The sequence below is a fragment of the Blennius ocellaris genome, assembly GCF_963422515.1.
Source record: "Blennius ocellaris genome assembly, chromosome: 10".
NCBI lineage: Eukaryota > Metazoa > Chordata > Actinopteri > Blenniiformes > Blenniidae > Blennius > Blennius ocellaris.
This window is the reverse complement of record NC_137659.1, coordinates 7,319,406-7,391,494: the sequence shown is the minus strand read 5'-3', so window position 1 is coordinate 7,391,494 and position 72,089 is coordinate 7,319,406. Positions and strand designations below refer to the sequence as shown.

At 40.5% G+C, this 72,089-nt stretch overlaps 3 protein-coding genes across 3 annotated transcripts in view; 2 read left to right on the top strand and 1 right to left on the bottom strand.

Annotated features, from left to right (window-relative positions):
• LOC308135118 (cadherin-18-like) overlaps window positions 1–7,026 on the top strand; it is a gene marked incomplete at both ends in the record, with an annotated part of 97,771 nt that extends 90,745 nt beyond the window's left edge. Inside the window, 2 exons of the mRNA XM_080502992.1 lie at window positions 4,120–4,389; window positions 6,377–7,026. Coding sequence (XP_080359118.1) covers window positions 4,120–4,389; window positions 6,377–7,026 — 920 coding nt within the window. The remainder of the gene's footprint in view (window positions 1–4,119; window positions 4,390–6,376) is intronic.
• Window positions 7,027–40,900: 33,874 nt separating this feature from the next.
• Window positions 40,901–45,647, top strand: cyp7a1 (cytochrome P450, family 7, subfamily A, polypeptide 1; the record flags this gene model as incomplete). The annotated part of the gene is made up of 8 exons (XM_080504064.1): window positions 40,901–40,983; window positions 41,708–41,948; window positions 42,039–42,248; window positions 42,340–42,534; window positions 42,635–42,834; window positions 43,942–44,072; window positions 44,180–44,358; window positions 45,272–45,647. 8 exons carry the CDS (start codon window positions 40,901–40,903, stop codon window positions 45,572–45,574), a joined length of 1,542 nt encoding a protein of 513 aa, XP_080360190.1. The 3' UTR covers window positions 45,575–45,647.
• An 8,558-nt stretch (window positions 45,648–54,205) lies between these two features.
• On the bottom strand, window positions 54,206–71,869 carry amph (amphiphysin; the record flags this gene model as incomplete). The annotated part of the gene is made up of 20 exons (XM_080502991.1): window positions 54,206–54,310; window positions 54,778–54,879; window positions 54,949–55,137; window positions 55,508–55,558; window positions 57,409–57,450; window positions 58,671–58,700; window positions 60,622–60,900; window positions 62,197–62,223; window positions 63,169–63,252; window positions 63,349–63,468; window positions 66,632–66,770; window positions 66,853–66,935; window positions 67,019–67,094; window positions 67,185–67,270; window positions 67,360–67,467; window positions 67,543–67,638; window positions 67,802–67,896; window positions 69,548–69,602; window positions 69,810–69,890; window positions 71,801–71,869. 20 exons carry the CDS (start codon window positions 71,867–71,869, stop codon window positions 54,206–54,208), a joined length of 1,917 nt encoding a protein of 638 aa, XP_080359117.1.
• Window positions 71,870–72,089: the final 220 nt, after the last annotated feature.

The window sequence follows — 72,089 nt, the reverse complement described above, 5'->3', positions numbered from 1 at the left end:
AAGGGCAGAATAGAAATGGAAAGCAACAAGCAAACAGACTTAAATCCACTCGCTGAGGCTCAGACCACAAACTTCCAGTTCCACTGCCGTTATCAGTTGGAGAATTTCACTTTCAGCTACAATTCACTTCTGTTTGTAAAATTCAGCCAAAATTGTTTTTGCACCACTTTTTGAATGAATGAATGGATGAATTAAATTTTTTTAATATTTCAAACATGTAAAAAGTTAAAACACCAAAATAAGTAGAGCATAATTTTAGGGATAGCATACACAATATATGCCAATCTGCTGTTCGGAAGGCGAAAGGATGAAGTATATATTTATTTAATCCTATCCCTTTGCATGTTGTCATTTATCCTTTATGTCACACAATAACTTATCTTGATTTAACGTCAATGTCGTTATATCAATACACTAATACACCGAAGCGTCTACAGTGACAATTTATATAACGGCACATCCAACAATTAATCAATTTGACACCACAAGCACCCACACCCTCATTGTTGTGTCAAAACCCTGTACCTCACCAGAATCAACTCTTTATATATACTGTATGGATATATTTTTAAACTGCATAAAAAATGGTAATTGTTCAATTTCTACACTTAATTTGTTCCATAGTTTAATACACCTGCTGGTGAGACAGAAGCTTTTGATTGTGGTGCAAACTTTATAAGTTTTAACTGGAATTTTCCCCTTAAGTTGTATCCTTCTCTTTCATGAAGCAATTTCTGAATGTGTCCTGGCAGTAAGTTACTCATTGCTTCATAAGGTATTTCAATGGTTTTACACTCCAACAGGTCAACACATTTTAAAGTTTTGGACTGTAGGAACAGTAGATTGGTTGATCACGGAAGCAGACATTGTATACGATTCATATTGCTAATTTTTTTCCTAATAATAAGTCTTTGGAGTGAATTTAGATGAGTATTTCCCCATACCTCGACACCCTGAAGCCAAATATTGTAGAATGAATGGTATTTACAGTTTAACATCGGTGATTAAATGTTGACTGCTCTGTTCACACAGATGCATTCATGATAAATTCCAGTACCTATTCTGCAGGTACACTTTCATTTTCTCCTGCAGCTTGAATCGTATTCTAAAAATGTGCTCACACTCAGCACAGGTAGAACTTGTAATTCAAGTGAGGTAACTACTACCACTGAGTTAGAATCAGAACTCCATTGACGATAGCTTGATGACACCTTTTGGGAACTTTGCGTTCCAAGTTTCAGTGTTTGGCGTTGGTGAGCTCAGAGTGCAGCAACACTTCAACACTTTTTGTTAAACCTGCTGTCTGGAGTGGCGATTACTCTATTTCAAGCTCTGCTTGTACGTGTGTGTAAAAGTGTGCGTGCGTCTCACATTCATGCACACATGCACAGCCACAGGCTGCACGCATGACAACAAGAACCACACTTCGTCAATGAAGATATCCTTCTGTGCAGAGCTCCCCACGGGGCTTTCTGCATTAAATTTCAGTCTCGGCATTCATAAATCCACACATATGGGCTGACATGCACATTCTGTATACAAGCACGCCTCAGTCTGCTAACGTGCTTTATTGTGGCTCGGGGCTCCCTCAGGCACTCTGGATTTCCAGTGCGTTGGAAAGATACACCACTCATACATATTCAGCAGCTATATCTCTGCCAGTTTAGCTTCTGTTTCTCTCAGGCCTGGCCTCAGTTTGTTTGCAAACTATCTCCGTCACGATAACCACAATCGATTCCCTGAACATCACCGGACGGGAGTGAAGTATCTAGACAGCGGCAGCTGGTGGTTGAAATCAAATAAGAAACATTAAAAATAATGGTGAAACAATGAAAGGAGGGTAAAAATGTATAATAAGTCCTTTAATGGGGCGGCTGCAGCTCAGTTGGTCGAGTGGTCGTCTCCCGAGCAGGTTCAATTCCCCATCTCCACATGTTGAGGCGTCTTTACAAATGCAATAAGAAGAATCACATGGATTTTGGTTTCTCATGATGTCAACCATCTTAATTGTGTCTTCTGCTCTTTATGTTGGTTGGTAAGCAACGGGTCTAATTGACAGGAAGTCTTTATGTCTTTGGGAGTGCACAGACTTTCATATGGACAGATGGCAGAATTGGGTTGCTAAGACTTTCAGCTATAAAACTCCCACCTCCCAGGAGAATATTGACTTGGTGTCATGCCACTCTGGAAGGTGCCATTGTCCATCTACTTGCAGTAGAGCTCCGTTTCCGAAAAGTTGTGTTTACATAGTGTTTTCAAAAGGTTCCACTTTGGGAGCCATTTATCATAAGGTCACATTTTCAGTGGGGCCAAGTACCGTCGTCATGTGAACGGACGAAGAAAATGCAATGAAAGATTTCAGTTTTCTCTAGCAAACACGGTCGCATCTCAAGGTTTTGCCAAGAATTGTATTGTTTGAACATGTGGTCGCCTTCTTATAGCGGGTGTTGTCTCGAGACTTTTCTTAACTACTGCAACATGCAACCCTATGGCATAAGGACTTGCAGCCTTCACTACATTAACCTTCTTTAATCTGGCCATGACACATCGGTGGGATGTCATCAGAGCATTCTGAAGGACAAGAGACCCTCCAAACTGAAAATATTTTCAGAGAACTCTTTTGAAGTGAGACATCGCCGGCTTAAAAGTGTTTCTGAAAAGCAGAATCAATCCTCCTTTGGCCTGATGGAGTGTTTCGACACATTCACACAGTGATTGAGGAAGGAGAGGGCTTGGAGACAAAGATTTCTCACAGTTGCGTCGCATTCTCAAGTGTAATTTCAATTTCTCTTAGTCAGTCCTTCAGTGTTACTGAAATGTCATACATGCTAAACTGCTCCTCACACATCTCAAACAGGAGTCTGCAAATAAAGTCCCAGACGAAAAATGTGTGAGGCAATAGGAGCAGATATCTCCTCGTTATGTATGCATTTGAATTCCTCAAGAATCTTATATATTGATGTGATGCATTGTGAAGAAACGGAGCTGAACACTGCGAAACGTGTGTGTTCATAGAGCATCCATAAAGCCTTGGCAAAAATTTAAGTGTGCTGAAAATTCAAACATCTGGTATGAATACTTCAGAAGTATTGTCTTGAAGTATACTTCTGAGCAGTTGTCTCTTTTTAGAAGAATTTTAAAGCCTCGATATCTTGGACGGTTTGAGCTTGAATTTTAATGCAGTTAGGAGATCGTGGGTGCATTCGGATATTATTCTGCAAGATCTGAACATTTTCTTTTTTAAATCTTTCATGGAATGACAGATTCAGTTGGTGTCATTTTGCCTTTGGCCTGTTGGAGCCACTGTTGGTGTAGTTTGTCATTTTCAATGTTTCTCAATCTTAATGCAGTGTGGACCTCTGAGAAAAGGTTCAGTACCACCATGATCAACCTGAACACGTACCAGTGTTGAGATCCGTGCCACAGTTTGAGGATCATCAGTATTATAAAGTGCAGTGTGCGTGTGTAAACACGCCAATGGAGACGCACAGATTCGATTAATTAATGCATTTCCATCATCACCTTTTTATTAATGTATTCATTGTATTAATTTATAATTTATTAATCACAATTTTTTATGAAACAGAATCTTTACATTGATTTCTTGGCCCCATTTACACAACGTTTCAGGAGTAAAACGCATCAGAGAAGTTTTGCATTTGCACAGCAACATTTTGAAAACAATGTTCTTTGACATCGAGAAGCCACTGAGAAGTCACGGTCACCTCAGTATGACTCTGTAAAAGCTCGGATAAATAAGAAGGTGCCATCCCATTTAACACCTTAAAAACCAATAGTAAAATCTTAAAAACAAGTATAGGAATAAAAGAAAAGATGCACTTTATAAATATAAAAGAAAAAACTATATGAATATATGTACAAGTGAGCCAAAAAAAAAAAAAATAGGGTATACAATTAAAACAACAAGCATGATGCAATTTAAAAAATGGTAGATATAAATATATTGCACTGTTGACATTGACTGAACAACATACCTTTGAGACAGCAGATTCCAGTTCTCCATTTGTTTCGCGAGTCAGCTCCTTGATTTTAAATGTCCCTTGGTTGTCCACACCTCCATCATTCTGCTCTTGTTTTTTTTTTCTTTCTCTCCTCCAGACAACTCGGCCAACATCGTGTCTCAGTGGCGTGAGGCCTTCAGCCGCGACAGGCACCAGGAGTTCTTCAGCCTGGAGGTGGCGGTGGCCGATGGCGGGGAGCCGCCTCTCAGCAGCACTGTGACGCTCTCCCTCAGGGTGTGTGTGTGCCAGAGGACCACCAGGGGGCGCAACAGCTACAACGTGTGTCAGGCTCAGGCCTTCCTGTCCTCCACCGGCCTCAGCACCGGGGCGTTCGTGGCCATCCTGCTCTGCATTGCCATATTATTGGGTAAGTATGTGGCTTTCTGTTCGACATGCACATCTCCTGCTCACCAGTGTCAAACAAATGGCCAGCAAAAGTATCAAATCTGGACCTCAAGCATTCCCCAAAAAATCTTGCTAACTTTCCACTGTTGATCCTATTGATTATGGTTGGATTAGCATATACAATCATCCAAAGGAAGTCCTCCAATTGGTGGAAGCGCCAATAAGTTTTCCTCACAGACTTTTCTGCTTACTGTATCCTCAGAACTGACATGGGACTTCCACTTTTCAACAACACAGAGAATAAGAACATACACTCCAATTTCAGCACATTTGCTGAATAAATTGCTCATGAATTAAGACCAGATGTGCATCTAAGCAAGCAACAACAAACACAACTTTCTATTCACAACAAGCATCTATTTATGAGAATCTTGTGGCACAAAACAAATCTATAAATAGCTTCCATCGGGCTTTTTGGTCAGCCTCAGACTGGAAGAGGTTTCACAGGGACCTCAGAAAACGTCAGGTATTCATCAGTCCAATGTAACACTCACAGTCGGCGAAGTGGAGTACACTTAATACTCTCTGGAGAAATGGGCTTTCAGCCAATTTGACTCCAAAGAGCATTGAATATCTTTTACATAAAATGACACCAAAGATGATACAGATATATCCTCAAGATATTTCACATCTGATATTAATAAATAACTCAACACTTCCATTACATTGCAGTATACCCAAACTTCCTCCTGAGCGTTGTGCAGATCCGATTTGATATTTACAGTGTTGACGGAGATGAAATAACTTTTTAATAAGCAGTATACTCAACAAAAGAAGTGTGAAAACATGTCCTTTTCTAACAGTCATCCTTGAAAACACCCCTTATTCAAGCAAATGTGTGATGAATTATCTGGTTATTTTCCTGAATTGAACAACACAAAATAATGCATCTTTAGCCACATGCACACAATATATTGGGTCCGTTATAAAGTGTGCTGGATTGGACACGCAATGGATTGCACTTTAAGTTTGCGTGTGTTTTGTGAGAGATAAAATAAGAACACTATGGACACTCTGTGTCCATTAGACACTCTAGAGGACAGACGACCAATTTCGATAGTTGCAGCAGCAGCATTTTCAAAAAGTTGTGTTATCCCCTGTTCCTATGGCGACATTCTCTGAGCATTTTTGAAAAGTTCCACCTTGGGTGCCAACGGCTCTCTTTTCAGTGGTTCCAAGCACTGTTGTCACGTAGATAAACTCCTAAAACACAATGAAAGTTTTCTTTTTTCGTTTAAAAAAACATTGTGTAAATAAATTCTCACGTTACATGTGTTTCCTGGGTGATTCATTAGCAAACACTTATTATGTGTCCATTCGGCCATGTTGCCATGAGAAAGATCTGCGTGCATGAGCCTCCACAAACATATGTGATAACAATGAGTTGGAAGTGTTGGTGGAGGAAATTATCAAACTTATTTACCTCCCACAATAAGAATCACAGAATCTCTGCTATAAACCGAGCTGATTTATGCCTGCTTTTCAAATGCAACGGAGGACAAAAACATTTCCAGATGCTGTGAATCACACGCCGTTTGTTGTGAATGAGTCGATCAACGCGAACTCCTCTCAGTCACATGCAGACATGTCGTATTCATGGAGGCAAGCTCAATGAAGTCTGTCAGACCTGGCGTCCACGTGTGTGCAGTATCCAGTTTGCATTTTTTTTAAATGTACAAATATTTCGCTGATGAGGCCAATAATAAGTAAAAAAAATAATCAACTCACATCCAGCATTGACTTGTGTTATCTGAGGTGCACTTTGATATTAAATGTTTGTTGTGTGAATGAGCCCTGCAAAACAATCTTTGGGATAAGTCATTTGAAAATATCTTATTAGATGAGATTACAACACATATTTATAATTTCTCACCACTTTCAGAAGTGTAGTGTTTGTTCTTGGTTTGCTCTCTTACTATTTGTATTTGCTTCCTGTTTCTCCTTCACAGCCATAGTGATGCTGTTCACACAGCTACGGAATAAGAAAGGAAGTAAAGACCCTCTGATTCTCTCAGAAGAAGACATCAGAGAAAATGTGGTGACGTATGACGATGAAGGCGGCGGTGAGGAGGACACCGAGGCCTTTGACATAGCTGCACTACGGAACCCGAAAGCTTCCGAGTCTCGCAGGAAGTTCCACAGCTACGTCGACCAGGACCTGTACGGTGCCAAGAGCGAGGTGGAGGAGGACGAGGATGGCATCGTCATCATTAGGAGGAGGAAATCTCGGGAGGCGAATTACGAGAGCTACAGTCCAGAGTCGGAACCGGCCTGGTTTGTCATTGACTGCATCCCTCGGGAGATCAGCCAGTCGGCGCCTTCGCTTCTGCTGGATGGTCACGACATAATTCAGCAGATCATCCAGCAGAAGGTAGCCCAAGCAGACTCGGACACGCGGGGCCCACCTTATGACTCTCTGCAGACATACGCCTATGAAGGCCTCGGGTCCCTGGCAGGGTCTGTTAGTTCCTTGGGCCTGTCTGCAGCAGTGCCAGAAATAAACTTAGCTGATTTGGGAGACTGGGAGCAAGAAAGGCAAACACCGGAAAGAACTGAAGGAGAGCAACAGACTACGAGCCAAGCTAATACAGACTCCTAAAAACGACCAAACAGTGGATGTTTTGAGTTTTTTCTTCTTCTTCTTTTTTTTTTTTTTTTACTCCTGAGCCAATTTGATGAAGCATAATGACTTTTCACTGGTGCCATGTGAACCTGACTGCAGAGCTCCTGCAGTAAAAGCTGGCGATTTGAAGTGTGAAATTTAGAGGATAAGTAAAGCCATCTATGTACAGCAGAATACTGGCACAACATTGCTGCGATGATGGACAGGATGTTGAAGGACAGAAGACCAGGTTTTGAAAATGATATTTCAGTGTATTTTCCCCCTCTACTATGCTTATTAGGTGTACTAGTTAAAAAAAAAAAAAAAAAAACAATTAAAAAAAAAACAAGGTACACCTAATTCAAAGGATTCTGATATTGATTAGCATTTTCAGCCCTCACACTTATTTCCAACGGACAAATACAAAATTTGTAGGAATACAAAGACCATGCTACCTAGAACATCTTGGAGAATATTTCCTGTCCATTTTTTTCACTTCAGGAACTCAACAAATCATTACTTGAATCTTTTTTAGAAAAACAAAACAAGCCCTAGCCCATTCTTTCTTGTAATCCCGCTCTTTACCAGGACGTTGTGTATTGAGTCATTTCAGCTTATGGTTTGTATTTTGTCAAACACAAGAAAAAGCATCCCTTCCCAACACAGGTGGATTTGAAGAATAAGCACAATAACATCCCAAAAATCCTTGCAATTACTAATTTATGAGGCAAATTAGCAAAACCAGAAATAAGTCAACACTATTCAGCAAGTGACAACATTATTCTTCCTGTTTGTTTTAATCACTGTGTTAGTTGTTGTAAAGCTTTTGAGTGTTTTTTTTTTTTTTTAAACCAACCAAAAGATAATGTTTGGCCAAGATAACAGCAGTTGTCACTTCTTGCTACATAGCATTAACAGTCACGTGTATGCTGATGATGCACTGTTATACAATGCAGATGTTATTAAAATAATGAAAAACAATCAGGGTTTGTTCACTCTGTAAGACAGGGAACTTTCCATTCCACCTTCCAGAGAGCGGGAGGTGTGGAGAGTCATTTCCTTTCAAAACTGGAGTAGCGGCACAAGTTACTTACAATCTCTCCGGTGAAAAATGGGATATATGAGCACATTGCACTGGACTCTAGCTCTACATCAGAAGTGTGACAAAGAGTCGAGTAAGAATAATGAGCAAAATATTTTGCTCAGGGGAAAAAAAATTATTATTATATTTCTCAGTTCCAATTTTTTTTTTATTCTTTTGCCTTGTGGTAGAGTTTTCATGTGATGTTACCAGTAGTGTCTGTCTGTTTGAATTAATTCAGTCAAAATTCAATATCGTGATATTACATTATACAAGCACGTTATTTAACTTGATCGGGCCCTGAAAGGGTTGGTTACATTAGTGAACCACTAACTGCGACAGTAAGGAGGATACTCAAAGGGATCAATAATGTCACTGTAGCTATCACACATGCATGGATGGATGTATTGATTCTGCTACTTGAACCAAACGTCTTGTCTCTGAAATGCGTTAGGTTGCATCAGTATTTATCATGCATCCATCAAAAGCCTTTTCACCACATCAGCTCGCACAGCCGACAGTGACCTCTTTTGAAAATGATATAAGAGAAAGTAAGATGTTGGAGGAAAACAGTGGGTGTGTTTCCACTCTTTGAGAATTGGTCCAAAAATGGTTTCCTGCCTGGTAATGCTGGCCCCTTACTGGCAACTAGTTGATCTATTTCAGCAAACAGCAACACTTCTTTGACGTCTACATATACAAAAGAACACGTCATTAAATGGTTTTGAAAATGGTCGTCTTAATATTCAGGCTTGTATTGCTAATAGGCTTCAACCAGATGATCAGATCACCAAATGGCACTTTTTTTTTACACCCACTACACATCCAAAGACAAGATGTGATAAAATCCTCAGACATTTGGGGTGATGGTGACTGCTGCTGTGACTGACATCAACTAACCAGCCAATAGATATGCAGTATGAAATGGCATACTGATCACTGATTCACTTCGCATTTTCATCGTGCAAATCTTCACACAGCAAGAGCAGCGTGTCGTGAGCATTAGATAACTAGTCTCGTCAACACCTTGTATTCAGTGTCACCCATAAACCCAGGTAAGATCAGGGTCTTAATATGTCTTTTCCTCAGCGATATTTCATCTTCTTCTTCAGTGACAGAACATCTTCAGTTTAGGCACATTTCATTCCAGAGCTGTGTGCTATCTGTCGTTTTCCCTTCATTTCAAGAAGAATATGGCGGATTTTAGACATTACACACAAACAAATAATAGATTTTTGATTCATTTTCATTTTAACCTTACTTCTGACAGAAAAACCGAGTAGCCTACCACCGATGGTGACTTGACTTTTTTTGGCACTATTGACAAGAGAAGAAAACCCAATCTACGTGTAAAATGGGTCTCTCAATAATGTAGCTGCACAGCTGAACCTGATTAGTGGCAATCCCAAACAATATCCTACACCTCAATGAATGAAACTATTAATAGATTGCCCATTTTCAATATCAATAACATCTTGTGAAGATTTAAATTGCGCAAATAGATAAATACATCAAAAGTATAGCTACCAGTAGCATCTCTGCAGTCATCTGAGCAACACTTCCCTCAACACTGCCCTGCTGTTCCAATCAATCTAAAACCTATTAACTCACGGCAAGCAGATGACGTGTTTGAAACGACATGGTTATCAGTAATTAGATACATGGCCAGTATGCACATCAGCTATCCTCAGGCAGTCAATCACTATATGTCAGGTATATTTATAGAGATGGTGTCTCTATTTAGAGAACATTCAAGTAACGGTGAAACATCATTGGAATTAAGTCAGTTTTTGTCTAATTAATTATGACTTCACACATTGATGATAAGTTTTGTTTGACCTCTACCACAAGACAAGAAATCACAAGACGTAGGCCCTGTTTGGACAACGTTTCAAGTGAAAATGTGTTTTCATTTAAGAAAAGTTTTGCGGTTCCACCGCAAAGTTTTAAAAATGGTCTTTCTTCACAGAAATGGCAGAAATGCTGAAAACGATGCATTGGATGAGTTGGTGCTGTTGTTTTGTTTTGGGGTTTTGTTGCAATTAAACTACAGAACCATGCACGCAGGGAACAATACACCATAAATACTAACAATGGTGAGTGGACCGACATTTGTATGGACACGTGACCAAGTTGGATCGTTATTAAGGTGACTCTGAACTATAAAACTACCAAGTCCCTGGAGAATATGGACTGGAAGTCATGACACTCTGGAGACAAATGTTGTCGTTCATCTACTCTTGCATGTGCAGAACAACTATTTACTATGACCGTGGTGCACAAGCACAGTAGCAGGGTTTCAGAAAAGGCGCCTGTTCCCACAGAGACTGTGTCGGAGCATCTTAACAAAGTTGTGTTTTCAGTGGCTCTGACCACTGTTCTTCTATAAATGGACTCACAAAATGCAACAAACATTTTCTATTTTGACTTTAAAACCTAGTCATGTACACGGGGTCTTGGAAGCCATTCTGTCTTTGTGCTCTCTAACGTAACAAAACTGAAAATATTCAACTGTCAGTGAAGAACAGAAATGGCAGTGTGAGGTAAAGAAAACGCCTACTTGTATTCTTTCAGTCCCGGGTGAACACATAAGGATTTGTACACTTTTCATTGTCTGGTTTTTCACGTTCAGTTTTGCTCTACTGCACTCACTCAAAAGCTTGAATTAGCCTTTCTCTTCAATAGCCAATACCATATTCTTTTTCTTCTGCTTCCATGTTGCCAACGGACATGTCATTTCTCTTTGGCTTTCTTCTGTATTGTCACTTTAATGTTTCTTTTCTTTCTGTGGTCTTGGCTGAGTTCTCGATCCTTGTTTCGGTCCAAAGCTGAGGAATGTTTTCTGACATTTGACTCCAAACCCCTGTTCCCAAACATGAATAAAAGACTTTGACATCTTGGATTGTTCCATCAAGTACTGTCCACGATTTTCCAATTGTTAAGACTCAGTTGTCCTGGTACATTCAAATGCAACATTTTTAAAAAGAGAGAGAGAAATGTTTATCGTACATCACACTTGACAATAAATCTGCTTGATTAATCATGATCAAGCACTCCCCTCCAGTAATACACATAAATTCACAGCAATGGCGATGAGTTTGGTTGCAGCAGTGAAAAAGGGGCCGTTAATCAGCTGTGTGCAGGTCCAGTCTACGACAGTCCTCTATTGTACGCATGGACAAAGCTGCAGTACCTTTAGAGCTTGTGTTCCCAGAGGGAGGACTGTGGAACTCTGACATGTGACAAGAGAATAATGGAGATAGTTGAGGTTCAGTGACACCTGCAAGATTAGGTAGCTGCTTTCCCGGAGAAACCTCTGAACCTATGAATCTCCACAATGCTGTGGTGAAATTCATTTTACTTCAGAAGCCACATACTGCCCGGTCTGATCTGATACGACTGTGGCTTGGTTGGTAGAGCAGGTGTTTCTCAATCGGGAAGGTTGCTGGTTTGGTTACCCATCTCCCCCATCCATGTGCCAAAGTGTCCTTGAGCAAGAGACTGAACTCCAATTCACTCCCAATGGCTGGATTGAGTGCCTTGCATGGCAGCCGTCTCCATTGGTGTGTGAATGTGAAAAGTGCCACACAAACAAAATCCATTTGTCTATGTGTACATGGTCCCATGAGCAGGAAGTAAAATGAGGCCCTGTTTACACAACAATGTTTTCAAGTAAAAGTGGGGATCTATTGTTGCGTTCTGGTGTACATTTAGACAACAGCTTTTTGAGAAAGGCTTCTCAGGTGGAACTTTATGAAAACGCTCCGACTTCATGGAAATGAAAAATGTAACTTTTTTTTAATTGCTGCTGCTGCTGCACATAGGCATCATGTTCGTACAAAAATAGTTTTTTTTTGTTTTGTTTTCATTGATGGGATTTATTTAGTAGTCAATGATCTTAGACACTGGGAATCGGCCAACAAAACCTGGACTCGACTTAAGCCCGGTTCACACGCCAGGATTATAAAATTGTCTGCAGATTTCCCAAACCTAAGAGACCACACACACGGCGATAAATAATGACATGTTTAACAGTTTTGGTCGTACCGTGTGTGGTGTGTAGAGCAGACGAGAAATATCGCAAAATCTCGCGAGATCGAACGTGATTCCAGCGTCAACACACCTGGCAGACGAAGAGGATGCAATGGCGATCGTTTGTGGTGTTTTGTTTTGCTTTTTTTGTTTTTCTGAAAAAACAAGTTTTAAAAAGAAGAAGCGTTGGTTCATCATGACAACTGTTTTGATTTTTTGGATTCCCCGCCCGCTTCCGGTCCGGCTCCACTACGTCACATCGCTTTCTAATTGGCCACGCGTCACAGTCAACGGGCTCGCTGAGTCTTCCCCTCGGAGGACACCACACACGGTGAGAACTCGGGTCAAAACAATCCAACATGTTGAATATCTCCAATCTCAGATCGGAGCGGTCCGGACATCCTTCCGAGCAGACGAGAGCAGTCTTAACACACGGCAGGAATATCTGACAAGATTATCTTATGATGATCTGAGCTTCCTTAAGATTGTAGGAAGGAGAGAATTGGGGCCAAAATCGGCCTAATTATCCTGCCGTGTGAACCGGGCTTTGTGGGAAGTCCTGGGAGGAGAGCTAGACATGTTGCATCACCTTATGCTGAAGCTCCAGATGCATCGACTGCGACAAACCAATGCCAGGGTGAATGTGACTCCCTCCTCTGTCTCCAAGGCCGGAAACAAGTGATGCTGGTGCCCCAGAACACACTTGAACGGTGAGATGGTTGCGTCTTTGTGCCTGGCCGTTGGTCTGGGGTTGATAACCAGAGGAGAGACTCACCCACGCTTTCATGCGGATGCTCTTTTGCTCGTAAAAGTAGCTCTGGGGCTGCAGAGTGGAGTAGCAGTTTGCACTCACACAGCAAGAATATAATCACTTCCAATCTTTGTGGATTTACAGGTTATGAGGTTTCTGTGGTGTAGTGGTTATCAGATTTGCCTCTCACGCAGAAGTTGTTTTTCAATCCGAAGGTTGCTGTCACAATTCTCCATCTGAGCCCCAAACTGCTCCCAATAGATAGATGGTGCGCCTTACGTGGCAGCCACCTTCATTGGTTCAAGAATTTCCCACTGGGATTCATAAAGTATTTGTATTTTGTTGTATAATACACACGAGGTTAATTAGGTTCTCTAGTCTATAATGTGAGCGTGTTTGGTCGTTTGTCTCTTTTGTTTTTGATCCAAACTGGTGACCATGTCCAGTGTGTGTGCAGATTTTTCTTGGAACAACCTCTGCCTCCAGAGACCTTCAGACAGATAAAGCAGTTAAAAAAAGATGAATGGATGGGTCTGACCGCTAGCTTTTATTATTGCATTACCGCTGCCATGAAATGGTCCCAACTTCTGTATATGGAAACCATTGGCTTTGCTTGGAGTCCGTGTGTGCACATCCCTGACAAGTGCCAGAGTTTTTTACTAGTTTTCTGTAATGAGGTCTGGTGCACCAGATGGCCAGTTTTGGATTCTCGTATCATTTTGTGACAAGCGTGTCTTTCTGCATAACTCACCATCTGACCCTGTATTTTCAATTCTAAAAAATCCTCACCGTCTTTAGGCTCTCTCCTTCGACTACAGTTCTCGAACCGGATTAATAAAGAGCCTGAAAACTCTGTAATTAGAGCCACAGCAGCACTTTGTATTCAATAATTGGCTTCAGAGGAGTCATCCGGGGGTTCATGAAGTGACCTGGGAACAGTCTGCCATGGTGCAGGGACAGAGCTCATCTCTGGGGGCTTAGTAAAAACATAAATACATCTTGATAATGAGACTTAAAAAGAAAAAAAAAACCAAAAAACTTTTCCACTCTTTTACTTTTGCCCCGTAAAGACTAGAAAGTAGCCATGTTGTTATTTTGTATGGGGCACCAGCAAAATATTTTAAAAGTTTAAATTTCCAACAAATCTACAAGTTGTTATAAACGCTATTCCTTCTCGTATGCAAGCTGGATCGGTTGCGGAAAGCTTAAAAACTGAGTGCAGTTCTGAAATGTACCAAAACAATAAAGCGACTTGAAGCGAAGGGTAAATCAAATAGACAAGTGGCCTGACGAAAGCAAAATGTGATTTGTTTTTGGGAATCCTAGATGGTTTTTCCTCCAACATAATGTGTGAGTTGAAGGGGAAATGGGCTACTACTATTATGTCAATTTCGTTTTCACATTGCCAAATACAATAATAGTTCTCATTTCCAAAATCTTTGAAGAAACAAAACGGATATCTAAAATTCTTGTGTCAAAGCTAAAAGTGGATTTCCTTTGCTTTGAAGTTTCTAATTGAAAAAATTGTTGTTTGCGTAATTGCATTTTCTTAATAAAGTTTGCACAAACTAGTTTGTGATAGAAAGTAAATCAAACATGTGCTATAGGCTGGAATATCATGTCTGATTTCTTTTTTTTTTTTCATTCGATTTGCAAGTGGAACATGTGTTTTTACTGAGCCCCAGATTTCATTGTTTAACTTTTATCTTCTCTTTGCATTGCGAATACGTCTAAGTGTCTAGAGAAACACCAGAAACAAACATCTGTTAGGATTAGTTGTGATGCCTTTAGAGAAAGAGAAAGCGATTCTGCAGGGTGGAATTATGCAAAGACATTTTACTCTTTTATTTTCTTCCCCATGTCTCCTGTGCAGTTGATGTTGATGCTGCCTCACAATGGTTAAAGCTAACAGGGAGATCTTCTCACACTGTGGAAGCTTGCACACTTGAGAGGAGATTGGCAACACTCAACCAACATTTTGAATGACAGAAGTTTGAATATTTTTTACAAATAAATATAATAAATGTATAACTCATCTATGTGCTGATAATGTGTTTGAATGTCTCTCAATAATGGAAATGCAAAGAAATAACAACAAAACAAGACAGTTTGGACACATGTATGGTAGGTAGTCGTGATGGCCTAATGAAGCGTCATGAAGCGTCATGAACCACTTTCTATATTTTCTCACTCCACTAGATGGCACTCTTGGTTTGACGATAGAGACTGAAAGACTGACATTGAAATGTGCTTTCAAACATTCATTTGGCCATAGGTAGGTAGGATCTACATGAGATATAGAAGGCTGGGAGTTTGTACTTTAGAGATCAATATTTACACTTCAAGGTCAGTCTGGACCCTTTTATAAGTGAAGCTGCTTTACATTTTTTTCCTTGGAGACTTCATTTAATTCAATGAGCTTCTTCACTCTCTGCATACATTACTGTGTGCGTGTGCGTGCGTGCGTGTGTGTGTGTACTATCCCTTGGAGGTCGGAACACTTCAGTCCAGCGTGGCTGTAGGCTGACACACTGAGTGCTGCGTTGAACCAGAACAAGATATCCTATAAATAATGAAGTGCATAATGGCCGGTGATTATGTCTGAGTGGAGGATGCAGCACTGCTGGCTCTGCGGCTGACAGGAAAGGTAATTACCTGCAGCTCCAAGAAGAAACGAAGAACAAGTGGGAGCTCGTCAGGCTGTTGGATGGGGAAAGAGACGCACTCCCACATTGTTTTGATCTCTCTAATGAAGCAATCGCCATGATAATGGTGCATGTGATTGGTGATATTTAAAGTGTAAGTAGATGTTGGCACAGAGTGCTGCTGAGGCCAACATCAACATGATCATTGGAAGTGCCCAACAAAAACATTTGTTATAGAGAATGATCAGTTCGGGCAGAGTGAAAGTGAGTACTTGATCACAGCTGCAAGTGACTTAAAGGACTTGCTCTGTTTGTTGAAAAAGTAACCTTTTAACTTTAGTTCATTTTAATGACTTGCTCGCTAATAACTCCACACCTGATCTCTATACTTGAGGTGAGACTGAGGTTGAAGAGAGCAGATTATTAGAAACGTAACGTTTGAGATCATTACCACACCCGAGACCAACAGACTGGATAAAACACATTGAATAAATGTATAAAGCAGAGCTGTTAACACTCATGAAAGACAGGTAAGTTCAGGAAAGCGCCTCATACGTCATCCGCCTCGAGTGGAGTGTTAATGAATGCATGTTTGAATGTGATTAACAGTGTAAAGCGCTTTGGGGGTTGCTCATTCACTGGAAAAGAGATAGATAGCTCAATTCCATCTACCATGCAGTGACGCTGCCTCACGCGGGATTTCTGCCCTGGATTCCATCGCCAAATACTCAAATTCGGTTATTTTTACTTAATTAAATGTAAAAAATGTGGAGAGTCATACTGAAAATGCATCTTTAACACAAATCAGTGGAAAATATTAAAAAAATATTTTCTTTTTTTTTATTGATCATGACGGTCCCACTTCACAGCACTTCATCTGTGTCTATTTACAGCTTACGAAAATAGGGGCATTTACAAATATTACGAATTCCAATGATAAACTTCTTACTCTGTCTGAGGAAGTTGACACAAATCAAATTTGAAAGGTAAACATGTAAATTATTTAGAACCTGTGCTTTTACATAATTAAATAGCTAAGACCTTTCTTTTCAGAAATCTACCACTTTAAATAGTACAACCACCTGTATCCTCTCAACAGAGTTCTCCTTTCAGCGAGCCCCGACAAAAGACATTCAATAAATTGTTTTCAGAGAAGAAGCTATTATAAAGGGGGAAAAAACAGTGTATGTGACTAATCCTTTCTGTTTTCTGTGCAGTCACTCAACATGAATACAGTACAGGAGCAGCTTCTTCCTGAGGTAAATACCTTTATTAGCTGGTGACTAGTTATTTTTTGTCACATTCCTAAGAAATGTATCTTGCATCCTTCAACCAACGGATGCTGAACTCCAAGAAGAACCATCTCTTACAAAAGGGCATCGATAAAATCTGAACAGTATGGATGTCCTCCTGCACCGCCTGTGTTAACATTTTCCTAAAAACAGCTTTATATATATAAAAAAAAAAAAAAAAACACTGTTGAAGAAATTAATATCGGAGAGAATAGATCAGACTTTATCATACTTTATTAAGCCCATATGGGAAAATATGTCTTAGTTCCAACAGATTTTGGATTATTTGCAATTCTTTGGTTTATCTGAAAGCTGTTTTAAAAGTTCATCTTTGATTGTGGTTTGCAAAAATTGAAAAAATTCTCAGTACGTCCATGAATTGTGCACAACTTTAATATTGTGGCAAGTCATATGAATGATTGGCCATGTCACCCTGCACAATGTTCAGGTTCATTGAATTGACATCAAATCTCTATTTGGATTGTATTTTGGTCACCACTTAGAATCATTTGTATTTATTTTTCCTTCTGTGTACCAGACAGATTGATTGAAAAAGACAAATATAGAAGCTCTGGTCCACTGACGCACATTCAGTCTGAACATGCAGGTTACGTTAGTCCACACTTCAGTAACCTGAAGCTCTCTACTTATTCTCAGGTCACTAGAGGCTAAATCTCGATGAGCCGTGCGTTTCAGAGCTCACGCACCAACGATGCTTCATGCTACAGATGATAAATATATGACGGATACATTCAATAACAGAGAGTTTGGTCCCTCAGTCAAAAGTCTACATAGTACGCATATGGCAGCATGTAGATAAACGCTATACACACGGTCTTGTACGTACTGTAGATGCAGTGGAATACTGGAGCCTTCAAGGCTGTTGGAGGTTCACAGAGCGTCAACACGGATGCTATGTGGAGGTGGTTCACGGCAATGCACAGTCTTGGCGTATTGTTTGCATAAGGAGTATGAATTAGGCTAAATGTAATTTATTAAGTACTCGGTATCGGCAAGTCGCTAAATGTTAGTTCCTGTCTGTCCGGCTGATGGAGTCAGTGCCCCTCCAGTTCATTTCAAAGGTGCTTGATGGGTTCAAGGTTGCTGCTTTTTAACAAGCAAACTCATCAAACCATCTCCCAGTTATCAAAATATGATCAAAATGAGATCTGATTGAAATTCCTGAATTCAGTAATTGTTTTTAAAATAGTTGTACTCGTGACAGAGATACATATTCCACCATATAAAACCACAAACAGCAAATACCTATTCTCAATAACTAAATATGTAAATAACAAGAATATACTTTGATGTTTTGCTTTCTTCATAACACTGGTAGTAAAGGCTGATATCTATACAAGCTCCTCAAGTGTTTGTTACCTGGGCTTCCTGTGGTAACTATTTGGTCTATTGCTCCGCCTGGTGGTTAAAATGTGCACGACAGACAGTCAGTCAAACTCGTTTTACCTTGTTTCTGGGCAGGGGGGAAGAATGCTCCAGTGACAAAAATGAAAAAGTGATGAATTCTTCACTGTAATGTAATAGTGCATCAAATAATCCTGAATTGTCATCTTTTTGTTGGGAAAAACTACAACGTTAAACACATGAGACTAACCTGTCGTGGTTTACACATCACAGAAGTGGAAAGACTAATGAAAATTGTCACTGTTTAAACTTTTTTTGTCCTCAAATAGACAAAAAATAAAGGTTGTTTAAATCAATGAAGCAAAACACTTTTTTTTTTAAACCACTCCGTATATTCATAGTTACTTTTATTAGTAGTTAACTTCCATGTATTCTCCCAGTAGAATAATATGTCTGCATTAAAAAAGACTAAGAAAATCTATAAATGTAATAATATTGCACTTTGTTCAGGGAATGGATGTAGATATAGATGTAGATATAGATACATCTATTTTGTGCCTTTTGCTTTTGGCTGAAAGCTGAGAGTTCCAACTGCCATTTTGTTGGTTGTATTGAAGCATATGCATAATAATGATAAAATGATTCTGATTCCAAATAATACAATTACCGATATAAAACATATAAAGTGACTACATAAAACACAAAAGATTTGAATAGTTATTTGAAATTACTTTTGTCACTTGTGGTTTTGAAAGTAGTGAAGTCTATTAATTATTTATTATGTATTTATTAATAATTTGTCATCTCAATATATACACTATATACAGTTGAATTTTAATTTATTATATTTTTTTTTCATTTACACGCGTTGTAAAATACAGGCACGTACTATATGTATATGGGAATCCACCTCAGTTCCAGTAATATATTTGTAATTCATTACTTCCACAGCTGCTTTATTATGCAGGACATGAAATCACAATACATATTTTAGAAGGTTTAAGGACAAACATCTACTTTCAAATAAAGATTTCATGTGGTATATTCATTAACATTTTTGTATTATCGAATTACTACTTTTACTATCTACATGGAATTAAATGTGTTGGTTGATTTACCTCATTTTTCATTCAGCTGAGTGTTCAGTGTCATAAAAGAACGTTAAAGCTGGTTTTATTGTGGTTATAGTATGCCTGTTGTTACCCTGCCTCCGGAAGTTATTGCAGGTTATCAGAAGGAGAACGCTCCTTGGTATTCAGTTTAGTGTCCCATTTACTGGACTGGAGAACCAGAAAAGAACAATGTCATCAAGGGAACTTGTCCAACATGGATTAATGGTTAAAGTGGAAAACAAAAAAGTCAAAGAGAAACAATGAGTTTGGTGCAGAAAGGCAATTAAACCATCTTCATCCTTCATTCTCACCCTCTTGTCATCTCTGTTTGCTCTTTTTGAACTGTTTACTTATGTGAAGGTATAGTATTTGGTTGGCCATGTCCCGTTGGACTTCTCCACACACTGTACTGCACTCACAAGGTCAACACAGCCCGGTACACATTATAGAAAGTAACACAGTATCAGGACAAAGATAAGACCCAAGAGCAGTGGGAGGAACGTAAATGTCAAGGTTAACACTGCATGTCCTCTGTAATATAAGGTTCCTTAATCGAGTGTGTTAGAACTCTCCCACCCTCAGCTAAAAAAGGCAATAAATCACCAATATTATATTCAATCGTAATAATATCAGATCATTAAAATAGCATTAAAAAACTGCAGCTAATAATGGATTAAAGCAGATGTAACGCTTTTGTGCAGTTTACTCATTGAAATGGGAATAATTGATGATCTTATTCAGGTTTACTCTGTTATGTAATAATTTATTTATAAAATTTCATTCTGCCAAAATATCAAGAGGAGGTGAAAGCTATAGTTTGTGCGACATTAACAACTTAATCACCAGAGAAATTTGGACCAGCAGAGTTATCCTGATGTTGCTCATTGATTTAACTGCTGAGTGGATCCAGGAGGATGTTACTACACGCTACATGCTAAAGAGTTTCGTAGCTCACAGTGGTATCTGTACCTCCCTAATTAAAAGTGAAAAAGTGTCCTTCCATACCACCTCATAGCTATAAAAGTGGAGAAGTAAACGCATTTGATCTGGCAGGTTTCGTGTTTCCAACCAGCCACTTCCACCAGTTTTGTTCCTGAGATAAAACACATTCAAATAATCCTGTGGGACGCGTCTTCAACATTCACGTCAGGGCTGGTGGAGCGTGGCAGAACTTTGAGAGCTGTTGCAGCTAGTTCAGGGTGAAGTGACAGTGGTACAAAGCTCTCTCCGGGAGGGACGACATGAACAGAGTGCAGATAGGCTGCCTGTGAGAGATGAGACTGACGGCTTTGACGCCCCTTGTTTCCTCGCTCATGAAAACTGGATCAGCATGCACCTGACTGTGAGCTCCCCTGTTAAACCTCTTTCACTTCCCCTCTATAAACCAACCAATGTAGACTGGCGCTGACTTACTGTGATCTTGGCTAAATTCCATGCATATGGAAATAAATTGTGCATTCATTTTTGATCAGGGCAGAATCATAATGTGCAAAGGAGACTGTTGTAGTGAAGGGTTTGCATGAATGGGATGAGGGTGTCGAACACATTTTAGCTGTTGCGTTATTCATATCTATAGAATAGAATAGGGGAAATTATTGTCTTGTTTTTATGTATTGGTTTATTCTCTGTACAGAAGTGTTACCTTTTATGGGAAATATATTTTAAAGGTATTTTCTGGTAGAGTCACTTTAAGCTACTTTATCTCAGCAATTCTGAGAAAATCTTGAACATTTGTGTGGTCTGCACTTGAAATAAAAATGAACTTTGTTCATATAGAATTTTCTGTAAGCTTCATGGAGCCAGAGTGGCTGAGAAGCCACTCATGGATCCAGAGCTGCAGGTTGAAAAGCTTTATCCTGTTGGAGCCAATCACTGTGAACGAGGGCGGGCTGTACACCAGTTAGTGCTCGATTCATGTATTTATCATATGCTCCACCCCAGCACCACACCGCCATGGCCAACCCCACCCATGTAGAGGGCCATGGTCCAACAACCCATGTCATCAGACAGGGTGATGATTGAGAAAATTCATACTACTAATGTGTAAGCAATTTTGAAACAGTTCCCAACACTTTCTGTTATTTTTTTCCCCAAACTGCAGAAATAGTGCCTCGAACTCCCTTCATTGTGTAAACAACAACACTGTTGCCTTTTACTCAGACATGGCAAAGTCCAAGCATGCATCAGCACAACTGTCAACTCAGAGCGAGTCATGTCATATCTGAGACTATCACTGATCAACTGCTGTTGTTTTCACAACAGGTGTAAATTTGTCTAAGCTGAAATGATGAGAGATTTTTCTGCAGGACAAGTCTTTCCAGAAGCCTCAAACTCAGTAGGTAAAGTAAGACAAAAGGCAGACATTATTTCAAAGCAATGGCAATATGTTGGGTTTACCCTAATGGGGCCCCCGGCTTGTTATTGCTGGGTAGTTCCTAGAAAGCGGCATTTAGGTCACTTAGTGACGTAAATGCTTTAAATGTGTTTTCACATTTGAAGAGAACACGCATTGTTTTTGTGTTTTGGTTTCAGGAAAGTGCTGTGTTTACATGACAACGTTTTCAAAACGATGTACGTTCACACAGAAATGGCATAAAGACTGAATACGATGACGTTTTCATGTTGGGCCAAATGTTGGCAGCGTTTTGTTTGTTTTGTAATCTGTCATTTGTTTTTGTAGTTAAACCACCCACGTGAAACTGACAACAAAACACTATAAACAGTAAACGGTGAGTACATGGACATTCACAGCCAAGTTGAATTGCTATTACTGGTGACCCTCAACTATACAACTGACAAGTCCCAGGAGAATATGGACTAGGAAAATCATGACACTCCGGAGGCTGCCATTGTTGTTATTGCCCATCGACTCGGGCATGTGCAGAAGAACCATTTACTTGAACTGTGATATGCATGCACAAGTGCAGTTCAGAGAAGTTGTGTTTTCCGTGGTTTCCACGGAGACAGAGTAAGAGAATTTTTGAACAGTTCCACATCGGGGGGGGGGGCATTTTCAAAAAGTCATGTTTTCAGTTTCTCCAAACATTGTTAACGTGCAAAACTGACCCACAGAACGCAGCAAAGGTTTTCTGTTTTCACATGAAAACATTGTCGTGTAAACGGGGCCTTATAAATAATATGAAGATGCAAAGACATTTTGAGATTCTCACCCATGGACTTCTGCTATCTGCTTTGTGTATGAAGCAGCTGCTGTCAAATACAATAAAAAATAAATCCATGCATTAAGCTGGTCTCCAATTTAAATATGGCTTTTGCTTATGCAGTCTTTTATTGTTTGCATTGAATATGCATTGATATCTGTTCTGACTTGTTTCACTTTAAAAAGTCAGGTAAAACTGGTCGAGTTACATTTGGCTCACTTTCAACAAACATATGGCTTTACACATGTAAAGAAAGTCGTTTGGCTTGACCAAAGCACAAGAAAAACAATAGTTGGTATTCAATTTTATTGATTTTAAGCACTGACATGTTGCAAATTGGACTCTTTTATTTTACACAATGGGACTTCCATGATTTCTGAACCAATACAAGATACTTTTAAATAAGACTGAACCTTTAAATTTACAAGCCAAGAGCTCAAAACATTTATCAAGCAGTCAAAAAAGCTGATTTACACCAAAAATAAGCTGCAAGGAGATTTTATGGCCTGTCAAAGCTGATGTTTGGTCTGTTTTGATCTTTGGTCATTGCTGCATTTGTTGGTTCTTCGGTCAAGCCACATTGACGTTGGTTTGAAGGCGTCAAACGGTCTGACTCGACACATTTGGTTTACACAGGATAGGGTGCGTACCTCCATTTGATTTAAAAACAAAAGCAAAAGCCTAACTGTGCAATACTTTTTGTTTCGGTCCAATCAAACTGTGAGATAGGAATGCAGCCTGACAGCAGAGGCCCAAAGCAGAGGCACTTCAGATTGCTCTATGAACTGAGCACCACTGCTGCTCGACACTTGTCTGCTTGCAATAAACACAGGCCACAAGGCGTTGATCAAAATAGACTGATCAGCTTTTTGTTGCAGCACGCAAAGTGGTTTTCACTGTATAACTCCTGTTTTATCAGGAGTTTCAAGGCCATGAAGATTGGGCGATCAATGAGAGGTCGAGTTTGTTTATTGTAGCTTAGCGATTATCAACTGTCTTTATCCCAATGAGTTCTTTATCTCTCTTCCTCTGTCTGTCTTTGTCGGGCTTCAACTACACATTCTAAAGTATATTCCAGGTTAAGGTCATATCAGCCTGCTGTTTCAAACAAACACAGAAGCTTTACGAACTCTGATAAGACTTCCCAAATTTAAGCCTGATGCAATCAGATATCGCCTGCGTTTGATGACAGTCACTGTCTGCTTTTATAACTCTATCAAGGTACATAAAGTGTTTTACGATGGCGTAAACGTTAAGTAATCAACTGCACGTCATTGAGCATGATTAAAGAACGCGTATTTGCCACTGGACTCTTCAAGGACTCCTCAGATTTAACCGAGGTCACAGGCTTTGCCTTTGAACCCAAAACATACCTCTATATAAATGATGGGCTCTATGGATACCTTGCACCATTTTTGTATTCATTTAGTGATTCATTCATATATCTCCTGATGGGAAACATTGTTTTTTGGGGGTAATTTTTGTGGTAACAACTTTTCAATATTAGCACACTGAAATAAGACAGCAAGTATTACAAATCATTAATAACAGCTACCTGGTGGCATTGTTGAAGTCTTTTTAAGATAGCATTTATCTTGGTATTATGTGCCCAAAGAGTCAAAAGATGGTGCCCAGTCATCTAAATTTTGCACTGCAGCCCTCATAATTTGTCTGGAATAAGTTAGAATTTACTCACCCAGCCTCAGAGCATCAGGTTGAGTGTGACGTGCAAACGACACATGAATACACAATTGCTAACTAACTTTTCTTGCTCTGTCTCGTGACTGCTATATGTGTGTCTTTCTCTGGACTGAGTTGGGAACCCGGTTTAGGATTCTTAGAAAGACGTGCACTTTATTTTTCCTCATTGCATTTAGCAACTAAGCCCTGACTGTGTAACACATTATGTTCAGCAGCCACAGTATGTTCAGGCCTTGAAGATACTGTCCAGAGCTTGAACGTAGTGGTAAGTAGTGATGATTGAACTTTGTTGAATTGAAGGATTACTTTCCACTTCTAAAAAAAAAAAAAAAAAAAAAACTGCAGAAAGTGATTGATGGAAGATTTGGGTCCTGTTTAAAAGTACAATTCTTTTTTGTTTTGCATTTTGGGTAACCATTTACAAGCTATTCGGATGGATCACCAATTTTTACCAGAAAAAAATATTGGTCTGGATGAACCTGAATAGAATGTTGGTTTCCTTCAGTACAAAACCAATCAGGAGTCTTTGTGCAAGTCTGTATTGCAGCTTAATCATTTCTTGAATCTAGTTAATTTCCTACTAACAATGCGGACTTCAGCCTGGTCAGGTCACATCCCTGGAAAAAAACCTGATGCGGATCATCAGGACTTGTGTGACCACTCTGGTGTCCAGTTGGTTAAGTTTGGGCAAAGTGTTTCCACTGGATGATTAATGGGTTTCCTGTGGACATACTTTCACACATAAACAACCAGATCATGAACCCTCAGCAAAGAGTTGATGCACAACATGTACTGATCCAAGATAAGCTTATTCTCTAGACCAATTTCAACTCCTCTGCTCATTTTCCACTATAGCTATGCAGAAAGAAGCCACCAGGGATGCAAAGAAATAAGCAAGTCACAAGAGGAATTTAGCCATCGGTGCTATAATTTTGAACACTTCAGCTGGTGTCCTGACGCCAACCTCAATCTGCAACCGCAGCACATGATTTCACTGTTTCCACGTACAAAAGATAGTGTTCGCAAACCCACAGAGGATGGAACATGACGTGTTGGCACTGTTTGACTCAACTGTTGTGCGAACAGGTGTGTGTGTGTGTGTGTGTGTGTGTGTGTGTGTGTGTGTGTGTGTGTGTGTGTGTGTGTGTGTGTGTGTGTGTGTGTGTGTGTGTGTGTGTGTGTGTGTGTGTGTGTGTGTGTGTGTGTGTGTGTGTGTGTGTGTGTGATGGAAATGAACAGAGCCCATCACAGCTGTGAGATCAGCGATCCATTCCTCAAACCTATCCTGAGAATTGTCACAACAAAACTGAATCCAGGTTCTGATGCTTTGGCAAAACTTGAAACTCGCAACACCATTCCCACTGAAATTCAGTGTTTTTACACTGTTTTATGAAATCAAACGTGTTTTTTTTTAAAGTACAATAACCCTTACCACTTCATGCCTTGGGTTTACAACCAAATCAATTTGATTTGATTTGATTCAATTCAATTCAATTCAATGCAAGTCAAAAAGTGTGTCCATCCACCCATGATTCAGATCAATAAATGGACAAAATACATGAATGTGTGTGAGTGTGTGTGCCTGAGTGTCAGAGAGAGAGAGAGACGGAGAGAGACTAGGTGGAGAGCTTGAGGTTACTCTCGAATGAACTCAAATAAACTTGAACTTCAACAACCCTGACCCCAGGCTCTTGTGCTCTGGCAACACTTGAGACCAGCAACAATATTTTTCGTCCATCCATCTTCTATCCTGCTTTTTCCAGTTGAGGAACACGGGGTGCTGGTCTGATAATGGTGCCAGCATTCCCTTTATTGTTTGAAAAGACACTTGTAGTTTGTCCTTTTTCAAGCTGCGGTCAACCTCATGGTGCCCTTGTCTGGCGTCCCGAGTGGAATCATTCAGCCAAAGCTCAAATTTGATTTCAGCTGCCTGGTTAATAATGAAGCCACAGTGTTAAAGATTGAATGGCGGGTGGAGTAAAACCATAAGCTGAGAACATCATTATTGTTACTTAAGGACCCAGGAATGAATAAGTTGTGTGCAATGATGACTATGATTTATCCCATAGTGACCTACAAATAGGTGGAGAGCTTGAGGTTACTGCAGTATGAACCATAGTGAACTTTATGTCAAATGTGACAACAAACCTTACCCTAGGCTCTGATGCTCTGGCAACATTTGAGACCACTATGACAACTATTGAGATTACCATGGCAAAACTAACCTGTCTTACGGCATTCTAAACCAGGCTCATGTTCCATATTAGTGAGAGAACGATCCAATGCTTGATTAATTATGTTTCACAGTAATAGGAAGACATCGACATAGAAGGATTTCCAATGGAATTGATTTTTTTCATTGTGGTAAAAAAAAAAAAAAAAAGTAATTTGATCAAATGTACAATATCCCTCTGAAGTTTGTAATGCATTCAATTCAATTTTATTTCTGTTTCAATTCCAATGAGCAAACAAAGGGAACTGTGGAAAGCTTGATGTTACTGTAGTATGAACTATAATGAACTAGATGGAGGTCCGGGAATCAAATTTGATGTTTGTTTGTTTGTTCCCATCATGTTGAAATACAGACGTGACAATTTGTTCTCACTTCATCAATAATGAGCATTAACTGGGGCAAGAAGATGCTTTTCAAAAACAAAGCAAGATTAGTAAGGGATACAATAAAACAAGACTGTTATCATGAGAAAAAATAAGAACATCAAACAGTAACAAATACTAACTTTGTATGAATTATTACTAATATGTTTTTTCCGACTCCATCTCGCCAACATCACATTTGTTTGGGGAACCGAGTTAGCATCGCAAGCATGATAGCCGAGAAGCTACTAAAGACTTCTGAAAACATAGATGAAACATCAGAGTGCCATATTAAGGGTTCAAACATCACATGTACATACAGTAGATTCCATGGATATAGTTACTTTTTTCTTTTTTTTTTAAATGAAAGGGGCAAAGTAGGAATTTGACACCATCAGTTCCAAGGAATTTGGAAAATAAAATCTCACCCAAAATTCAGTGTTGGCTGAACAACTCAAAAGAAAACATCCTAGCAAAAAACGAGTTAACAATGTATCATGATGTTGACGCCACTACTTTAGGGATGACTTCATTAATAACTGTTTGCTATTATAAAATCAGTTACACTTCCTGAAGTTTCAGCGGGCTGGTTGTTTTTGTGTATCTGTAAAAAGTTCAGAGCTGGATTTTCTCCTATCCAGGTAACACCAGGGATCAAGCCAGGGTTTTCTGTACACAGTCAAGAATTAATCTTCCAAGTCAAAACGCACTCACATGGGGAACAGAGCCTCAAAAAAACCTCAATGGAAAATATAAACTCAGAGACGAGCCGTGTGGAAGCTCTGCCTGAAATTGCCTGTGTCCTGAAGTGAAGTTGAGTGATCACGGTGCTGTCCGATTAATTATTATTGTATAATCTCACAAAGTTGCACATTAACAGAGTCAGGAATTTTCTGCCAGCATTCCTTTGTGGCTTTTGCTGCAGCAACAGTGTTGCTTTTTTGCCTGGATGATGTTTTTGAATTGTTCATATTTTTAGAAAATGGTTGTCTGCTCTTCTAATAGACAAGCTGCTCTGCTGGGTTTGCGATAGGCAGGTGCTGAAACCTCTCTTCTATGTGAACACGCCCTCACGATGGGAAAACCCTGGACTGAATTACTGAGTTTATAACCTTATTTAAGAAAGTAAGTCTTATCAAGGATTTTGCATGTCTGGGTTTGTCAATGCCGATAACGGCGATATATCCTGGATGTGTTGATCCTGCTTCATAGTACAGGCCTCCGATGTCTCTTTTTTGCCAATTAGCAATATCCATGAGCGGTCCTGACAGTGACAGGACAGACGCCCAGCCGTGGGGAACATTAGTTTCATACACTGTTGCTCGGAAGCATTAGCAGCTGTAAATAAACAGTACCTTTCCTGTATCGCAGCTTCTGCCACTGTCTTCATGCTAGTAGTTTATCTTGGATATGTTGTTACTGCTTCCTCTTGCTGTTATTTATGTGCAATTATCTCTCTCATTCAAAAAAATGCAAAAAATCGACTTTATAGAGCATCTTCTTCCCAGTAACAGACGTAACTTGAGGGGAACTAAAGGAGTGAATCAGATGGACTCACAAGGGGTGAACAGATAAGCTCATGTGACACAGAAACGTTAATTCAGATGTATGTAATATATACGAGTAAGACATGCCCAAATGAGAGCGATGGGTAAAAGCAGCAACTACTTTCCCAAATAATAACGCGAGAGCCCTAGAATCTCCCGTATTTAAACAACAAACGCGGTGAAGTACAACATAGAGATTCAGACAAGCAGGTTTCAGCCACAACGAAAACAGGCATCACCACGGAAGATGACAAACAAGTGAAGACGACAAACAGAGCGGCAGGCGAACAGGTCAAACTGACAGCAGGACAAAAGGGAGGGGAGTCATTATGCAGGGCGAGGATTATAATAGGACACAGGTGAAGCTCACCGGGGTGCGGCAGAGCAGTGACAGCGGCTGAAGACACGAGACGCGGAAGCTACGAGGCCATTGTAGTCGCAGGAAAACCCGTGTGCGTTGTGTATGGGTGTGTTTGTTGTTTTTTGTATTTATATCTTTATATGTGCAAAATGGAATATGTGTCTATAATTATATTTGTTATTGCGTACTTAGATTGAGACGTGCGTATTCAGATCTGTGCTTTTACAATTTGTTTTGTTATGCGAGTAATTAGATTGGGAGCATTTCGACAAGGATCTCTAAGTGTCGCTCAGCTGTGAGTGAGTCCATCAGGTATCCGAATTTAGTGATGAAACTGTCATGTATGTTGAGATTTAGCTTCCATTCGCACGACAATGTTTGAAGTGAAAATGCGTCGGTTTTTTTTTCATTTTTGTTTCAGAATATGTTTGTGTTTACATGGCAAAGTTTTGAAGACCACTGAGACAGAAATGCTGAAAACGATGTAGTTTTCATGTTGAACAATGTTGTTTGTTTTTGTAATAAAATCAGTCGTGCAGACGAAGATGTGCTATAAACTCTAACAATGGCAAGTACACAGATATTCATCTGGACAAAGTTGGATTGCTTTTCTGGTGACCGTAAACAATAAAACTATCAATTCCCCCAAAAAATATGGACGGGGAGTCGAGACATTCTGGAGGCTGCCATTGTTGTTATTGTTCATCTACTTGCGCATGTGGAGTACTATTTACTAAAGCTGTGGTGCACAGAACAGTAGCATTTTCTCCCATTTCCATGGCGACATAGCGTTTTTAAGAAGTCACACCTTGGGAGCCGTTTTCAAAAGGTTTTTAGTGTATCTGAGCAACGTTGTGTAATGGACACCCAAAACTGAAGGAAAGTTTTCCTTTTACGCATTGTTGTGTAAACTGGGTCTTAAATTTGGCCTTAATTTAGTCCATAATTTAGTTTGATCCATCTGATTTTACATGCTTTTAACTTTCATCATGATTGTATTTATCCGACCAAGTTTTACACTTTATTGATTTGTTGATTTGTTGAATTGTGATTTTGAGCCTTGATGATCTACAGAATGGGAAGATAAGGATCATTCTCCATGAAGTTTGCCATGAACCTAGCCTGGAAAAAAAAAACATTATTTTTTCTGTATATTTATAATATTCCTAGTTTTGAGGTGGCTTCATCAACTGGCTGCAAACACAAACATCACCACATTTATATCAAACCTCCATTGCACTGGTGTCACGCAGTCAAACACACACACTCACCACACCTTACATGGACTGTGTGAGTAACATGATCACACGCATGCATAAATGGTCCAACCAGAGAAACAGGACTGAATTTGTTTTGGGTTTTTATGTCAGGTGATCTTCATATTCAGCTTTATTCGACTATAATTTATAACAATGTCTTACAAGGGAACTGTGTATGTTTTTAATATATATATATATATATATATATATATATATATATATATATATATATATAATTTCACCAATTCTTGCACTTTTTTTGGGGAAAGAGCAGCATTTTCTGAGGGCAGGATAATTAAAAACTTTTTTTTTTTAAAACAACACAGATTAACCATTCTGAAACGCCTCACTGCAGAGTCTGAATTTCTTCAGGAGCCGTTCCTTCTGGTCAGATTGTGGGTCAAACTTGTCAAACTCCACCATAAACATTTGCTCATGGTACCTGAAATCCATGTCTTGTCCAGGGTTGCCAGATCTGACTCACCGTTTCTCATGTTTAATGAAACTCATACGTAATACGGCCCATGTCATAAGCACACAACTGCACTGGATAAACAAAGACAAAATGCAACACAAATAGGCTATGCAAGAGGCCCAATTGGGTGGAAACTCATGTGGCAACAATGATCATCTTCCCATTGTACAGTCACAGAAACCGCCTGTTCTCAGTAGAGCGCAGTATAGGGACTTTTCAACTGGCTGAAATTATATTTGTATTTGTATCTGACGGATGATGTCACTACTCACAAGGTTGTATTAAAGATCTTTTTACGAGTACATGAAAGAGTGTTCTGTGTAGGATCGAACCCGATACTGGTGTCAGTATCGCTGCATCCCTACTTTCTCCCACTTCGAAAGTCGACCTATCCATGTTGGTGTGTTTCAGAATTGAGACAGAAAGTTATTGCTGCTTAAAGTTACCGGAGTGTGTAAACTCCACTCTTTATGAGCGGTTTATACTCTTCACATGGCAGATTTCAGCTTCAACAGGCTGCAGCTAACATTTCATCAGTACTCCATCTGCACTAGTATTCTCTCAAATCAGTGTTCAAAGCCATGAAAACAATTCTCCTCATGTCATTAACCCAACATAATGCATTCAGTTTTACTTTTATTTCAGTTAGTGGTGAAAGCTGCAATGACATTGTTGTCATCTTTGTGTGCTTCTTTGCACTATTGCTTTTTATAGATTTACTATCGTGTTTTACTTTTGTTGCACTAGTCCTTGAAGTCACGTTTTGTTATTTTTTTACTACTCGACATGCTATAAAAAAGTGCTCTTGAGGTATGATTTGGGACTTTGAAGTTAAATAATTTCAATTCATGATATGCCTTCCAGGTGTTGACATTATTTTACCTGTAAAAGCTGAAAATGTATTAGGGTCAAACATTAGTCATACTGCAATTTATTAGAATATTTTCTCGACAGAATATTCACTTTTGTCATCATATTTACAAATGTACAAAATATTCGACAGCTTATGAATCATTAGCCGTCTGCTAGCACACTGCAAACTACGCTGCCCACCTTCCTTCTCCACTTTCAGCCAATCACATTCTGAACTCACTCTAACGGTGCGTTCAAATAACACAAAAGAATGGGAACCAACAGCAACAGCCTCATTTTACCTTGACATTTTAACAACATGAAGCAATTCAAATGACCATGACGAATGCTGGAAGGAGTGGTGTGATGGATCAAATCTCCTTGTAATCCATTGATTTCCATTGAGACACGTGGTGTTGTCGAAGGTACGTGCTCTACTGAGGAGTTCCAACTGTTTTGATTCAGGTTTTTGAGTTAATTTCACGAGTAAGAAAATACTTTATTCTCTGGTTACTCTTACTCTGATAACACGGGCACTCAAGCAACTATAGTCATCTGCTTTAAAAACAAAAACAAAAAAAACTTAATCCTATAGAAGGAAGGTTAAAGGCCAGTGCTCATCTTGTCTCCATGTCACTCTGGACAACAAATCAATGTAGAAGTCTGGGTGTAATCATGGACTCAGACCTGAAATCCAACAGCTACATTAAGACAATGACTACATTAGTGTACTATCATCTGGAAAATAGTTCAAGAATGAAAGGATTTCTGACCAAACAAGATTTCGAGAAACTTGTTCATGCATGTATTTTCAGCAGGATGGATTATTGTAACAATGTGTTTTTAAAGGTCTCTGTAAATAATCAGTCAAACAGCTGCAGCTCATTCATAGTTGCCAGCAACACAAAGAGGGTGGAGTACATTACACCTGCGCTTCAATCTGCACCTGCTGCCTGTGTCTCAAAGGATCCACTTCAAAATCTGGCTTCTGCTCAGACGTTCCATTAAACAATGAATTTTCTTTTAAACTTTTATCTTAAGTTTTTAATTCATTTAGTCTTCTTTTCATGCCTTTCTTAAACACCTTGCTTGAATGTATTATCTCTATTTGCTTGTACAGCACTGTGAATTGGCTTGTGAGTAATGAATGGCGATACACAAATCAAATTGCCTTACCGTTGCCTTAAACAATGAATGGAGCAGGTAACATTTTCAAAGTGAGGAAAAGTCTCATTTATTTGGTGTGTTTTACCATTTCAAGCTCCAGCTTTTATTTATTGATTTTTTTAAATTTCTGATATGAAATTTATTTTAAACAAGACCAAACGTTTATGCAAATAAATGTATGGTACATTGTAAATGGTACATATCATTCAATACTTGTTCCAGATTCGTAAAAAAAAACAGTTTTTGCCCAAGGATCAGCAAACCTTCAATAAACCCCTGAACAATTAGTATATTTTCTGAGTTGTTTTCATTTTGATGCACCATGACTCAGCAGCTTCCACCTCAAGAGTGCAAAGGTGTTCCTGTTGTACGATTATCAGATAAGACACTGAAAACTAATATGACAGCCCCTAAACCTTGACCTTGACACATTCAGTTATCCCACATTTGCCCAGGTTGATAGGTATCTCTCTTTATCAGTATTTACAGCACAGCAGCACAATCTGTAGCAGATAGGAGGACTCAGCTCAGTTCATTACAGTTCAACACAGCTGAATTTCTTTGAATTATTTCTGAATTGAATGTAAATTAGCCACATATGGATATTCAGATTTTTCACTGAAATAAAGCTGCTAATCAACAGGTGAACTCTCTAGTATTGAAACACAATTTTAGTTGAGGGTCCACATGAAGCCCAGTTTGATCTCGAGTGGGCAGTAAAATGACACCATAGTAATATGTAAAAATCGTATATAATTATAATATATAAAACTGTACGTCAACAATGTTGTGAAGTAAATCAAACAATGGCACTGATAACCTGTGGTCACCAGCCTGTCAGCTATCTGAAGAACTGTAGTGATGTTTCGTCCAGGGAAAATCGGAACTCCGTGGTTTACTTGTGTTTTACACGACAGAGAATCCAGTTGAACTTTACGCTGGCTGTCTGCTTCAGTGTCATTGGTGGGCGTACTGGCTGACAGCTCAAATTCAGAGATGGTCTGAGATCTCAATCGTGTCGTCCCAAAGTGTTTGGTACTGAGTAAACAAAAAGACAGGCCTGTGGCTGCGACAGCTGATGTCTCGATTTGGAATGTAGAGAACTGGGAAAAGTTCATATTTACTAGAAAAACAAGTACAATTTGCCATTTTTACCAATGCCTCACGTAATGGTGCAAAATCTTTCGTCTGTCTTCGTTCTATTTCTCTGTGTTTGGGCCGTGCATTTACACATAAACACAGCTACAACTCACCGCAAACGATGATTCCTGAAAGCTCCAACCACAGTGGAGATCTGGAAAAAAAATCTGTTTCGGTTGTGTCGAAAAGGGGGTAGGCAGATTTGAATGTCACAATTTGTGATGGGATGTTTTTTTTCTCCAGGATTCTGATTGGCTATCATGGCTTCATGCGTCTCGCTACACTTGGACTTATACAAGAAATGCATTGTAACTGTGAAAATAGACAAGAAATAGAGAACCTGACATCTGTGAGTGACTTGTTTTCCTCTTCAGATTATTTGGACTTCCATCATAATATTTCAGGTCACCACCAGTGCTATAATTTGTTTGTAATTACATAAACAATGCATAAATGCAAGGTTAGAGCCAACTTGCTGAGGTGTGCCGAGAAAAAATAAGTTCATGGCTCGCATTAAACACACAAACAGGTTTATTTGGCCAGCTGTGATTGAACTAGCTGGGATTTCTCTGTACATTTGAGCATCTGTTTGCAATCCACACTGCGAGCAGAGTATACCGAATCAACCTAAATGTAGCACGTGGCAAAAAAGTACAGAACATGAACGCTGGCAATTAAGTTCGGTGCATTAGCAACTGAGGTTTTCTTTGTGCATTCCAGTGCATGGTAGTTTTACATCTCTTCTGATTTACCTGTGTGAAAGGAAGTGTTTCAGGTTGAACTTCGTCCGTAAACAATTATTTTCAAATGCACAAATATACAGAAATGTGTTCAGAATTTTGCATGCTTGTATAGTTTGTCAATGTTTATAAATGTTTTGATATGCTCATACTGTATAATTCCCAATATAGGAGCAAATTTACTCTGCGGGCCATATCGTGTTTCATCTTGAGTAGGCTGGAACAGTAAGATATTGCAAACGGTAACCTTTGAATTTGCAATTGAAAGTTTTGCTTTGTTGCGGCACAGTGTATGAAATTAAACTCTATAATTTTGCAGAACAGTTAATAATGAAAATGACGAGAATCTCAACATGAAGTCAATTTTAATGAAACACTCTGGAGCAAAAAGCAGTGAAATATATATAAAAAAAACAAAAAACAACTCCTATAAAATAGCCTCTTTGCTTGGTGGTTTGTGGGACCGGACTGGAGCCTTTTGCAGGCCGGTTTTGGCCCACAAACCTTTTGTTTGACACACCTGGTGTAAGAAGACTCACAGCACTGCACTGTGCTTTGGATAGGCTATCCACTCGCCACTCACTGCTTTCTGGTTAATTAGAGTTCAGAATGTAATGTGTGATCATAAGCATATACATGGAGTATGTACTTATGCTCACTCCATTACATCTTTTCAGACCTGTTATGTCACAAAGCCTGGGTTAAGCATAAATCCCATCTAATCATATACCACATCTAACTAATGGTTGTCTTCTGCAGACAACTGTTCAACTTTAAACATACATTATGGCATCAGGGTTTAAAAGGTTTCTGGGGACGTTTTTCTATGATCCTAAAACAATCAGCGAAATATCCAAAATTAATGTGAATATTCAGACCGATCACACTCAGATGAATAGAAAATACAAAGAATGACACTTGTAACTTTATGCTAGTGTCACAAAGTAAACATTATTTCACAGTGGCCTCACTGGTCACTTTGTGTGTATCCAAGTTATGTAAAAGTCACAGAGGCTACTTTGATCCAGTTAAACAGCATAAGTGGAATGAGTGCAGTCGGCCTCTTTCATGGTCTGACCTTGGCAGTGGCCACAGCAGTTGACCTGTGTGTGTGTGTGTGTGTGTGTGTGTGTGTGTGTGTGTGTGTGTGTGTGTGTGTGTGTGTGTGTGTGTGTGTGTGTGTGTGTGTGTGTGTGTGTGTGTGTGTGTGTCTGTGTGTGTCTGTGTGTGTCTGTGTGTGTCTGTGTCTGTGTGTCTGTGATTTCTATGTCATGCATTAAAAATGTTACTCGTTGCACTGTATGTTGGGTAAATGTTGAAATTTATATTTTCATGTCAAATCCTTTGCTGGTTTTTGCATTTTACTCAAAACTGTGTCTGAAGTGAAACGGTGTTTTTCCACAAGGTGTGTTTCCTTCCTTCACCATCTATATGATTATCATGCAACACAACACAAAAAACAAGATTCACCATGCCAGGAAAATCTAGACGATGATGTGATCTCTTTGTCGAAGGTAATGTCTCATTATGGCTTCTTACCTTCTGTCATTAGTTATTTGATGAGCCATTTTAAACTCAAACACATGTTTTCATCCATCGCACTACTTTTAATTAGCATTAATCGGGTCAAGCAGGACAGTGTAAACAAGAGTTTGGCTGAGTTTGTAACAGAGCTGAAGAGTCCTTTTTAGATTCGTCTAATGCAAACAGTTTGGTGAGCAGGACAAAGAGAAACAGCAGCGGGGAAGTTTTCAAACAGTAATTATGACATTAATGTTTCTCAGCCAGGAGGAAGAGGAATAACCAGGTTGTGGTTGTTTAGTGTGTGATTTAGCTTGCTGGTGAGTTCTCCTTCTATTGCCCAGTGGAGTACTCTGCATTTCTATCAGATTTCTATAGAGAGGAGTTCTTGCATGGAGCCACTGAAAGTACAACTTTTTGAAAAAGCCCTGACTCTGTTTCCATGGAAACTGGAAAGGCCTCCCGAGTGTCATGATTGTCATTGTGCATACCCTCCTGACTCTCGGCAGTTTTATAGTTGACAGTCACTGTAATCACAATCCAGCTTGGTCTTTTGTCCATACGAATGTCCTTGTACTTGCCAACGTTCATGGTTTCATTACGTCAACAAACATCCGCACCACCTTGTGGCCTGGCGTGCTAACTACATCATTTTCAGCATTTCCGCCATTTCGTGTAAACGGATATCATTTTCAAAATGTTGCCGTGTAAACAACGCTGAAATGAAAATGCAAAAAAAAAAAAATATTCACTTGAAACGTCGGATAAACAGGGCGTCAAACAGAGCAAAACAGAAAATGTGTCCCAACACTCCTCGTGTAAGAACCAAACGGAAAGATTTATGAATAATAACGGTGATAATCGGCAGGAACATGAACAAAAAGGATGTGCACATGGAGTAGGAAGTATTATTAGTAGTTATTAACTTGCAACCATTCTGCCTTCATAATTATCCATGCCAACTACATAAACAATTTATCTTGCATAAAGCATACGGAAATTGCTTGATGATATTCAACGATAATTAACGAATACATTTTTACCTTGTACTGATTTGGCGCTACATCGAAATTGCCCCAAAGTTTGTCATTAAAAAAAAAAAGTGCTTGTACTGTGAAATGTAATTATTATTTATTTATTAAAAACATATTTATACATTATTGACAATTAGACAATTTTGTTTTTGTACTGTTTGTACTGTAACACATTATCACAATGTCAATTTGGAACTGTACTAGCGCTTTTCCTTACTTCTGATGACCAACATTATACTTATATAATTATAATTATACTCAAAACACAAGAGTAAGAGTAAGATAAGAATTCTTTATTAAAAACAGACTGATTTTTCTGTCCAAATCCTACGTTGTTCCTCACAGCAATACATCTTTAATTTATGTAATATATTTTGGGGGTAATTTCTCTATCGACTTTTCATGTCTTGTTACATGATTCTTTTATCTTTAATATTCCCAGAAAAGGTAATTCATACATTTTGTGCCTTTTTAAAAAGGCCAATCATTTATTTTTTATTTTTTTTTAGTATCTCAGAGAATTGTGGACGTAAACATATGATTCTATTGTTTGTGAACTCACTGTGACCTCTATCATTGCACAAAAGTACCTCTGGTATTTTCATTTTCTTTGGAAATGAAACCGGTTTGAAATAATAAGTTTGTTCACTTTAGTTGAACTTCGACTGAACTTTATGCGTGATTTATTAGTTTCACGGACCAGCACAGTAGTGGCAGCTCAGATAAAGTGTTCTAGAAGTCCAAAAATGCAACCAAATGCACATTATTAAAACCAAAATACAGAAAAGAATCAAACAGTTCCGAGTTGCATTTTATGCACATTGTATTGCAAAGGGAACCTACCTAAAACTAGGAGCACAGAATAGCCATAGTTGGTTAAAAGCAGATCAAATTTCATTGTAGGCCTCCATTTTGAATTTTCATCACACAGTACGAGTGACTGTATGAAAGAGTGGTGCTGAGTCACAATGAAAGGATTTGGCTGAACGGAATATTGGATATCACATGGCTCACCACATAGGTATATCAAGCACCCATAAAGAAATCCCAAATCCAGTTGGATTCTCTCGATGCTCTGTTGAGGAAATGTGGCTGAAACGTCATGATCCTGTCATCACCATGATAGCGCGCCACTTCCCGGAGTCCTCTACCTAAAACCACACAGATCCTGCTGCGAAGCACTTCTCAGCTGAAGTGAGATTTGCTTACTCTATCTTATATTCTCATTTTGATTTGCCCATTGTCATATTTACATTACTTTCAGCTCCACATGTTCCTTTTTTTTGTCATGAATTCTTGGGAGAAGTTACAGGATCTTACGGCATCGGGGGAGATGGCGCTCTTCACACTGTTTGATCTTATACCGTCTTCCTGAGGATCAGGGTGAGAACAGAAACTGACCAGGGTGTTTGCTGTCCCTAGAAATGGCTGTGGATTATCTTTTTCTCGTCCGTTGGTGTAAATGTCGGTGAGTGCTGACAGTAATGACCCAATGATGTGCTGAGGGAGAAGCACCTGTTTTAACTTCCTGAGAAAGTAGAGTGTCTATGGGGGCTTACCCAGGTGGTGTGAGATGTGACGTTGTCCAGTTGAGGTTCACATCTAGGGATCTAAACCTATCCTCCTCTTCAACCTCCTCGGACCTAAGCCCGCTTTAATCATTTTTTTTTTTTTAGGATTTGGAATCGTTGAGATCTTGGTTGCAATTGACTGTCAAGTACCTAACCTCTCTGCCGGCTGCCTCAATGTTGTTTGCAATCAGTCCTACCACAAAGTCATCAGCAAATTTGTTGTCATTGGTGGGGTGTGTGGCCGAAGAGTCATGGAAGTAGAGGGTGCGGCTGAGGACACAGCCCTGCGCTGTGTTGAGCAGGAGGGTGGATGAGGCTTGTTGTTGAGGAAGTGCAGTATCCACGTGCACAGTGAACTGCCCAGGATGAAGTTTCTCAGTTTCCGCACCAAACTGTGTGGGAGGACAGCGCTGAAGGCGGAGCGAAGCTCTAACCTGAAGGTGTTGTTGTTGTCTCGGTGTGTCAGGGCCGAGTGCAGGGCTGCTATGACTGCATTATCTGTTGAGCCGTTTGCTTTGTACACAAACTGGTAGTTTTCATGGAGGTAGTTAGGTAGGTTGGTTGGTTGGTAGGATGATAAGGGTAGGAGGTAGGCAGGGTTGGTAGGTAGTATATGGAAAAATGATGTGCTATTGAAGAATTCTGTTCTTCGTATCCTGCTAAAATGTTATTATTTTTGTCTGTGTGACTCTGGCCTTATAATCTTATTTTTATGGACTCAGCGGACATGTTTACCCTTTGCTGTAGCGCAGCTGCACCAGGACGGTGAGAGCGGGAAAGGTTTCTCACCTGCGTGGGAACCGCATGTGGGTTCTCTCCCCTGTGTTTTCAACATCTCTGTCCTGGTGTAACCAGTATCCTCAAACCCGCTTCTCCGCATCCCTTAAAAGGTGAGCTTGAGGGTTGAACGGGTCACATTCCCAGAGCTGTCTGTTGAAGCTTCAATAAATATTCCTTACGGAAGAACTCACGGCAGTATTCCAGGAGCAGTTACAAGAAGAAATCCACCACAGTAGACATAACTTTCACTATTGAGGGCACTATTTGAATGCTTCAGTGTTTATGCAGAGATTTAAACCTCTGAAAGCTTTCTCTTTATAGCACTGCGAGTGTTTCCAAGTGAGATGATGATTAAGCGTGGTTCTATTGCACCATTCACCAGAATGAACAATGTTTTCACGCAGCTATCACTGATGTTTGTTATCCTTTCATGCTGTCTTTCTTGATGAACTCGTTTTCTTCTCAACTGGCGCAACAGCTCAAGTCTCAACAGATGACACACATCGTACCATAAAGTATGTTCATTCAGGCTCTCTCTCTCTCTCTCTCTCTCTCTCTCTCTCTCTCTCTCTCTTTCTCTCTCTCTCTCTCTCTCTCTCTCTCTCTCTCTCTTCTCTCTCTCTCTCTCTCTCTCTCTCTCTCTCTTTCTCGCAAACACACACACACACACACACACACACACACACACACACACACACACACACACACACACACACACACACACACACACACACACACACACACACACACACACACACACACAGCATGAGCCCATGAAAGACCTTGGAACTATTTACCAACTCATACTATCAGAAAATCGGAATATAGTCTTTCAGGTAACATTGTCCATGGACTCTGGTCAAGGCCATTACACACACATGCATAGCGAGAAAGGACACACACACACACACACATTTTGTGTTTGTGCAGTCATACTTGTGCTCCCACCAGGATGATGATCATATTGAACCTTGACATTACTTTCATTGTAGATTAGCCCTCAAACCACATAACCTTTAAATAATTGAAAGTTGTCATTTTTGGACCTCACAAAGTAACTTTGTAAAAAAAAAAATCCAACCCTAAAGAAATGAACAAACAGATAGTAATCACTTTGCTTTTGTTTGTTTTTTTTAAAGTAATTATTATTTTGTGCAATTTGGAAGATAATGAATATCTTTCTTCCAAAAATGTGTACAAATAAATCTTGGCTGCAGTTGTGTCATCTTGCCACATGAACATGACAAAAATGCTCTTTTGGAATTGAGTGCAGATAGGAGAAACAGGATGAAAAACCCAACTCTAGACAGCACAGTCATGTTGATCATTGTGCATAACAAATTTGAGGAAAAAAAACAGCCTCTCTTGTTACTTCTGCAAATTGTGTGACCTGGCTGAGGCTGACTCCTCTGGTTACATCATCATGATTACTGCCCTGATAACGCCCTTGGGTCCTCCCTAAGGAAAGAGGCAGGTATAAAAAAGAAAAGCGTGGCGTGCTGCCTGCTGTCATACAACTGCTCACTGACATACAGGCAAACTGCAACAGCACTTGTCGTGAGCGGGTGACAGCTGGAAGCTCTTCTCCTCTTGGACTGGATGAAAGCAGACTCTGGTTTGCTCCTCTCAGTTTTATCTTTAAGTGATCATCAACTTTTTGCTGCATTGGATCTTCCTCTCATCAGCACCATGGTAATCAGCTTCGCTATGATCTGGGCAGTGCTGGTGGGATTGTGCTGCATCCTTTGGCTCGCAGTGGGAATAAGGCGCAGGTGAGACATGACATGTACATTTCATCAACCGGCTGCAAGAATATCATGGTCATGAACAACTGTCATTCTGAGTGTGCTATGTATGTGTGTGTTTATGTTTCCACTAGTCTAACTGTGCCACTGATGTTGATACCACTTCCTCAAGATAATGATCATAATTAATCAAATGCTGAGAGTGAAGGAAATGCATCTCTGATATTGTATCGGAGTGAGGAGGCAGCTAACTGTTGTTGTACTAGACACGCATGTCACACAGACGTCAGTGTCCTGTCACATGGAAAGAGTAAAATGCATGTACTTTTGTCAAATATATCTTCAGCTATTTTAAGCTTCTTTTTTTGGAGAGCTGTTTGTGGAGTAGTAAAGTACTGAGCACATACATAGCATTTCAATTACTTGATCTATGAAGCCCCATGCCGAATATGAACAATGCTTGAATTTCCTTACCAAAAAAAAAAGTTTTATAATGCTTTCTACATCAGTAAATCATGTTTTACATGCCAACCGATACAAACTGTATTTCAGTAAGTCAGACGAAATTCCGTATTCCCAATTGCAGAGTAATCATGTGTGAAAAATGCCTGAGGCAATTGGAATACATATGTAAACATCCACAGAATTGACGTCATTGTACACATTGAAGATGAAGCGATTTTGATCATGAAATGCAAAGTTGGTTCTACGTTATGATTATTTCTTGTCTCTTTCTTGCTGATGCTCACAGGCAACCTGGCGAGCCTGCAGTTGAAAACGGCTTCATCCCCTACTTGGGTTGCGCCCTGCAGTTTGGCGCTAACCCTCTGCAGTTCCTCCGCAGCCGTCAGAAGAAATACGGGCACATTTTCACGTGCAAGATTGCCGGCCAGTACATCCACTTCCTGTGTGACCCCTTCTCCTACTATTCCGTCATCCGGCAGGGGAGGCACCTCGACTGGAGGAAGTTCCACTTCGCTACATCTGTCAAGGCACGAGATATTTTCATTTATTGACTTCATAACACTTCCAGCAAGTCCAAACATAGACTTACATGCCATCTTGTACACTTTCTTCTGCAGGCGTTTGGTCATGACAGCTTCGACCCTCGTCACGGTCACACCACAGAGAACCTCCACCAAACCTTTCTGAAGACCCTGCAGGGAGAAGCTCTGCCCTCCCTGATAGAGTCCATGATGGGGCACCTGCAGGACGTCATGCTCAAGTCTGGCACCTTGAGTCCGAGAAAGGACCACTGGGAGGTGGATGGCATCTTTGCTTTCTGCTACAAGGTCAGTGAGTGGTCCTTTTAAAAGAAAACGTTGAGCATCTGTATCAGGTACAACAATCTTTAATGGGTTTTTCTGTCCTACTCTTCTTCAGGTAATGTTTGAATCTGGCTACCTGACTCTGTTTGGTAAAGAGTTTGGTGATGATAAGTGCCAAGCTCGGCAGGCTGCCCAGAAAGCCTTGGTCCTCAATGCTTTGGAGAACTTCAAGGAGTTTGACAAGATCTTCCCAGCACTTGTGGCTGGCTTGCCTATCCATGTGTTCAAGAGCGCCTACAGTGCCAGAGAGGTTAGTATGGTTTCCTACATATGCCAGAAATTAAAATCTTCACAGTTCACATCATCATTAATGTTTTACGGTGCCTGTATTGTATTCCTTGAATGTATAGAACCTGGCAAAGACCATGCATGCTGAAAACCTGTCCAAGAGAGAGAATATGTCTGATCTCATCACCATGAGGATGATCCTGAACGATTCCCTGTCTACCTTCAATGACCTGAGCAAAGCCAGGACCCACGTGGCTCTGCTCTGGGCTTCACAAGCTAACACCCTGCCTGCTACTTTCTGGAGTCTATTTTATATGATCAGGTATGTGCAAACTTCTCTTTCTCTGGATATGGAGAGCTCTGCTTGGATAGAAGCACATTGATGAGGTTGATGTTGCTGCTGTAGATTTCCCCTTTTGAGCAATATGGGGTAAAGATCATCCACCACACCTTTATTCTTTCTTGTTACCAATTGAATCAACTTGAGAAAAGCTACTTGCAAAACTCCTTATGTTAATTTACAACCAAATTCCTGGAAGGCCTAGTAGCTTATATGGCTCGATTGCCAATTAAAAACTTTACGGCTCAGGTTAAAACCTAGAACGTTTCAAGTGTTAACAGAAGTGATAAATTGAAAGAAATGAGTTTGGTGTGCTGATAAGAAAAGCTGTGTACACAACTCTCATGTGTACTTGTGTGTACTCATTCTCTGCACTTGACATGAATATTGGTTTAAATCCAACCATTGCAAATTGTGAGGTTTGGGTGATTACTTGAAAGAAAGGACTGCAGTCTTTCACAGATAGCCCGGAGCTAGGGTGGCTGACACTCCCAAGTATGCACACACTTAAGTAGCTAATTAGTCATAGTATGCGAGTAAGTTATTGCTAAATATATGTATTCAAATACCAGTCGGACTGGCTGGTCAGAGTGAATGTACAGACTGTTTTGAAACTGTACAGGAAGACAACACACTATCCACTCAAACTCTTAATAAAACTGTTGCGAGCCCAACATCAGTTATGGTTTAACCCATGATTTCAGAATGACCATATTCATTAACTTGCACATGTCGTCCGGTTTTCTTTTGAACCACCAGAAGTGAACTGGAGACAGACTCAGACTACAGGGTTAAACATTGAGTTGGGTGCTGCTTCTGTGGCTTTTCTGGAGTTTGTAACATTTTGACAAAGCACAGCACTTCTCATAGTATCATAATGCCTTTGGCCTTTTTGGCGGACAATATGTAACATAAAATGTGCTTTGGACAGATGAAATGTTGAGGCAATTTTCCAACATATTGCTCGTGAGAAGGTCCCATGGTGCAAATATTGGTTACTCCATGCCTCCAGACATTGTTGGCCCTAAACAGGATGCAGCGGTGTAAAAGATGGATTATTCTCATATACGACCTTATATCTGTGTGCAGGAGTCCAGATGCTCTGAAAGCAGCCCGTGAGGAGGTGCAGAAAATCCTGACAGAGTCAGGTTTGAGTGTTGACCCCAGTGACCCCCAACTGAACCTGAACCGAGAGCAGCTGGACAACATGCCCATTTTAGGTACGGTCTTGCATAACAACTTTGGAGGATGATATAATTCATCCATTCATATTTTATAACCTAAATGTTTAATTTTACGGTCTTTTTTGTTTTTCTTCTACCAACAGACAGCATCATTAAAGAAGCCATGCGACTTTCCAGTGCTTCCATGAATGTGCGTGTTGCCAAAGAGGACTTCCTGCTTCATCTCGATAACCAGGAAGCTTATCGCATAAGGAAAGACGACGTCATTGCCCTGTACCCACCCATGTTGCACTACGATCCAGAAATCTACGAGGATCCTTATGTAAGAGCCTGACCGAAAACATTCTCAAACATTCTAATGATTGTGAATGAAGACCTTTATGCTGCTGCTCAGTGACGGCAGTATTACCTGTTCATTCCTTGGCTTGTACATGAATTCATGTGTCTACAAGTTTTGCTGACAAAAACCGAGGGATGCTGCAATACCACTTTTTTTAAAGGAAGAGTACAAATAAATATACTAACTTTTTTCTGCTCGCACAACAAGTACATGTTGAATGCCATTAAGCCTGATTTACAGTATACCCCATACATAAAGGATAAACCAAAAGTTTATCCACACAGCTTCTGCGTCAAACGTAGCATCTATCTATACACTGCCCTATGTGTACTGTAGACCGTAGACCACAGACCGAGGGGCTGAGCTTGCTGTTAGTGGTTGTAGTCAAACATCAGTAATGTTTAGTTTGTAGCAAAAACAACACTGAAAGTCACAATGACTTTATTAAGTTTAGGGGTTTTTCTCTGTGATACCTCAACGCCATAAACTCTCTTTAGGCTATATATTGTCTCTCACTCAAAGATGAAAATATTTACTTTTGTTGGTCAAAGTTGACATGCCCAAAGTAACTTGCGGCACAAGACCTTTCATGAGTAGAGCCCATGAAAAACGTGTGTTCAGAGAACTGTTCAGCGAGCATTTTCCATGGTTGATAGCAATTCCTGTTTTCTGTATGTATAAAACCGAAAATTCCAAGTGGAGTGCCAAAAGGTTCAATGCCAGGAACATATGTTTCAAATATTTCAGATTGCTTTGATTTTGGTGACCAAATGTTCATGTCCTCATCACATATGAGTCTAAATGGACTTTATAAACTATAACTGTGTCCATTAGTGAATGCAAAACTGAACTATCACTCAAACTTGTCCTCCTCTTTTTGCTCTTCCTCCTACAGGAGTATAAATTTGACCGCTTCCTGGACGAGAAGGGCCAGGTGAAGAACGTATTTCACCACAGTGGTCGGCGGTTGCGTTATTCCTACTTGCCTTTCGGCTCCGGGGTCACAAAGTGTCCGGGAAGATTCTTCGCCATCTACGAGATCAAAGAGTTTTTGAGTCTGGTGCTGGCCTACTTTGACATGGAACTATTAGACCCAGCTATCAAAGCCCCCCCTCTTGACCAGTCCCGTGCTGGTTTGGGAATACTCCAGCCGACTTATGATGTGGACTTCAGGTACAAACTGAAATCGCAGCACTAGGCTCTGTCTGAGTGACTGAAACAAATCATGTAAACAGTGTATATTTTATGATGATGCCTCACTTTATATGTAAATAGACTGAATTCTGTATTTTTGCTGCTTTTATTAACTGCATAAGGAAACACACATTGTAGATATGAATGTAATCCTCAATTCTCAGGAAAGACAAAGGGATTTTTTAAAGAGAAGGGTCATTGTGACTACAATACAGAATAGCAAAGAGCGTAACTACCCAACACTGTGAAGGTATATGAAGGATTGAGGCAATTTTGTTTCTCTTTTTCACCTGGAGAAGTGACACTCCTTCTCTGCAGTTCCACAGAATCATGTCAATGAATCGCAATCTCAACCTCAATCTGTGAAAATTTTTATTTTTTTAATTGTATGTGTAAATAGTAAAAAGACAGATCATAGCTCCAACTGGTTAAAAAAATAAATAAATCACATTTCAAAATATGGTGGGATGGTACAACAAAAGATTGAAGTTGGATGGTGGTAAGAAATATTTTCCCTTAAAGGATACAAACATCTCTCCAACATTTCCATTAAATCTACACACTGAACGCTTCTTATAGGTGCACCGGTTAAGCATTCGTGATGGTTATTAAGATAACGTGAAGGAGTGCACCTTATTTAACACGTTTAAAAATTGATCAGTTTTGCCAAACCAAATACCAGATCCCAAGTTTGCTGGAAATGGCTTTGTTCTCACCATGGGAGTATTTTTGACTTGTGAAACTCTCATCACAATGTAGTGAATACTCATTCATTTACTACTATGTTATCTACTTTGTACTGTGTACATTTTATTTTTGTTGAATTGTACATTTTTCAATTAAAAATGAAAATCTAAATGCTGTTTCTGAGCATCTTTCACATCCTCTTCACTCATAAAGAGGGACTTAATCTTATTATACAGTCACATCAGTAAAGTGTGAACCGTTGTATTGATTAGTATCTGTACCTGTTGGCTGCTCTCTTTCACCAGTTGTTGCATAACGCGACGCACACAATCTGTGGAGTGAGGCCTCTAAGGTTAATCAGTTATCTGCGTTGTAGATATGGTTAATGAACTTTTTTGTCTTAAAGAAACAGTCATTAAGCACACATTAGTTGATGATGTTGCCCTATAAGGTATCAATTTCAATAAGCTCCTGTTTATTGGAGGAGAAGATCCTCCTTATTATAACATTTTGGGGTGCAGCATTAATCAGTGCCAAACATTGTAGTATCTGTAGCCTGCCTTAAACTGCGATGATCTAGCAACAGGAAAGATGTTCCCTTGAGAGTAACATTAACATGTTATCAATGTATTATCAGCATTAATAGCTTTGAAAAAAACATTAACTTTGTCAGTGCTGTCTGCATGTTGGTTGTTTACCTTGGGGCCCATTTACACAACATTTTAAAGTTAAAACGCTAAGATTTTCTTGCCTTTTGGGATTATGTTTGCAAGACAACGTCGCTCAAAGCCACTAAATACACAGCTTTCTCAGAGCAGCTTCCAATGTGAAACTTCAAAAAATGCTCTGACTCCATCTCCGTGCAGACAACAGAAACTTTGCTACTGTGTGTGACCCACAGCCATAGTAAATCATTCTTCTCCACATGCGTGACTAGATGAACAATAACAAGAATGTTTTACTACAGTGCCATGACTCTTAGTCTATATTCACCTGGGACTTGAGAGTTTTATAGTTGAGACTCACTGTTAATAATGATCCAACTTCTTTGTCTGTCTGTGTTCTCATCACAGTTGATGCTTATAGTGTAGTGTTCTCTGCTTGCATTTAGTTTCATTCCAAAAACAAACAACAGCATCAACTGCTGGCCCAACTTCATCATCTTCAGCATTTCCTTCAGTTCAATGTAAATGGACATGGTATTTAAAAAGTTGTGTAAATGACACCTTAACTTTTAGGTGGCTGCCACTTATTAGGTGAATTTCTTTTGACGGCCATTCATGGAGAATCTTCCTCTCACTAACCGTTGTGTCTTCAGCCGAACTTAATGGGTAAAGTCATCTGAGTGGGCTGACACAAGGCTGAAAGCTTCTCTAACACTGGAGTATTGCAGCTCTGTGCAAATGATTGAGATGAACCACACTGACGGAAACTTCATCAAATAACTGCAAGTATTTAACCATTGAGGAATTAGCAATTTGCCCAACATTGGAGAAAGGAAGCAGATAAATGTTGATAGTTTATTCAAATGGGAAAATAAATCAAATCAATGTTTGCCTTTTTCAACATCTTTCATTTAGATGTAAGTCATTGTTGGTCAACTCTCACCTTCTAGTAATTTAATAAGAGGAACAGAGTACATTTCCACCGTGAAGAATCTTGACAGACCAGTCCAAAGAAAAATATAGAACCAGGGCAACGTCTTCCTCCTGTCAGGTGTGGTGACAGAAGAGGGGAACTCTTCATTTGTGCACAGCTTACAGTTTTTATAGAGTCACACTGACTCAACAATGGAGTCACAAAGTTCTGTGTGTGTGTGTGTGTGTGTGTGTGTGTGTGTGTGTGTGTGTGTGTGTGTGCGTGCGTGCGTGCGTGCGTGCGTGCGTGCGTGCGTGCGTGCGTGCGTGCGTGCGTGCGTGCGTGCGTGCGTCATGATGTCACATTATTGGAGAAAGAGCAGTCAAATTCCATTAGAATATATCAAATATCTCTTGAAATGTTGGTATCAGCCACAAAACGAAGATAGATATTCACAGGTAAACATGTTTACCATTTTCACACTGTGCATGCATGCATGACGATGTTGAACCCTTTCACATTCTTTCCATCAAGCTGCACATGTGCAAATGTTGACGTCCAGATCAATATCAACACATTTCTCTATGTTTGGTTTTCTGGCTCCACGCAATTGCGAGAGAAACCTTTTTCACTTCTGAGAATTCAAACAAACAAGCATCAAAGGTTGATTTCCCCACCCCCTTTTATTTAAACAGTGACATGCAAAATCCCTGATTTCTCAACATGTCACCAAAACTGATATGACCTTGACACAAAAGCTGCTGAGAGTTGAAGAGAGTTGATAAAATATAAGCTATAAATAAATTATGTGTTTAAAAAAGCAAAAACAAAGAAAAGTTTATCAATTCTTTTTCTTTTTCCACACAGGAGAAAAATGTATCTGGGTTCATCAGCACACATCTCAATTCTCGTTATTAGAAAGTTACTGAATTTTTAAACATGTAACTTGTAATGTTACTTTGGAATAGAACTCATGTGTATAAAATGTGCATGCTGCAGTTTTGCCTTATTTGTCAGATGTAACATCTCATTATGGTTTCTCGCTTTCTGTAATTAGTGGGTGACTCAACTCTGAGGTCCAGGCTTCAAAAATGTCATCACACCACCTACAATTACAGTCAAATGGGACAGGTCACACACACACACACACACACACACACACACACACACACACACACACACACACACACACACACACACACACACACACACACACACACACCCTTTCTCAAACAGCCGAATTATTCTTCGTACAAGTTGACTTGCACACTTATGCAATAGATTTCACTTTCAGTTTGCTTTGTGTTTTTAAGGATGAAATTACCACGAATAGAATCACATGCAATGATGAGGGTTTTGTTTTTTTTGAATGACCATTTGTTTGTATTTCATGACAATGATCAGCAGGAAATGTTCATCTTCTAACCGTCACCAACAAGCATAACAATGTGTAGTTGGGCATGTGGGTGGAGGAAGTTGTTGAATATACCAGTGTGTTATGGCAAATAAATATGAATTTGAAACAAACAAAAACAATATAGTCAAAGTTAGAAATCTATAAACAGGCAATATAATGTCGACAAAGAAAAGTTGTGGGGATCGACTGAGCATTAACATCTCTGTTGAAGACACACGCTAAAAAGATCTGTGACATGTTTCCAATTAATGTTTCAAGTTGAGCTCAGGCCCCGGTTCCACAACAACGTTTCAAAAGGGGACACATTGTTTTGGGTTTTCTTCCATTTTGTTCACCAGATTCACATTTTTAATTAACAAAATAATTTTTAAATTGATCCATTAAGATCAGGTGCTTTGTTTAGGGGTCCACAATAGTAGAGATGAGGGTGTGAACAAACAGGGTCTTTTACTTGACACACCTAAACCTCTCATGCGATAGAGGCCACTGTATATAAATGTTTTATATATGCATTGAAGGTTCACTAACTGATGGAATGTTTTTTTACCGACAATCATGTTAATTCTTCTTTTTTGATGCAAACTAAGTTTTGAACTTCCTATGTTCATTATTCTCATTTCCTCTGGATTCTTGGGTTAGTTATCCTCCACAACTTGTAGGTTACAAGTTATTCAACACCAAGATTGATCTCAACATGTGACTTTTATAATGTATTTTCTTCCGGCATGTGTGTGTGGTTTCATTACAAAAACAAATGACTAACAACACACTAACCACATTGTTTTCACTCTTTCGGGCATTTCTGTGAAAACCGACATTGTTTTCATAATGTTTCCATGTAAACCAAAAACTTTTCAGAAACAAAAACACAGAAATTATGCCTTTTCGTTTGAAAAGGGCCTCAGTCATCTCTGCTTTGTCACTCACTTTCCTCCTCCGCTTTCCGGTGTGTGCGTGCGTGCATGCATGTGTCCTGTCTTGTATGTAATCACAGGTGGTGTGATGAAATCAAAACACTCCTCAGCGTTTCAATTTAAAATGATTATAATGACTCATTAATGACAGAAAGTCAGAAATCATAATGAGATGTTACCTTTGACAGAAAAAAAGCAACGGTGTGGACATTGTTAAGACCGTCTTAACTCGAAGCGTCCATCAGAAGCAACACAGTATTTTCTTTATGCAAATTACTCTTCTGGTTATGCAACGTTATCTAATTTGAAAGCAGTTTCCTGTCAAGCAATCTGTGGCGCAGTACACGACGAGATTAAAGCTCCATGAGGACAAACGCTCTCAATAAAGAACGTAGGTGGAGATGAACACATCCACACATTCATTACGGCATTCATAAAGAGATACTTTGCTTTTCAAACTCAGAGTTGAAGAAACATCTGTTGTCAAAGTTTTCAAAGACATGTGTCAGTTCTGACTTTGCTCAATCTTAGTGCTTCTTTTGACTCTGTTGGTCAAGACAGTCTGTTTGTCTCTGTAGTAGGATATTAGGATCAATAATGTCAAATGCAGCACTTAGATTATCTTTATGGTGGTCGGTTGGGTAAAAAAAATACAGAATAAAATCCTGTTGTTTATCAACAGTGTTGGGCATTTTACAGTTATATGGATTTGTTTGACTCTGACAAGATGTTACACAATATTAACAAGAATGAATGAATGACTGATTGTTAAACCTTGCAAAAAGAGAGTCCCATCAAGCCTGACAGCTGATAAGACTGTTAACAGGGCTGACCCGAGATGACTGGGTGGGGGGATAATGCAGGTTGAATGGTGAAAGGGTGAAAGTCACACTCCTGCAACTCTTTTCTATCAGAGGAGTGACATGTACCTTTGTATCAAAGTGAGTGTACGGTAGTAATATTCTCCCCCGCCGCTTCTCCACCCCCTCACTGTCACATTTGTTCAAACAATGTCCTGGAGCAAACATGTTATTGACGAGGGTCCGGATGAACTGACTTGATAATGACTAACCCTCCACAGAACAACCTCAGCCTTTGTGCCGGACAGGTTTCTGACCGTCACGTGCATCCCCTCCAGAGACCCCTCGCCCCCTGATATTGACTCTGTCAGGAGATTGAAAGGAATATGGATGAATCGGTTTGAAAGGCTCCAGCAAAACACCAGAGGAGCGTGTGTAAAGCTGTGTTTGTAAAAGTATTGAGCTTCGAACAGAACGTGGCCACTAAAGTGATGATAGGAGCTTCCCCCTAACCCTAACCCTCAAGAAATGGAGACAGACCACACATTCCTGCTGCCCAGTAAGCAGCTGGTATCAACAAATGTCACACCAATACAGATTAATATCTGTAAAAAAAATCATGTTGGTCACATCTGACTGACTCTAACAACTTGGCACTCTGTATCTGTATGTGGAATTAACAGTGGGACATTTCAAAGTCTGTTTAATGTAACTGTCACAAACATGAATGAAACTACACAGCAAACTGATTGGCAGATTGGCAGTGATGCTGTGAATTTTAGCTACTGGCGCAGGCGAGCAGACTGCGAGCTACAAGCTAGCTTCCTATATGGTGTCGTCCTTTTTTTTTTTTTTAAACAAATAATACTACACTAGTATAGAGTTATTTCAAGATTGTGACTCTGGGACTGGGACTGATAAAGTTGTTGCATAAGTAAGAGGAGGAAACCTGGTGACAGTTGTGTAGCACTGCCTGCTGCTATAAGATGGTACTACACCAAACATGAGTTTAACTGGAAATGAAGTAAGTTTTCTCTTAAACTTTTGATGATCATGCTGTTTCTCTACAGTGCTGGGCATTTCACAATGACATGGATTTGCTTGGTTGTGCCAAAATATTCACATTTTACACCAAACATTAGATATGACACATTCTCTGACCATGTCACAAATGGATTGTTAAACCCTGCAGAACGCTGCTGCTGATGAGACTGTTAACTGGCCTGACCTGAGATGACTGGGTGGGGGCAATGCAGGTTGAAAGGTGAAAATGTGAGATGTCACGTGTGTGACATGTCATGCTTAACCTTCGTTTGACAGTGAGACCCACGAGCAGTAATATTCTCCCCACCGCTTCTCCACCCCCTCACTGTCACGTTTGTTCAAACAATGTCCTGGAGCAAACATGTTATTGACGAGGGTCCGCATGAACTGACGAACCCTCCACAGAACAACCTCAGACCTCTGTGACGGACAGGTTTCTGACTGTCACGTGTACATGCATGAATCCCCTCCAGAGACGTCTCGCCCACTGGTTAGCGCCGGGGAGAGGTGTTCACTCTGTAAGCAGCATGAAAGTTATCCTGTTGCAGCCTTTAGAGCTTAAATTAATCCGTATACCTGAGGAGCATGAGTTCAATCAGTCTCCCGCTGTCTGCCGACGTCACATTTTCAGCTCGCTTGAAATCCCGGGCCAAGTAGGTACTGAAAGGCACCTGGAACCAGGGACTAACATGTAATGGAAAAGAATAAAACCCAGTCGAGTAGCTGCTTGGGGAAACGCACCTGAAGTGGTCTCTAAACTGACAAGAGAAGCTGAGCACATATTCATCGTAATGTGGTTTTGAATGGTGCGTGACAAGACCTCCTAAAGTAACATACAGTATATTTTGAGTTACCGGCATATTGGTAACCCGTAATGCAATTAACCACCAAATTGTTTCTACTCTTTGAAAACGTTTGGATTTGTCCAAATGGATTCCTGCTTGTGTTGTGAGAGTTCTCTCATTTTTTTTTTCATCTCAACAGGCACATTTATTTGCTCCTTCTCTAAATTTCTTGCCATTGACCCCTTTATTCAATGTAAGCTCCAGTAAATCAAATAAATAATCTCCCATACATGCATTTGACAAAATGTACCTCATAAACTCTGATTTATTTATCATTGACATCAGTGGTTACGGTTTGTTCATCACAACAAGGTCTACAGGTTTTACTTCACTACCAAAGCAATAGACATCGTATTGGACGGTCTACAATATGGAAACCTGGAATGAACCAACAACATAAAATGCACAATTGATTTGAGAATAGGCTCCACGCGTGTTCCGACTGGCTCGATTCCTTGCTAACATGGAAATATGTTGGTCACACAGCTCTAGAAAACATACTGATGAGGAAGTCATCTTTATTTTCCATCTTATAATATGTACTTTATTCAAAGTTGTAGGGGTTTTCATCATGCTGGATGTGCACTACTTTTGTTTGCCAACACTCTCATAATAAATATCTGTATCCTCTTGGTGGCAAAAACAAACACTCATTGATCATCGCCATGTATGGTAGATCAATCAAGAAACAGGAAAAGATCAATCACCGCACACGCGCACGCAGGCACGCACACACACGCACACAAACAATGACACTAGAGAAATACACTAACAATGATTGGAGATTGACAGTGGTCTGGAAAAAACAAAAAATATAAATAAACTCCAGAGTTTCATGTTACACTCATTAACATTTAGATATATCACAGCACTACAGATTCTGGTATATTCCACAGCAGAGCAACAAAATTATTACAACACACTTGGTGCAAAGTAGATACAGATTTGTCTTTCTTTTTTTTTCCGTTTGTAGCCCTCAGAAACGAGCCCCCCAATGTTGACTTGGTGAGACTATGTCGAGAGCGCAACAATCCCAATAAACCATACATTTTTCTTTTATTCAACGAAATAAACATATCTGACATCCGGAGAGGGGAAAACATACTAATCACCTCATGCTTTTAAATGATTAGTAATGCTGGGAAGAGTACTACTGTGACGTTTACCTTGGGCGGAGTTTCAGCCATGAGACGAAGCCTCATGAAGTCCAGCACTCAGCTGCAGCGGTTTTCATCGGGAGTGGGTTTGGCTACATGCTGGCTGGATGGCTTCCACTGATTTCTCAGAATTCTAACTCCTTTCATCTTTTTTTTACTTCTTTTTTTTTCTTCCAGCAGAAGCAGAAATTCCTTACTCCAAACGCTGGATGAAATTTTCTGGGAAAAGTCCTCTGTGAGCGTTAACGCCGAGGGTCAACCATTCACTCTCCTTCACGCCGGTGAGCCAGCCAGCATCCTGAATACGAACAGAAAGACAATGCAGTCGCCATGGTAAGAATGTTCAAGATCTTCAAAGAGTCTCTGTGATGTGTTTTTCTAGTGATCACATCCAACTCACTTTGTATTTTCTGCAAAAAAAATTTAACGTTTCCAACAACCGGTTTAAGTTTTCGACATATAAGATCTGTGCATTGGAAAAATTCCCGTCTCTGATTGCCACCTGAAACACGTTTAGGTCTTTCAATGTGAGATCAGCAGAGTCGAGAATAATTTTAACTGATCATATCACTTAATGAGATCAACAACCAGTGTGAAGAAGTCTGGTATCGTACTCGTAACATACTTATGCCCTGTTTACATGACAATGGTGCTCGGAGTCACTGAAAATGAAAACGCTCCAACTCTGTCTCCATGGTAACGGGGGAAACAACCCATGTTGCAATTCATGACCTGTGAATTTTCTGAGGGACCGGCTTGCCTCACCTGATCCTCCGCGGAAGCGGTGGGAACCACTAAAACCACGTCGCCTCGCTTCAGCTCGAGCTCATCGTCATTTGCAGCCTCGAAGTCGTGCATGGTTTCCACCTGCATGAAGAACGACACGCTCAGTACACATGCCAACAGAAGATTCTGCTGCTTGTAAAGAATGCCCACCTTATAAAGGAAGTCGTCAGGGAGTCCTGTCACCCCGCCAGAAGGAGTCATGTGCTTCATGGGCTGGCTGGCAGCCGTCACGCCGTTGTCACTGACAGTGGTGGGAGAGATGATGTCAGCGTCGCGGTCGTCATCGCCCTCATTGCTCGAGGCGGGTTCAATCACCACGGAGGGGATTGGCATGTTTTCCTTCAGAGTGTTCAGGATAAAACAATTGTCGTCAGTGCCTGAGAGGTGCAGTCACACAATCAGTACCTAAACTCTTTTGCTGCAAATCTAGGCTGTTAAAATAATGTGGAAGGACATTGTGGAATATGTTGCCACAAAACTTGTAGCTTAGGTGGGATGAATAAATTGTTATTTTAACTTAGTTCTGGATGAAGAGCTTCACAAACAAGGTATGCAGTTGTCAGACAAGTTTGCAAATGATAAAAGTAGGAAATCGAGTGCTTATTTCACCAAAAGGATCGAGACCTGTGCCTGCATGGACATATTTTTGATGAGAGTCCTCACCCTAACCCCCCTATCTTAAATAAATCATGATTTATTTCATGCTTACTGATGGGATTGGTTGAGCAGGAGGAGATTTAGGTTCTTCAGCAGCCGGAACCTGTGTACAGATACATTACAATATCATGGAAAAACCAATGGCAGCAGCATTTATACACAAAATATAGGGAGAAAGAAATTAGTTTACAAGCCTTATTCTAAGCAGAACACCAGAAACGTCTAAGCACCAAAACAGAAAAGTAAATCAACCTTAAAATAAACACAAAAGCTTGATAAAAGGACCTTTATATCCAGAAAACAAGCAATGAAAACTATGACCTTACTCTCAGCAGCCACAGGCTTCAGTCAAAGTTAGAAAAGAGCTTGAAGTCAATCCAAAACATGCCAGGGGAAGTACAAACCAGCCTAAAATCTGGTTCAAAACCACCAACAAGCAAATCAAAACTGCTCAGAAGAGTTTTTTCAGTTTCTTTACCATCTGAGTTGATTTTCAATAGATCACAACAAAGGTTGGCGGCAGATACGTGCAGTGTATCAATTGACTTCACCAACCTCTGACTTCTCAGATTCTGGAGATCCAGCTGCCATCTTCGGAAAGAAAATAATTTGTAATAAAACCATTACATAAAAAAATATGAAGCTCAAGTGCTCAATCCTAATGAATAGTTTAAGTTAATAATGATGGCAGGGAATGACAACAATGATCCATGGGATGAAAATTAATGACAATGATGTTGAAGGTGATGATCGTAAAGATAATCTCGGAGATGATGAGGATGACAATGAGGATGGCGAAGATGATGGTGATGGTATTGTTGCTGGTAATGCTGATAATGGCTGTGAGGTTGATCCACAAGATGATGAGGATGGCAATGATGGCGATAATGCAGATGAGAATGAGAGTATCAACTATGATGACTATAAAATAATGATAGTAACCATAATGAGGATGCTAATGATGAAGATGGACGTGAAAAGTTGGGGGATAAATGTTGATGATGAGAATTGCAAAGATGAGGATGACAATGATGATGGTAAAGCTGATCCATGGGATGAAAATAATGACAATGATGATGTTGAAGGTGATGATGATAAAGATGATGATGATGGTAACAATGCTGGGAATGAGGATGAGAGTGCTCCACAAGATGATGAGGATAGCAGTGAGATAATGATGATGACAATTACTGTCATATATGATGATATTAGTAAAACTAGATGTGAGGGTGGTAATGATGAAGGCGAAGGTGAAAAATCAGGAGATGATGATGATGATGATGATGATGATGATGGTGGTGGTGGACCAGCATGTGGACTCACAGCAGGTTTCTCCTCCTTCGGGCTGTCTGAGGTCTTCTCTTGATCTTCCTCGGCTGCAGGAGGAGCAGCAGGCTCCTCCTCTTTGTCAGCAGGGGGCGCTGCAGCCTCCTCTGCCTCTCCTCCAACAGCAGGAGTGGTTTCAGGCTCCTCAGCAGCAGGAGTGGTTTCAGGCTCCTCAGCAGCAGGAGTGGTTTCAGGCTCCTCAGCAGCAGGAGAGAGCTGAGGTTCAGTCCCCTCTCCTCCAGCAGGGGGAGTCGAAGCTTTGTTCTGCCCCTCAGCGGGTTCAGCTGGAGTCTCTGTTGCTGCAGGAGCTACAGCCGACTCACTGTTTGCATCGTTCTTTCACAAAGAAAGATCAACGGCAGTTTGAGTGTACAACCACTCTGGTTCTTGACATTTTGCATTTATTATACTCGGCTTAAGAATCCAAAACAGGACCGACGATGAGCAAAGTAGCACATGTATAAATATATAAGCTCCTCCAAAAGTCATCTCCTGTATTTTGACTAATAAGTTATAAAAATGGTTCATGCTCACTTTCTGACAGACACACAGTTCTTTACTTGGCATCAGTCAAGCATGAGTATCAGACAGACAGAGAAATGGAGATCAAAATGTTTTAGGACTCACCAGCTTATCGAAATCAGCAAAAAACGATGGACCAGCTGCATCCTTAAGACGTGTTTCAAAGAGGAAAAAAAAGAAAAGTTCACAACTGACAACCAGGATGTAGAAAAACACATTAAAAATAAAACTCAGCGATAGGGCTGGATATATCTTTTTAAATTTAAGAGTGGGTAGAGTGGGAAATATAGAGAGGAAGTATCTGGATAGCAGACAGAGCGGGGACACCAAGGCTTCTGAGGGTCTGGGTGAAGCTAGCATGCTGTTAATCCTCCGCATGTCGCATCTTTTACTTTATTCTCGGAGCTGCTCAGTTCACACTGTATAGCAAAACATCTGGATATTGTTCAGAATTTGATTGAAGCAGTGAAACTTTCATACGTGTTAAATGGATTATATTTTAACTGAAATCTCTTCATTGTTTAGGATTTCAGCAAATCAAAATGTTTGAATATTTCGTAGAATCAGGTGTTATCTCTTTTTAAACAAGAGGTCATAATTATCATAGAAATAAATTGCTAAAAATGCTTGAAACTTTTCTCTTTATTTGTTGGAAGTGTTTTGATATTGAATAGTAGTGACCCGGGAGGTTCAAAGTTTGGGTTTATTTTAGCATCTTTGTTTGTTTTGTTTAGGGTTTTTTTTATCCTATGTGTGATTTTCTGAAGCTGAAAACAGGAAAGTTTGGTTTCACGACAACAATGTTTGGAGCCACTGGAAGCGTTTTGTAAATGCTCTGACTCCGCAACTGGGAAACATCACAACTTTTTTTTTAAACTCCGGGACTCCTTCTCCGTGGTAAATGCAACCTTTCTGAAACACCACTACGGTGCATGCACACCGCAGCTCTCGTAAAATCGTAAAGCTCATTCAGCATCCAGTTACCTGGTGGCTGGAGGTGTAAGTAGGTAATGAAACCCACACACTCTCATTTGCTACCCTCGGGGTAAAGTCTGTGGGAGTTTGCAGGACCATGAATATGGTTTTCAAGATGAGGAGCACACGTTTGCCTGAAGTGATTTCCTGAATCAGCAGTAACGTCATTCTCAGCTGCAGTAATGCATCAGCACCACAACACATCTCTCATGAAAGAGCTTACGGTCCTCAGCCATTCCTTCACCACAGCTAATGAAGCTTCTCCCTTTCTCTTTGCTCTTTGTTGGAACTTTGAAGATCAGAAAATCTGACCATCTGCCAGGAGAATGTTTCAGTGTGTCACAATGTGCACATAGTGGGTGTGTTTAGTTTTTTGGAAGAAAAATGATTACCTGAGAAAATCCATTAAAGGCATTGGTCACCTGAATTAAATTACAGACACACAGATTAGCATCAGAAGCCGTTATTAGCTGGAGGCTCACATAATCTGACATGACGGACTGGACTTGAAATGAGTGTATGTATGAAGTGAAGGAGCAGAGGACATTCAGACATGGGAGCAGGCAAAATGGGGGAGAATAAGGAGGAGGAGGAGGAGGAAGAGGAGGAGCTCAGGCTGGGATCCAGGTTTGGGATGGTTGTTTCTCTTAGTTTGTGGGGCGGGATTTTATTTTATTATTTTAATTAGTCTCTAGTCTACTCTATACTAGTCTAGCAAACTGAGGATTTGAGGAAGTCAGGTACCTCTTCCTTTTCTGTATCTATCTCTTGGTACAACTTTCCCATTCTCCGGTTCGCAGCCTCATCTTCGGACATGTCTGAGTTTTCTGGCTCTCTGTGAATTCTGGGAATGTTTACTCCTTTACTTTCTTCTGCTGTTGTTCCGCTGACGGACGCAGAGTTTTGTTGAGTGACAGACGAGGAGTCGACGCCACCGCTGCCACTCGCCTCCTGCCAGGAGGTGGCGCTGGAGGCGGAACCCTCAATCCCCGAAGAGGCTGCTGGGAAACTGTTAGCAAAAGGGTCCGCATCCCATCCACTTCCTGTGACAGTCCCACTTCCTCCTGAGGTCTCAGCAAACGGGTCGGACTCAAACCCACCCCCTATATCTCCAGACTCAGGTTTTGCAAAGGGATCTGAATCAAACGCACCTCCTTCCTTTGTTTCAGCAAAAGGATCCAAAACAAACGCATCTCCTTCCTTTGTTTCCGCAAAAGGATCCGAATCAAACACACCTCCTTCCTTTATTTCAGCAAAAGGATCCAAATCAAACGCACCTCCTTCCTTTGTTTCAGCAAAAGGATCCAAATCAAACGCACCTCCTTCCTTTGTTTCAGCAAAAGGATCCAAATCAAATGCACCTCCTTCCTTTGTTTCAGCAAAAGGATCCACATCAAATACACCTCCACCCACCGTTCCACCAGTCGAAACTGAATCAAACACACCCTCACTCTGTGTCTCAGCGGCAGGAACTGATTCAAGCATACATCCCTGCGTTTCAGCAAACGGATCTGAATCAAACGCACCTTGTATTTTGGTTTCAGCAAAAGGATCTGACTCAAACCCAACACAATCCTGCATTTCAGCTGCAGGAACAGAATCAAACATACCTCCTCCTTGTGTTTCAGCAAAAGGATCTGAATCAAACGCACCCGCGACATGTGTTTCAGTTTCGGAAACCTTCTCAAAAGCAACTTCTGTCTGAGTATCAGCTGGTGAAACAGAATCAAACACATCGGTTCGACTTTCAACTGTGGGGATAAAATCGAACGCACCACCTGCCTGGGTTTCTGCAAAAGGATCTGAACCAAACACACCTCCTGCCTGGGTTTCTGCAAAGGGATCTGAATCAAACGCGCTTCCTCCTTGTGTTTCAGCAAATGGATCTGAATCAAACGCACCCACTGGCTGTGGTTCAGAGGACAGCTCTCTTTCATGTGCTTGGATTTCAAAGTTGTCTGCACCTCCTTCTGGTGAAGCTCCTGTCTGATAATCAGCTCCGCCTCCCTGCTCCTCTGATGCGTTCACTGGGGAACGATTGCCGTGCGACAGTTCATCGTCAGCGCTCACCCAGCCTCCCCCCTGACCACCTTCACCCCACTCCTCAGCCGTCTCATACTCGGACCCGGACCCGTCTGGAGACCTGGACCAGTTGTCTTGTCTGTCCTCTGTGCTGTCCTCAATCTCTTCACCAAACTCATTAGTGAATATAAGCCCCGGGGTGGACTTCCTGCGATCCTCCACTACGCCTCCCTCTGAATTTCCCTGCCCGGCCTCATCTTCATCACCGGCGGTCTCGGAGAAATGAGGGTTGAAGTTAGTCTGAGATTCCCAGCTGCTAACCTCTTCTTCAGCTGCCGGGGCTTCACTGTCCTGGGTGGGTGAAGTATCGTCTCCACCCGGTTGCCAGCCTTCTGCCTGGGGCCAGCTCTGAGCTCCACCCTCTACCTCTGCCTGCGCCGCCTCCGGCCCCGCAGCAGGAGACCCGGGGGCAGCCGGCGCCTCGGCTCCTGAGGCAGCATCGCCGTTTGCCGACATTGAACCGAAGTCGGCGGACCAATCAGCGACAAAGCCACCATCTGCAGCCTGCTTGGAAAACGCAGGGGATGAAGGGTTAACAGCCTGACCCTCCCCCCCACCATCCCCCACAGTGCAGAGTCTGTCTGGCAATGTGTTTTAGACAAAGACATGAGTTATGTTAAAATCCAGACACTGCATGCGCAAAGACAAACTGACCATGGTTGCAAATGCCAGGTATGTTGCAGAGCCCCGGTGGAAATGTCATTAAATGGCCTTCATGTAAAGCAATTGGTGATGTCACAAGTTATTTTCCATTGCAAGTAGTGAAGAAATTATGATTTTTGCCTTGGATGAGTAAAATACCCCCATCTGGTATATGTGTGCCTGCTAAATTATTAAAAAGTCAAATACATTTCACATTTTCACCAATGCACGCTGCAAGTAAAAACATTCAGTTTGATCTAAAACTAATATGTTTCTCATAAAAAGAGTATAAAACTGCTGGTTTGTTTGGGAAATACAAACACCTGTCTTAATCAGCTGGATACTGAATGTTTCTGTGCCGTTTTAAGTGATCTACCCTGCCACTCTCCAAATTCACTCTGTGCTCTTTTTAAAGATTTAGAGCAGTGTGATGGAGGAGCTGGCTCACCCAATTCTCTCATCCTTCAAGAGAACCCCCATTGATTGAACCGTTTCAAATGGAGCTTTTCACAGGAAACATCGATACATAGAAAAATATGGAATGAAGTCTTTGATGCAGATTAGATTTACATGCTCAGTTTAGAACTAGAGAGCTGCAATATAAGGTAGAGCAGAACAGTATGCTATATCACATTAAATATAACTTTCAATATTTCCTCATCTTCCAAGAAATTCTGATTGTGCCACTTTTTGTCAACAATCCACTGATTGAACATCCAGAGTCTGCTACTAAAAGACGAGACTCAATCCTCCTTGACTACCCCATCCATCCATCCTTCCATCTGATGGGTCACCAGAGAGATCAAGTCCCTCCCTCCCTTCTGCAAAGATCAATATAATGTACCTGTACCACAGTTATTCTAATTATAACCCGGAGATAAATGATACAAACACCCACTTGAAGAAAACTGAAGAAAGGAGTAGATCAGGGTTGTCTTTGTGCAAGCTGTGCTGTCTGAACAAAGCGAACCATCGAATGAAGTGAATGATTGTATCGACATCGTGATGTGCAACACAGGAAACAACATTCCAATAGTGACTTCAGGTGAATTAATGATGCATGAACTTACAGGCTGGGCCGCTTGGGATTCTCCCTGCAAAAAAAAAAACCCCCAATGTGTCATGAGTTTAAGGACCATCAATGATTTGTTGAGTAAGTACAAGTTTAATCAGCGGATAGAAGTAGCTACTCACCGACCACATATCCCAGGGTACAGCAGTCTGAAAGAGGCCAACAACACGTTGTTAGTCTGACGAAAATCATGAATCATAGAGATTTTAAATGGATGGAGGTTGCTTCTGTGCAATTCTAAAGAAAAATGTGTTATTAATTGTATACGTTTTCCCTCTACTTACAGTATTCTTGTGAATGCTCATGATTTCTTTATAAAATCCACGAGGATGACATGTAGTTATTTTCAACCACAAGCTTAAATGATGTGAAGTATTGAATCTAAATTAACTCTTCCTAATCTGAGTGTCAGTTAGAGGTGTGCAGTACACATCGCCTACGATATTATCGTAAATCTTGTTTTGACACTGTGTAATTTTACATTATGAAGTATTTACACTATCTCCGAAAAAAACCCCAAAAGGCAATTTGATGGTAATGGAGAGGTGCGTGATGTGCCTCAGAAGCCAATCAGCAGGCAGAATTCAGTCACATGGCAATAAAGTGCTCTCCCACAAGCGGTATCAGCAGCAATAAGACACACGGACGAGTCTCGCGTCAAGGAAATATGCAGGAATCTCTGGTCTCCGCAACAACTTCAGTGGAGGATTTAGTGGCGAGATGTGGGTCGACTTCACAAGCCTGAAAATGGTTCGGTTTTGAACAAACTGACATTATTTGCTAAATCTGCCGTAAAACTGTCCTTGTGCAGAATGTGTATGGAACACTTTGTTAACAATATTAAAGAATTATTGCGTGTCACTTATTTGCTGCGCACTTGCTGTACAATTCAACTCATAAGAGAAAGAACCTGAATGTTTACCCATTTAATGTCAATTCTATTGTCAGATTAGAATGATCTAAAATAATAATTGAGATAATTGTTTTTGCCCATATCGCACACCCCTAGTGTCAGTGCAGTTTGATCTCATCGAGTTCACTGTGCAGCTGTCGGAGCGTGTCATGTGCGTCTGCTGTCAGCTCATGAAGGAAACCTGTGGGATTGGCGAAACGCTCTCATCCGGCTGGAAAGCATCGAAGTCGAGATCAAGAAGAGATTCTCCTGGCCGCTCGTTGGGCTGTGGATGAAAACAAGAGGAGAGAAAACGGGAGAGTGAGCAGGTGAACGCAGCACGCAGTCCAGAATGTCCATCGCTACGTAGAAGGAGTCACACCTGAGACGGGGAAGGTGCTGGTAGAAACTCTCCTCCAAACAGATCGATGATCTGCTCCTCTGCCACCTCCTTGGTGGGCGTGGCCTTTGGTGGTGGAGGTACTGGTGGCCCCTTTTTAAGCTGCCAAAACGTACAATCAGACGTTAGCTACTCTTTAGGTTTTAGGAACAACACGCTATAAAAATTAGTAACGAGAGTACACGGACGTTCGTATGGACAGACGACAAAGTTGGATTGTTATTACGGTGTCTCTCAATTGTAAAACAAGGAGAATATCAACTGGCAGTCCTGAGGCTCTGGAGGAAATTGTTGTTATTCTCTATCTACTCGCGCATGTGCAGAAGAACTGTTTATTACGGCCATGGTGCACATGTGTGGTAACTGCTTTTTCAGAAATGTTGCATTTTCCCCATTTCCCCATCAACGCAGTCGTTTCCAAATAGTCGCAGTTTCCCAGGTTCCATGGCGCCAAAGTCAGAGCGTTATCCAAAAACGTGCGTTTTCGGTGGCTCCACGCATCACTGTCATGTAAAAGGACCGCTAATACCCAACGAACATTTTGCATTTTCACTTGAAAGTGCCGTCGTGTAAAACAGGGCCAAAAGGGCGAGGCTGACGAAAACTACGGCTGAAGGTTTTCAAGAATCCAAATTAACATCAAACTGTTTATGCTCAGGTCAGCCTGGGCATGATGTTACTTACCAACCATCTAAAGAACAATGTGGTACTAATCAAATATAACATATTTTACATTTACATACACAGTATTAAAGATACTTTACAGGCGATATCAAACCAGAGATCTACCAAATAACATATGCGATCATTTGTACAACACATAGATTTACCTGGAATAACTGTCATCTAACCAACACTACAGTTTCAGAGCCATTATTGGGACACGTTAGGGAGGTTTTTCCAACACATGATCAGGTTACGGCACCAGAAGTCATTGTAGTGACCTGACATCATGAATAAACATCTTGAAGATGTCGATTCTCCTGTGCTGATGATAATAGATTCTACAACACTGGTTGTCATTTTTGGAGTCCGACTCGAAACTGCAACTGCAACTGCCATTTGTAAGTTAAAGACCCCTGGCCTGGTCTACTGAAAGTTTGCATGTTTAGAAATGTGACATATACTTGTGGCTCAAAATTCAGCACAGATGTTGCTGTTAATTAGTGGATATTATTATGAAATATTTTCTGTGTTGAACATCAAGCTTTTTTCAAGACATACCAACTCTATGGTAATATAGTTATTATTTTATGGCTCATGCGTTTGATCACCTGCAATGTAGTTTGAGCTGTGGGGCATGAATACATAGTGCAAGTACTATAATTTTAGTCTTTTGCAATGCTTATTGTTGACGTGATTAATTTGCAATATGTGGTACAGCCTTAATGCTAAATAAGTCTCTCATCAGGGCGCTGACATACCCACAGATGAACTGCTTTCAGGTGTTGAGACATCGATAAGAAAGGGAACGCTGCATGAAATATTCATTTTAAGTGGGTAATCAATAGTAATGAATAGCTGTGGGGTGCTGCAGTCTTTAGCGACCTGCAGAGCGACGCTCAGAATGAGACAGCAGATCGTGACTGGAAATAGGATTTCACTTTTTTTTTTTTTTTGGCTCTGCAAACAGCATTTTCATTATTTTTTACCCCGATTGCTTCAGCTTTAGGGTGAGATTTAAGCTTTGTAAAGTGGAATCAGCAGCTTCCCTACGTCGGGAACTATCGACGTCACACTGCTGATGTGTCCATTCGCTTCAACTCCTTCACCGCGGTGGTCCAATTCCCCTCAAACACTTCCACAAAAGCACAAAGCTGCGGTGAAAGCGGCAAACCAGTGTTCTAGAAACTCACTATATGACTTCACATCACGCACAGTACGCACACACACACAGACAGACACATACACTATAAAAACCCTTTGGTGGCATCATCAAAGGTTTCACACTGACAGTCCAGACCTCGGACCATCAGTGGGGAAAAGAAGGGGGCGGGGCTCTACTGTATATAACAACAGCGGTGTTATATATTTCTATATTCACTGGGCACAAGCGGAAACAGACAGATGAGGAGAAGCTGGCGTTACATGTTCACTCACCAAGTGACAGATAAAAGTGTGCAGTGAAGAAAGAACAGTCACAGGAAGTTACTGAAGTTCTGCCAACAGACACTCAGACAGCATAAACATTCAAAACGCTTCACTGACACTGATCTACTCACGTTTTAACATTTATAAATCACTAACATTGTTTCTAGTCATATTCATCATTATGGGGTCCACAATAGTGTCTACCATCACTATTATATATCAATTGTTATGTTTATAAATTATTGATATCTTAGTGTATTTATTATATATTTAGAACCATGTTTATTTGCTATTTACTTACTATTTTTCATGTTCAGTTCCATAAGCAATACATTTTATACTCCAATTGATTTATTTCAGCTACAATCACATATCCACATTTGCTATAAGTTTAAGATAGATAGATAGATAGATAGATAGATAGATAGATAGATAGATAGATAGATAGATAGATAGATAGATAGATAGATAGATAGATGTCTTGAAATGTCTGGAGTGAATTAACTAAAAACATATAGATTTTAGTCACAAGCTATATTTTCATATCAATCATTAATTTTACCCATCCATAACTAATAACTGCTAATATCACTGATTACTATCTATTGTTTGTACCACTAGAATTCTATCAATTGCTAATATTACCTCTCAATAATTCTTGATTCATAAATAACTATTATTACTTTTAAATTACAGGTTTTTACATTGTGATAATTACAATAATAATCAATATTACAGCTCTCTGAACATGAATGAGCATTCCTTACTAATACCCAATATCTTTTCTCAATCATTGTTATTACCCTGCAGTTTCTAACAATGACTTTTGCTTTTCAATCAATAATATTGACGATACCATTTAGAAATTAATATTTATGTCTGTCAAATTGAATCATAGTTACTAAAATTACCAATCAATGACTAGTAATAACCAATTTACCTATTTTGACTACAATTAACATGTGTTATTAATAGCTAAAATGTGCATAAATCACTAAAATTCCATAAATCATTATTATTACCCATCAATCTCTGATGACTAATATTACCAATCACTCAATATATTCCTTAATCACCCACATTAATAACTACTACAAAGCTTGTTCTCTTTCCAGATGTTTGGATGCAGTGAGCCTCAGGTCCAGCTGTCGAACAGGACTGAGGTCAGTTGTACCTGTATGGGAGATTTGGGTCGTGGCGGTCCGGGTGAGACGGGCCGGAGCATGTGATTGGAGCTGGCCTCCGGGCTCTCGGGCGGACTGTCGTCTTCTGGGGGTGACGGGGTTCTCGCCAGCCGCAGAGGCCCCGAGTCACTGAGGACAGAATGATGAACATAAATCACATTCTGAAGATCATCATCACTGCGATCTCGCTAAAACAAAAGGCTGTACCGACCTCGGAGCTCCTTGGATGGTGAACATTTTGTCAGAGTGCTGCTCAGCCAATTTGGTCATCACTTCATAGAGCTCCCTGCATACCTGAGGGGTTACAAACACCAGCTTCATCTTGTGTCGGCCCTCAGGGGGGCTTCCAGGTGATCTCAGACCGGTTTAAAACTCACCAGCGAGATCTCGCGGTGGAACTTTGCCTCCAGACTCGTCACGCTCTTGAAAGTGCTGAGGTAGAAACCCACCCGGCTGCACAACAGAGACACCATCAGCTTAAAGAGTAGATTGCAGCCATTGAGAAGCAGAATTGGGCAGCTTCATGGAAAAGTGCCCACTCACCCTTCCCACAGAGTCGGCAGTTCATCCTGGAGACCAACGTTCAGCTCGTCAAACACTCTCTGGGCCTTTTTTAATTCATCTTCCGCCTGGAAACAAGAATAATTCTAGAAAATTAGCTTTCTACAGAAGATTTGGACACGTAGCATAAAACATTAGGACGTCTTAGTGGGCCGACCTTCATCATCTTGCGGTCGTTCTTCATCCCGGACGCCTGCAGAGTCTCAACGTGATGACGAGCGCTGTCGTAGTCGATGAGTTTGCGACTTCTTTTGGCCACACGAGTCTAAAACGACAGAGTTTCAGCTGTCACACAGGCAACAAGTTCCCGCATGCTTTCTATGAACTCTTCGTACGGCACCTTGAGGTCCGGGAACTGCTGCAGGTACGCGTCCAGATTCAGCAGCGTCGAGTCCACCAGTTTGTTGTGGAAGTCTTCCCAGAACGCATCGCATTCCTGCAAGAAACAGTGAAGACACCATATATCATAATTTCAGGGAGAATGCGCAATTGATGCTCTTGACGTCTTTGTTACACTTCAGGTAAGACGTTTGTGTTCAGACTTAAATGTGATCCATTCGGACGTGCTCGTGTTTTGCGAGTGTGGTTACAACTCTGACCTTCCCGATGGTCATGACATCATCTTTTCCGTGCCAGTCTGGCTCGTAGACTTCATGGAGCGACTGAGTCAAGTTGATGGAGGCCTGCTGCATCCCTGCAACATGAGAAGAAATGAAAGGATTGGTTGACGGACAACATCAAGCTGATTATCACCCAGGTTGTTTAACTCAATCAGTTGGGTTTTGTTTTTTAAGTGTGGAAGGATGACTTGTTTCTTGTTGATCTTGAAGTTTAGCAACCCTGACCCCAGTGCCACAAATAGAATGAATCATAAGGAAAACAATGAATTACCAAACTCATGACACAGTTCAGACATTCCAAAAATTGAAAGCAGACGCAAAAAGGCGAGCAGAATGTTGTTGCTGTCACCAACTTAATGGTTGTCAGATGATTATATGGGGTGGAGTAGGTCAGAAATAGGCTAGCGCAAAGTTGTGCAGAGCTTTGAGGGTGAGGAGAAAACCTTTTTACTGGATGAAGTGGGGGATGGAGAGACCAGTGAGGCTCTGGAGGATGCAGGAGATGAGTTCATGGAACCGGGTTTTGAACTAATGGAATAAATGCTTTCTATCCTACCAAGTGGCGGTGGAGTCAAGGGTATACGCGAGGTACACGGTGTACGTGAGGTGTATGGTGTATTTCTCAGTCAGCATAGCGTACACCCACTTCCAACTCCCCCACAATGAACCACACAGCAGTATCTACGAGCTTGATTGACTATTTTAACCCCAAGTACTTGCTGCATTGACTGATTTTTATTGGTTACTGTGCAACATGACGGCTGACGAACCAATCAAAAAGCAGAGTAGGGCAAGTCGTCACCGATAACTTATACTGAAAATATATGACAATGAACAAATACTTTGGGTTGATTTTCAATAAGTCGACACATTTTACATTACACTGCTTTTTAAGAAAATTGCGTTTCTGGGCTGCTCTAAAAGAAGGCAAAGATTGCGAGTATACCCACTTCTCCAGGGAACTATACACTAACGGTTGAATGCTGGACTTGCTCATGTTCTTCACATAAAAAGGTATTATTGTTGACAGCTGTTAGGATCCATTGGCGATAAAAAGCACAGCTCTTATTGCGTTAGTCAGATCATTTCATTTTAGTCTTTCACTCCAAATTACATCATATAAAAGCGTCATAACTGTTACATTCATATTTCATTTTCAGATTTTTCCTCCTGCTGCATCTCTCTGCTGCTATTCTGGATGCTGAACTAACGTCCCTGCAGGCCACACCTGTTACCCATTAATACCACTCGACAGATTAAACCAGTAAAGGAGAAACACAAGCAGCTGAGCAGTGAAAAGAAAGTGCCACATGAAACAGTTGGTCTCTTCAGCTCCCACACACTTCAAGAGTGATTTAACACTTTTTTATTCCCTCATTCCGTCACTGCTGACATAATTTGGCATGCATACGTCTTATAGCCACATCTCAGGCAATTTATAATGCCCCCCCCCCAAAAAAAAAATCCCATCCTGCCAGCATTATCTTGGAAAGAAGCCATACAATATACAAATATTTCCAGGCAATCAAGTCATAAAATGGTTAAAAGAAAATATAATATAAGTATTTCTTTTTCTTTTTATCAATAATAGGCTTCAATGACTTGCATTTTGTTTTCATTTCCACTTTACACACAACAGTTTTGGAATTGGATATGTAATTTATTATGTTTGTTGTGTATGATTTACTGGTATACACAGTGAAACAGAATTAATAAAGAATTTACCTTTGATAGCAGCCATGTAGGCCTTCATCTCCCTCTGCAGCCGAGCGCCTTCAGACTGACAGAATACACACAATCATTAAAAGCACACAATCTGTTCCTTAGTAGTTTCATTTTGATAAAAACAGGGATTGCTTTTTTTTTTTTTTTAAATCTGAACCGTTTCAAATGGGTGAAACACACTTTCTGGTTAACATTTTGAGACTCACAGAAGCAATAAAAGCTAGAAAAACTGACTATCTTTGAGGACTGACATGTGTCTCACCTCCTGTCTCCTGAAGTTGACGACCACTTGTTCAAACTGTTCATCTTTGGTCTCATCTGCTTTACCCAGCTTCTGAAGAACCTGGAGAAAAAAAGGACACAATTCAACACATTAACGTGACTTACAACTTTACAAGTAATCCTAACTATGACCCTTAAATTAAAGTTATTTGTAACCTTCAGCCATGAAAATATGTTGTCCAGCATTATGTTCACTATAAGAAGCTAGAAGATCTGGGCAGCATACACACATTAATTGTTAATTTTCTATATTAGTCAGGCTACGTGTTTTCAGCACAACAGATGGACAGTTCGCAATATTGTTTCAGAACCACGGACAGTTCCCATTGTTTCAGCACCATGGAATCATCATTGTTTAAGTTGTACAGACAATCCTTATTGCTTCAATAGGACAAACATTTCTCATCATTTCAGAACCCTGGATAGTCATCATTGCTTCAGTCCCATATAGAGTTCTCATTGTTCAAGGACCATGGACAGTTCTCTAATTGGGCAATACAGAGAAGTCTTACTGTTTGCAAACGAAGGACAGTCCCCCATATTTGAGCAGTATAGACAGTTGTCATTGCTTCAGTGACAAAGACACTCTTCATTTCTTTCAGGACTATGGACAGTTGGCATCGTTTCGGGAGCAGAGAGAGCCCTTACTGTTTTAACAGTATTGACAGACAGTTCTCTGTGTTTCAGCACCATAGATAGCCTTTAGTGTTTAAGCATCATCATCATCATCGTCTTCAATGTTTCAGTGCCATGAACAGTACTCTTCAACAGTACACTGAATTCACATTTGGTATGAATGAATTGATATCTTAAGTTATCTTTGTAGAGGCCATTATTATTGTTTCAATTCTATGGACAGTCCCTAATGTTTCTATAGTAGAGACGGTCGTGACTCAATATTCCATTACATTGTTTCAGAACCATGGACAGCCCTTTTCATTTGAACTGTACACTGAATTTCCCCATGTTCCATGTTGTATGAATAAAGTGTTATCTTATCGTAATTGACCTTAATACAGATGGTCACCATTGTTTCAGGACCATGGACAGCGCTTGTTGTTTCTACAGTACAAACTGTCCTGTTTTCAGCAGTATAGATAGGTTCACTGATTCAGCACCATGGACAGTCCTCGGTGTCTCAGTACAGACAGCCAGTATTGTTTCAGCACCATGGACAGTCCTCGGTGTCTCAGTACAGACAGCCACTGCTGTTTCAGCACCATGGACAGTCCGCGTTTCACAGAGGTGGTTTTGATAGCCTGTAACAACGCCATGTTGGGCACATGTCTATGTCAAAAAGGAGATACATGCATTTAAACTTTTAGGTTGTATTGTGACTCTCCTCTCTCTTTCTAGGTATAGCTATATTTCAGTCTAAACGTTGGTTTTGTGGTTGCTCTTTCCATTTGGCTGTCCACCAGCTCCATCCTATAAATACCGGCAGGTAGCCGATCTGACGTCACATGTGACGCCATCACGCCACAGACAGGGCTTCCCCGCCTCCTCGTGCCTCCGACCTTGGAGCAGGAAAACACCTCTTCACCGTCACGTACATATAACACAAGAAAACACGTTTGTTTGTTTTTTATTACCCCGCACGTGACGTCACGACGGGGCACAGTTCGGAGTTAATACCTCTCCTACCCCCCAACAACCTCAGCCAATCACCCGCGCGCTCCGTTCTACCCACGATTTTACCCCCTTTTTACACGCGCGGCTTTTAACGTCACTGCAATGACGTCAGCCTGTCGATAGCCCACCGTTTATAAAGTCACACGTGCGCGTTTGATTTTGATCACGTAGGAGAGGGACGTTCCACAGGCCTGCAGCCTTGAGCTACACACTCACAGACACACACACTCTCTCTCGCTCTCTCTCTCTCTCGCTCTCTCTCTCACACACAGACACACACACTCACACACCGCCGTCCTCCTCCATCTGTCCTCCGCCTCCTCCTCAACCGGCTCCTACCTTCTCCTGCGCTCTGTTCAGCCTCTTCTGCACGTTTTTAGCGAATATTCCCGTTTTGATTTCCGCCATGATGACTGCAGAGAGAGATTAGCGGAGAGAGACGATGACGGGAGGGGGAGGGGTGGGTGGGTGGGTGGGGAGCCAGTGGGCGGGGCTTCAGGCGAGAACACGCTTTTGATTGGGTGGTTTCAGTCAGTCCCCTATTACCTTTATTTTTATTTTCAATTTAAATGGAAATAAATGCAGCAGAAAAATCAGCAAATTTATCGAGATTGTTTTAAATTTTTCA